The following is a 50,816-nucleotide window of genomic DNA, read 5'->3' on the forward strand; positions in this document are numbered from 1 at the left end:
TCCCCACTCCTGCCTTACATGCAAGAATCTTCCTTAGGCCAGGCATACGTGTTCACTGCGGGAAGTAGAATGCTGGTCTAGATGGTATTTTAGTCTAATTCAGAAGCAGGGAACTTACGTCAACCATCTAGGCATAAGCCCATGGGATGGTGATGACAGTACAGGTAATATAAAATAATTTATCTGAGTGCCACTCTCCCCCTTGCACATCTCCAGAAGTCCTGAATTTAAAGAATGATCTCTTAAAACACACACACACACACAAATTTTGATGGGGAAATTGGGCCACTTGGTAGAAGCAGCTTGTAAATGGCACTTCCTCTGGTTTGTACCTTTTGGAGGTCTGGGAAATCTAAGACCTTGTATTGGTAGTTCCTGTTCTGCATAAAGAGGTTTACCATTCAGACTTTGCTCTGCTTGGGGAGCCAAAGGAATTGTCTGAATGCTCCAAGGGTGCTGGAAGAGACAGTGAAGCCACAGCAGCACAATGGCATGTTGCTTCGCAAAGAAAGCCCAGCCTATTTTGGCTTGCGGTAGAGCTGTTTAAGTGTGCGGAGACCAACTCTGGTTGCTTTGCCACATCCCAGGGAGCAAAGTTCTTTTAGCCTCGTATGTTTTTGCTGCTTTCCAAAATGTGCAGTGAAAGCTAACTGTGTGTGGCAGGCATGCTACAGTTCACAAGGTTTTCTTCCCCCATCAGAAAGCTACACTAACCTGGGCATTTTTTTGGTACTCTGCTTATCACTTCAAGTCGCAAAGTTCAGCTGCATTGGGAATCATAGAATCACAGGTGATGCACAGCAAAATTCTGCTCAGCAGAAATTAATTCCCAGCCCTCCCAGATTCCAGCCCATCAGTCATTTTGTTGCAGGCAGCCGTGTTGGATCCAAAGTCATCATAATTCAGCAGAGAAACATTGGTCCAAGCACGAGCAGTCAGAGGAGAGTCCTACCACTGGTCTGAAGATCCTACAAACTTGAAGTCTGTGCACTCTTGGCTTAAGGGGCAACAGAGATGGTAGAGCTGGTCTAACATAGTAACTAATGTTGCAGTCATACGCACACACCTAGGAGACAAGCCCACAACTGGGCTGAATTCTGTGTAAATATGCCTAGGAGTACAAGGTCTGCTTTTTTGCATTTGAAATCTTTCACCAAGCTTATTGTTTCTCAGCTCCTCCTGCCCCCATATCTGCAAAATGGAGATGATGATGATGATAATTTATTTATACCCCGCCCATCTGGCTGGGTTTCCCCAGCCACTCTGGGCGGCTTCCAACAGAAGTATTAAAATACAATACAATAAAATAATAAAATAAAATAATAAACATTTAAAGCTTCCCTAAACAGGGCTGCCTTCAGATGTCTTTCTCTTTGACATCTGGTGGGAGGGCGTTCCATGGAGCGGGTGCCACTACCGAGAAGGCCCTCTGCCTAGTTCCCTCTAACTTGGCTTCTCGCAGTGAGGAAACCGCGAGAAGGCCCTCGGTGCTGGACCTCAGTGTCCGGGCAGAGATACTGCTAACCTACCTAAAGGAGGTCATGTAAGGATTAATGAGTGCTGGAATATTTTGAAATATGCCCCCTGAGTACTGGGACATTTTGTGTTTTCCTTGGATGTTGCTATTTCGAGTTGAGGAACCGACGGTCCTCCGATTGTTTTTGGTCTATGGACTCCCATCGTCCCTGACCACTGGCCAGGTGGTGCTGACTGGATGATAGCTCAGTTGGTTAAAGCATGGTGCTCATAATGCCAAGGTTACAAGTTTGATCCTCATATAAGACAGCTGCATATTCCTGCATTGCAGGTCCGGCTTGGACTAGATCAGGCATCCCCAAACTTCGGCCCTCCAGATGTTTTGGACTACAATTCCCATCATCCCTGACCACTTGTCCTCTTAGCTAGGGATCATGGGAGTTGTAGGCCAAAACATCTGGAGGGCCGCAGTTTGGGGATGCCTGGACTAGATGATCCCCATGTTCCTTTCCAACTCTACAGTTCTATGATTCTGAGGTTGAAGTTGGGAGTCCAGAAACATCTGGAGGGCTGCAAGCTCCCCATCTCTCTGCTGTCCCGAATGCATCATATTTAAAAGAATCTGCAGAGTGACATTTGGTTCTCAGTTATGCAGTTTTGTTTTTTACTGAAAGTGCTGGCTATCCACAAAACAGCAGGATTTTCTGCATAGCTTAACACCCACTTGAGACTCTGTTTGTGCATATTAAGGTATAGGACAGGACTGGCCAAAGTCCCAGAGCTTAAGAAATATGAATCCAAAAATTTGATGGCCAAAAGTGTCTATCAATTCTTCCTCTCCTACAACAGTCATATACTCCATGAGTTCTGCCTGCTGCCATTATTAGCAGCAGGTAACAACATCTCCTAATTCTCTGGCATTTGGCAGGTATTGATGTTTTTGCTGTTTGTTGGCGGAATGTTTCAGCTGCTGGTTTTATTGGGTTTGTTGGCTTTTATTGCAAAGTTCTTTTTTTCAACATTATGTGATGTTTTATGCCTTTAAAATATTGTACTTTGCTTGGAGTCTTCTTTTTTTAAAAAAATTATTCGTTCCTTTATTTATATTTTATACATTTATTTACATTTTATATGTTCTTTTTTATTTTGTTTTATTTTTACAAAGTAATAAGAATAAGAATAATAAAAAGTGCACCCCACCACCAGGACCATTCCATTGTAACATCCCAAAATTTCAACACCTCTTGCAATGGTTTGACCCCTTTCAGTTTTAACAGTACAAATTCTACAAACACCCTCCGTATCTCCTCAAAATCATTTATCCTGCTTGGAGCCTTCTTAGGTGGCAAGTGACTAAACAAACTTAAAAAAAATAATTATATCCCCGCTTCATTTCCTCTCTGGCCAGCCCAAGGCACCTTGCTGCGGAATGGCACTCCCCTCCCAGTCATAGTGGATGATAATAATAGTACCGGTCAAGTTATATTGGCTGAAAATCTCACAAGGACCAGTTTCCCCCTGACCCCCCGCCCTGTAGTAAAAATACACCAATAATAAATAAAAGGATTGGCAACTTGCTGCTACTCCATGATACCTGAAACCAGCTGTCTGATGTTACATTATGTAAAACCTTCCATTGTCCGCCTTGTATCAATTGCCTAAACTCAATAACAAATTGTGCTGGTGGGGGTGGGGTGGGTGGGAAATCAGCTATCTGAGACTCTTGCCTCACTTTGCCTTTGGGGAGGGCCAGCCCAGTACTTTTCACTTCATTGGTCAGAACACCCCAGCCCCTTTTCTCTCTTACCTTATAATAGTGTGGACATAGAAAATGGTGTGCATCCCTATTAATCTTTTCCTTGCTGCTTCTGTGCCAGCTTGTAGCTGAGAAAGTGTGAGTTTGCCCTTCCTCAAACAGAGAGCCTTGTCCCAGTCTCCACCATCTGAAGTGGGCACTGCCGGCTACTGAAAAGAGGGGCACCTGAATTAATGGGACTTCTCAAAGATGCTTGCCCTCACCTTGCTATTATCAGGCAAGGCTCTCCTTATTTTCCCAAGCCTTTTCTTTTGTTTTATACTGCTTGGATTCTACTGCTTTATTAGTTTTTTGCAGTTTCTTTTACCTGAATTTGGGGCTTTTCCAAAGGAATGTTTGTAAAGGCAGCATATAAATAGCCATAATAAATAAGATGCATTGTGTATCCTTAGCTGCCTTTTGAAAACATTGTTGTAACCAAACCCAGCGACCTTTCTTGTTCCAGAAGTGGGAGATTTGGAGCATGAGAGCTCACCAATCAACAAGATCTCTACCCAGTTGGGCCAAGACCGTTTTCAATTGTGGCTTCAGGGTCACAAAAGCAGTCCATCCCCATTCCATTCCTGGATAAGGCCTTGCACATGCGCAGCCACAGCACCTGCAAAATGATCATTGGATGCTGCTGAACATCTATGGCTCTAGCAGTCTGCAGTAACGTGTGTCAGGTGCCAAGAGCAGTCACTCTGTCCCCAAATAAATCCAGCAGCTGGCATTATAAAGACCTCTAAACATATACAGTATTTGAAATCAAGACATACACCATTTCAGGTTTGTTCTCCCCCATCCCTTCAAAGCAGAATTGGGAATCTGGGACTAGCTAGATGTTGTTGAACTACAACTCCCATTAACCTTTACCGTTGGCCATCTTTTCTGGGGCTGATGGGAACTGTGGTCCTAGAATAACTGTGTTGAATAAGGTTTGGATACCAGAGACAGGGCCTTTTCTGCAGTGGTACTCAGGCTGTAAAACTTCCTCCCTGAGAAAACCCGCCAAGCCTCCTTTTTCTGAAGTCTTAGGTGTGATCAGAAAGTATTTTTAGATTCTGGACTTGATTGTCTCATATTGAGATGGCAATATGTATTGCTTCAGTTACTTCAAAATCTGGCAAGTCAGCCTCAGAAGGTAGGGAGAAATTCGAAGCAAATGTTCCGCAGATGACACCACTGTGCATGTTTAATATATATTCAAATAATACAAGGAGCATGTCACTAGCAGCTGGGCAGCAATCCTAACTAGAAAGAGGGTGGTTAAAGTGCAAACTGCAAAAAATAATCCGTCTTCTCTGGCCACCTTTTCCTCATCAGAAACCTCTGGTTCAGATTCCCCTTCTTTTTCACTTTGTGCCCCTGGAGGAAAAGAAGAAGAAGATTGCATCACTGAAACATGACCCAGAGGAGAGTGGAGGAGTGGTTTCCGGTCAGACTGTTACAAATTATGTTTGTTTATCTCCGGAATTGGTTATCACTGGCTCACCAGGGAGAGCAAAATTCCTTCTTTGTGCAAGAGCCAACATTCTCCCCCCTCACCCCCACGTCTTCCACTTTCTGGGCAGAGCAAATGGTTCAACACCTTCTCCACCCCACCACCCCAAGGCTCCTAGGGCATTCCCAGAAAAGGCCTCTGATTTCCCCCCACCATGTCAGCACAAGGGAGGAAATGTTGACAATGTCTCCTGCTGCTTTGGGAAGTGGGGGTGTGTGTGTGTGCGTGCGGTGAGGAGATTTTGGTGAGATTTTCACAGATGGGAGTTGGAACTTTGCACTTAACCCATTTAACTTTTGATGTTGCATCTCTTCTTTTAAACACCAACACCACACACACAAAGCCTGGCTTTGTGCATGCTTGTGAGGCTCTCCAGAACATATTGCCTCTTGCCTGATCACACTTCCTAGAATATCCGCAATACAACATCAGACCTTCCAAGTGTCTCTGTTTTCCAGGGACAACCCTGGATTTACAGAAGCTGTCCCAGCTTCTAATTTGATCCTGGAATGTCCCCCTTAGAAAGGTAAAGGTAAAGGACCCCTGACAGTTAAGTCCAGTTGCGGATGACTCTGGGGTTGCGGCACTCATCTCGCTTTACTGGCCGAGGGAGCCGCCGTTTGTCCGCAGACAGTTTTTTCTGGGTCATGTGGCCAGCATGACTAGGCTACTTCTGGCAAAACCAGAGCAGTGCACGGAAACGCCATTTACCTTCCTGCCAGAGCGGTACCTATTTATCTACTTGCACTTTGACGTGCTTTTGAACTGCTAGGTTGGCAGGAGTTGGGAGCGAGCAACGGGAGCTCACCCCGTTGCGGGGATTCGAACCGCCGACCTTCCGATCAGCAAGCCTTAGGCTCAGTGGTTTAGACCACAGCGCCACCCCCTTAGCACACTCCTATTTTCAGCAGAAAAATGTTGGGGGGTATGGAGTTATCTGACCCCTGAGCCATCTGAAGGAAGCCCTGTATAGGGAAGTTTTTTAAAATGTTTTGTTATGTTTTTATATATGTTGGAAGCCTTCCAGAGTGGCTAGGGCAACCCAGTAAGATTGGTGGGGTATAAATAGTAAAATTATAATTACCACCATCATCATTATGGAATACCATGTCCCTATTTTCATTGGAGAAATGTTGGAGGGTACGCAGCATTACATCATGACACAATGTTGTCCCATGGAATTGCATCCAGGAATTGTGGTTGGCTGGGAAGCTTTGGAGAGTCTACCAACTTTTATGGAAAAGAGGCTCTGTGCCTTTAAGATGGGTTGGAAACCCATGACTCTCCTGACTCCAAACTCCCATTGGCCTCAGCCAGCATGGTTAATGACCAGGGATTATGGGAGTTGGAGTCCCACAATACCTGAAGGTCCACAGGTTCCTCACCCCTGCTTTATGAGAGGCATCATCACAGTCCAAAATCAACAGGCGAAGTTTTTCTTTGTTATTGCAGGAAATAATTCACCCATTGTTTTCTACTTGTTGTGACATCAGCTTTTACGTCACGTAGCCTCTGTGGAGGAATTGGAGACAATTCCAGTAAGAACATGAGACGATGCTGCTGGATCAGGCCAACCAGATCTAGTTCAGCATCCTTTTCTCACAGTAGCCAACCAGATGCCTATCAGAAAGCTGCAAGCAGGACCAGAGTACAAGAGCAAGCTCCCCTCCAGCTGTTTCCAGCACCTGGCATTCACAAGGATACTAATAGCCACTGATAGCCCAATTCTCCATGAATTTGCCCAATCCTCTTCTTAAAGCCATCCAAGTTGGTGTGGCCATCATTCCATAGCTGAACTGTGACACCGCGTGAAGAAATACTTTCTTAATCCTTCAATATTCAGCTTCGTATGATGTCTGCAAGTCCTATTGTTATGACAGGATAAAAAGTTTCCTCTATCCACTTCCTCCATGCCTTGCAAGATAATTTTATACATTTCTACCATGTCATCTCTTACTCGCATTTTCTCTGAACTAAAAAGCCCCGGGTGCTGCAGCCTTTCCCTGTGGAGAAGTTGCTCCATACCCTTCTCATTCATTATTATTACTATTTATTAAATTTATATACCACACTTTGTCCAGAGATCACAGGGCGGTTCCCGAGATATTTCGTTTTGGTTGCCCTTTTGCAACTCCGCAATATCCTTTTTGAGTTGAGGTGTCCAGAACTGTACACAGTATTCCAAATGTGGCTGCGTCCTAAATCTGTGCCATGATATCAGCAGTTTTGTTTTCAGTTCCTTTCCTATTGATCTCTAGAGTGGAATTTGCCTGTTTCACAGCTACTGCATACTAGGGTGACATCTTCATCGAGTTTGTTTTAACAAGTTGGTATCACCTGCGAACTTGGCCAGCTCACTGCACACCCCTAGGCATTATTAATTCTTGGTGTTGTCATTCACTGGCAACATGGGCCCAGCTGTGCAAATTCCCCTTCAGAGAGAACCATGGCAAAGGGCTTCAGCTCAGTGGTAGGGTATATGCTTTGTATCGAACATGGGTGGCATTGTGGTCTAACCACTGAGCCTCTTGGGCTTGCCGATCGAAAAGTTGGCGGTTCGAATCCCGGCAACAGAGTGAGCTCGTGTTGCTCTGTTCCAGCTCCTGTCAACCTACCAGTTCGAAAGCACACTAGTGCAAGTAGATAAATAGGTATCACTGTGGTGGGAAAGTAAATGGCATTCCTGTGAGTTCTGGTTTCCATCACAGTGTTCCATTGTGCCAGAAGCAGTTTAGTCATGCTGGGCACATGACCCAGAAAGCTGCCTGTGGACAAACGCCTGCTCCCTCAGCCTGAAGCAAGATGAGCACTGCACCCCATGGTCACCTTTGACTGGACTGAACCATTCAGGCGTCCTTTTATCTTTTACATGCTTTGTATCCAAAAGGTTCCAGGTTCAATTCTGGGTGCATCTAGGTAGGGTCAGAAAAGACTCCTGCCGGAACCCCTAGAAATCTACTGTCAGACACAATACTGTGCTAGGGGAACCCAATGATCAGACTTGGGCTGCATTCACACAGCAGTTTATTCCATTCCCCAGACATTTCCCCCATTGTTAATTTCTGCATTGTACAGTCATACCTCAGTTTAAGCATGCTTTGGTTTGAGTACTTTCAGTTTAAGTACTCCGCGGACCCGCCTGGAACGGATTAATCCACTTTCCATTACTTTCAATGGGAAAGTTCGCTTCAGGTTAAGTACGCTTCAGGTTAAGTACAGACTTCCGGAACCAATTGTGTACTTAAACCGAGGTACCACTGTATTTGAGCTTTCACATAAAAAACACTTCTGGTAATCTATTGGAATCTCAAGTGGATGTTTAGCCCTCATTTCTGTGTATAAAAGAAAAGAAAAAAACCATTTGAAACGCCATTAACCCAGCAAAATTCCTGGAACAAAGTGGCGAAATGTGGGGCAGTGTAGCAACACACAGTTCTTTCCCGCCGATTTTGTCACGGGAATATAGAGGGAACAGAAATGCAAAGAAGCATGGAGGGTTAACAACACGTCCCATGACATTTGTCGTTGTGTCATACCACGTCCACTGGGGTTGATGAAATGCAATGCGACATGCCTGTAGATCAGTCAAAAAACCACACTTCTACAACACAACAGGCACTGCAGTGTGGAAAGAACACTGGAAAGTGGGACAGAAGTACTAGCATTATCATCAGGAAAACTAATGTGATATTCTCCGCATCTGAATGGAATGTGCCATTGGAATAAGGTGGCTTCCTTGGATGTAGAAAACAGAGCATGCTTGGGTGCATGAGCTGCAAAGGGGCACCTCCAGATTTACAGATTTGATCCTGGAATTTCCTGCTTTTCCTTAAAGGAAAAGGTAAAGGGACCCCTGACCATTAGGTCCAGTCGTGACCGACTCTGGGGTTGCGGCGCTCATCTCGCTCTATTGGCCGAGGGAGCCGGCGTACAGCTTCCAGGTCATGTGGCCAGCATGACTAAGCCGCTTCTGGCGAACCAGAGCAGCACACGGAAACGCTGTTTACCTTCTCGCTGGAGCGGTACCTATTTATCTACTTGCACTTTGAGGTGCTTTCGAACTGCTAGGTTGGCAAGAGCTGGGACCGAGTAACGGGAGCTCACCCCGTCGCGGGAATTCAAACCACCAACCTTCTGATCGGCAAGCCCTAGGCTCTGTGGTTTAACCCACAGCGCCACTCGCTTTTTCTTAGGATGTCCCTATTTTAATTGGCGAAATCTTGGAGAATATGGAGTTATGCGACCCCTGAGCCAAGGAGATAAGTAACTATATAACCTTTAAAAGACATCTGAAGGCAGCCCTGCACAGGGAAGGTTTTTTTGTGTGTGTGTTTAATGGTTTATTTTATTTTTATATATGCTGGAAGCTACCCAGAGTGGCTGGGGCAACCCAGTCAGATGTGTGGGGTATTATTATTAATAATATTGAACAGGATGTCCCTACTTTCATCAGAGAAATGTTGGAGGGTATGGGGATGTTGTGGGGCATTGGCTAATCTGTTGACATATGAGAGATGGCTTTCAACCTGCTGCTCCTGTCGGGGAACGGGACTACAATGCAATAATGGTTCTGCTTCTTTGTGCCACATTTGACCTCCTTGTCAAACTGGCTCTGAGAAGCAGTCCAGTTGCCTTTTACTTGATGGAGTTAAATCAATTTGGGGAGGGCAAGCTATGTGGCTGGGAGAGGAGGTGATATGCTCAGGTGTGCAGCAGGTATGTGTCTCAAAGGAAGGAGGCTGAGTTTTAGGCCTGATTCCAAGCAGAGATTTCCCCCACCTATTTTTGCAAAACAAGTTCCCGGTGAAGCCAAACAGCTTCATTCTGAGGTTAAAAGAAAACATGGCAGAGACTTGCGAGCAAGGAGGAGAATAGCCTGTCACAAGAGATATTTATTTTGGCCTTCCATCTCCCATCTTATAAACTCCACATTTTAAAACAAGCCCAGGAGCTATCAACTAGCAGAATCAGAATGAAGTATACAAAACAGGCAAGTCTTTTTTTTACTGCTTTGAGGTTTGTGCTTTAAACAATCAAAAGGCATATAAATTATATGAAATAAATAAATAAATATTTAAAAAGCTAGGCTAATTTGCATAATTTATAAAGGTTGCAGAATTCACTATTGGTGGTACAGAATGTAGCCATTTCAAGGTGCAAAATTTACAAACTCCTGTACATAACAAGCCCCCCGGATTGTAAGAGCCCCCCCCCACCTCCCAACCAGGGCTGTGTATCTAAGGCAGTTATGTGGAGACAAAAGAAGGGGGCACAGGATGTGGCAGTAGTGGGCAGGGCTCAGCTTCTTGAGAATTTCAGCTTTCTTTTCTTTTTAAAAAGGAAGTTTCTAGATCTCATGGCTGCACATATATGCTTGGAAATGTGAGAGCAGAGATGTGGTTGAATAAGATTTTCAATGCTTAGGAGTTTGATTCCATTAACCGGCCACTCTGACTAGCGAAACCGGAATAAACGTTTACAAAATAGTGTGTCTGTGCCTGTGTGTATGAATGATGCAGAATAAATTACATTAAAAATACATTGCCTTAACTCAAACTTACATCAATGTATACAGCTTGCAGAATTCTTTTCTCTCTTTTCTTAGTGCTGAATTTTCTTACATGGCTATCACTCCAAACTCTGACTTTTCTTGTGGTTGGGGCTGGGGAGATGAGATTCCCTTGCAGTTTACATTAGTTGCATGAACTGAGGATTTGGCTCCACATTTCTTGGTCTGCCCCCCCCTCCCGCTTTTTGCCTTGTCCACTCATTGAATCCAAAGCTATGAATGGCCATGACTGTCTCTTCCTTAAGGCTGTGCTGGCCGAAGTGAAGCTTTGATCTTGGACTGCAATTATATAGGTGTTGCCCTAATAATATGTAATGAAAGCGGTTTTGCAAAGGGATGGGCAGCAGTTGCTGTGAGCCCTGGACGTGCCTCCCAACATCCCAGGATGTCAACCACAAGTGACAATATTTGGAGGGTGGGGCAGAAAAGAAACCAGGGGAAATCAGCAACGTGGAGAACCAGGACGTGGATAAGCTTGTGTAACCGGAGCTTGGGAACCCCTCCCAGAGCTTTGGGAACACTTAAGTGCTCGGCGCATGCAGCCTGTGGCACCTGCTAGCTGTGCCAATGCAGGACCTGTTGCGCAGGAAAGAGCAGTACAAAGGGGGCATCACAATGTACAGTTAAACTATGGAATTCACTCCCATAGGAGGCAGAAATGTCCACCAACATAGATGGCTTTAAGAGAGGATTAGACATGGCTATCCTGGACCACTAGCCACAATGTTCTACCTCCGCTGTCAGAGCCATTATGCCTCTGAATACCTGGAAGTCATGGGCTTAGTCAGAGTGGTGCATGCTCTGGTTATCTCCCGCTTGGACTACTGCAATGTGTTCTGCGTGGGGCTACCTTTGAAAGTGACCAGAAAACTACAACTAATCCAGAATGCAGCAGCTAGACTGGTGACTGGGAGTGGCCGCCGAGACCACACAACACTGGTCCTGAAAGACCTACATTGGCTCCCAGTATGTTTCCGAGCGCAATTCAAAGTGTTGCTGCTGACCTTTAAAGCCCTAAGTAGCCTCGGCCCAGTATACCTGAAGGAGCGTCTCCACCCCCATTGTTCAGCCCAGACACTGAGGTCCAGCTCCCAGGACCTACTGGTGGTTCCCTCACTCCAAGAAGCGAGTTTACAGGGAACCAAGCAGAGGGCCTTCTTGGTAGTGGCGCCCGCCCTGTGGAACGCCCTCCCATCAGATGTTAAGGAAATAAACAACAACCTGACTTTTAGAAGGCATCTGAAGGCAGCCCTGTTTAGGGAAGTTTTTAATGTTTGATGTTTTATCCTGTTTTTAATATTCTGTTGGGAGCCGCCCAGAGTGGCTGGGGAAACCCAGCCAGATGGGCGGGGTATAAATGATAAATTATTATTATTATTATTTCACAGCTCTGCTCCCTCCCTCAAATTTTCCCCAAAGATCAAGCAACACCCTTAGCTCAGCTCTGCAAGCAGAGAAACAGCACAGTCTGCAAAGGATGAGAGCAGATCCAGATCTACTAAACAATGTAGGAAGAGATTTAAGGAAGAGGCCCTGGGAACCCTCTGGACAGGGTAGCAGTAAGGGGCATTTTTCTTTTGTCACTATTTCTTGGAACTCTGCTGAAGGGAGCATTTGCGCAACTTAGTTTTCCAAGAAAGAAAGCAATCAGCACCAAATCTAGAGCGAAATTAAAAGGAGCCAGAGGCAATGGGAGGTGGCAATGACATTCCAGGGCAAAGATGTCTGCATGCGGATCCAGCCTTGCCGAGAGGCCAACATCACTCAAGTCCTTACATGTGGCTCGGACCACTTTCTTAAACTATTGATAACACGAATTACACTGAAAATAATACTTTTCCTTTTTTGGAACGAGCAATTATTTTTGAAGAACAGGACGGAAAAACCACACCGCAAGGTTATTCACGGAGAGGAAAAGAGAATATTAAATTTACCCTTCATCTGGAGATCACAGGGCAGTTTGCAATATAAAAATACAACACAGTAACACAATATATATATATATATATATATATATATATATATATATATATAATAGAACAAAAACAAACCAACAAGCCCCCCTTCAAACAAACACATTTAAAAGACTAGAATATTAATCAACCAAAGGCCTAGTTGAGAAGGAAGGTTTTTGCCTGGCGCCTAAAGATATATATAATGAAGGTGCCAGGTGAACCTTCCCGGGGAGAGCATCCCACAAACGAGGGAGCCACCACAGAAAAGGCCCGTTCTTGTGTTGCCACCTTCCAGATCTCTCATGAAGAAGGTTTCAGATGATGATCGCAGGGTCTGGATGAAACTCACAGTATTTAATATAATATGGATGAGCCTATGAGACAGTTAAACAGTCCGAGGAAAGAATGACTCATTATTGAGATGGTTTAGATGTCTACATTAATCTGTCAGAATATTAATATATTTAATTGGGATATGGGCTTCCACAAAGGAGATGAAGGGAAACTATAGCACTTTTCAAACACAGGTGCACTTGTTGAATGAGGTTGTACATAACTGTTGTCTCTCAAATTCTAGTAATTCTCTGATGTTTCTAGAACAAGGATTAGGAACCACAAGGTGGCTCAATAAATATTCCCCAGACACTAAGGCTTCAAAAATCCAAAATGCATTTCTTGAAAAACTAATCGTAATTTTCACAATGGAAACAACGACCAAGATTGCCGCACAAAACAAAGCTCAGTATTAGAAAAAGCAGTAAACAGCATAAACACTATTCCAAAGTTGAGTGAAAACGCTGCATTGCCCAGTGGCTATACTAGCCAAAAGAGCTTATATGATATAGGCCACCCCTTATTGACCATCTTAGGCATGTATATCTGAGAGGCAGTGCTGTATAGTGGTTAGAGCATTGGTGGCCAAACTTGGCCCTCCAGCTGTTTTGGGACTACAACTCCCATCATCCCTAGCTAACAGGACCAGTGGTCAGGGATGATGGGAGTTGTAGTCCAAAAACAGCTGGAGGGCCAAGTTTGGCCACCACGGGGTTAGAGTAGGACCTGAAAGACCAGGGTTCAAATCCCCACTGAGCCATGAAGATCACTGGGTGACCTTGGGCCAGTCGCTCTCAGCCTGACCTACCTCACAGGGTTGTTGTGAGAATAAAATGGAGAAGAGGAGAATAATGTATACCAACTTGAGCTCCTTAGAAGAAAGGTGAGATATAAATATTATAAAGTAAAATAATCAGTAAGTAGAAGCAGGGGATCAGTACTGAATGGGATATCATACTCCAGAGAGTATAGTGTTTGCACAATTTTTTCCAGCCCTCGTTCAGCAGACTTATGCAAATACTATTTGGGAATCTGTGCTACCGGTAGGAGGTGAGGCCTGCAGAAAAACAATGCAGGTTTTCTTTGATGGACCCATGCAAGGACAAAAAAACAAAACAAATCCAAGATGCTTGTTTTGCACACATTCTCTTACCTGTGATATTACAGCCACCTCCTGCTCTCTAGGCTGGGGTTGATTGAATTATCTCTTTTCAACAGTGTTTATAAGCCTGGGACATTTCCAGTGATGGGGATTAGGTGAGACCTAACACTCTGCCGGGGTTTAGCTCCTGCTGGGGCTAAGCTGCCTCTGGATGTGACAGAGCCACAAATCACAAGAGGCAAACCTTTGTTTCTACTACCGGTAATCCTTTGTTATCTAAGAGTGTCATTGGCGTCTGCATTCATTTTCCCTCCTGCCCAGCTAACCCTGCACATTTTGCCTCTGAGGAATCTTTCGTTCGTTCCCTCCTGCTCTGATCCTGACCTTTCCTTCTTGCCTCGCTGCTCCTGCGCCAGCAGCTGAATGAACCTGTGAGTCAAGGGGAGGCAGCTGCCAAAAAGGGCAAGGCCTCAGCTTGAAGATCACGTGGGTGCCAAGCCTGGCAATTATTCTGTTCCACTTGGCACCGGCAGTGAGGCTTTATGAGCAGCCCAGATTGAAGCAAGCTCTGAATTAGATGAACTGAAAAGCGAGGGATCCAGCTGAAAAAGATCTTGCAACATCCAGGGCTTATGCAAGTCTGTCCAACTATAGCGAAATTAAAAAATTAAAAAATTCCTTCAGTAGCACCTTAAAGACCAACTAAGTTTTTATTTTGGTATGAGCTTTCGTGTGCATGCACACTTCGTCAGATACACTGAAACAGAATCCACCAAACCCTTATGTATATTCAGAGGGTGGGGGTGATGGGAATGGGTGATGGGCTGATGGGAGTGGTAAACCTGTAGATGGCTGTTAACGACTGCTGATGACTGCAATTGGTTCATGGGAAAAAAAAACAAGGGCTGAGGCGCTAAAGAAAGCTTGATCATGCATAATGAGATAAGAATCCAATGTCTTTATTAATCCCAGGTGGCTCCATGGTTTTAAGCTTGGTAATGTTAATGTTAATGTTAAGCTTGGTAATGTTATAGTTTAAGTTAGTTAAACTATAGCGAGTTTAACTAAGGCTGCATACACAACTATACTGTTAAAGCACATTCAAACCGCACCTCCCCCCTCAGAAGACTGCAGTTAATCAGGGGTTCCTGAGAATTGTAATTCTTTGAGGGGTAAACTACAATGCCCAGAATTCTTTGGGGGGGGAGAGATGTGGTTTGAATGTGCTTTAAAGGTACATGTGCGCACAGCCTTGATCAGGAAAACCAATATACTCTAAAGAAGATATACAGAGGCACACTGTTCAGAGTGGTTTAACTCTCAATCGCTTTCCCCAGGAAACTCTGGGATTGCAGTCTCAGGATGCTGAACAAACTACAGCTCCCAGAATTCTTTGGGGGAAGCCATGACTGTTTAAAGTGGTACCATGGAATATGGCGGGTGGAGGGTTGGCCAAGTGTGACTGCCGTCCTCATGTGAAAATAAGATTTGGTCACCCCCACTGTAATAACTGCAGGACATTGGACCTCCTTGGATAGCAAAAGGATAAGGGAAGGGGAGGGTGATCTTTCTTCAGGAGAGCAGAGATGTGCGAGGAGAGGTTGCTGTTTGCACTACTCAGAAATGAAGGAGCTGCTGTGAAGCCAGGCCTCTTGTCTGTGCCAGGGTCCTGCCACCATCATTTTGGCCTGCAGCTCCTTTCTTTCTTCACTCTTAAGCAGCAATTCAAAGCAGCTGAGCTAATGCTTTTTCACTGCTTTGTGGGCACTGCAGCGCTACCATATGTAGTAGCCCTTGGATATTGTTGTGGGCAAAGACAGGAGGCCAAGAAGGAACATAGACAGACCCTTGCAAGGGCAATGAGAAACTAAACCCCCCAAATTTTACTCTGACAATGAGCAAGCAGCATAGAGGTTCTTGTAATAATGGCAGCACTGTAGGAGGGATGAGCTCCCTTTGCCCATCATGGGGATCCAGGCAAATCTATAGCCTCACCACTCCCTGCAGCCAGTCCTGACTGTTCTTTGGCGAAAACGAAGCTGTACACAGATCAAAACTGGAATAGAAGTCTATGGATTCATTGAAACCCTTCTGGTGGGTTTCTTATGGCTACTGCAGAAGACAGGATGCTGCACTAGATCGGTCGCTGGGTTGATTCAGCTGGGCTTTCCTTATACAGTCATACCTCGGTTTAAGTACACTTTGGTTTGAGTACTTTCAGTTTAAGTACTCCGCGGACCTGTCTGGAACGGATTAATCCACTTTCCATTACTTTCAATGGGAAAGTTCGCTTCAGGTTAAGTACACTTCAGTTTAAGTACAGACTTCCGGAACCAATTGTGTACTTAAACCCAGGTACCACTGCATTCTAAAAGGGAAAGGCTGTTGTTCAATGGCAGAGCATCCCTGGCATTTGCAGATAGGGCTTGGAGAGACTACTGTCTGTACTAGAGACACTGCCAGTACAGTGAGCTAGATGGACCAAGGGGTTTGAGTACGATAAGGCAGCTTCCTAGGTTCCCATCTCCTGGGACTCATGGGATTAAAACCGTCTTCATCTGAGAGAGACCTTGTGATGCTCAATAGCCTGGAGTTCTTTTCATGTTGCAATTCCTGCACTTTCTCCAAGGAACTCAGAGCACAAGTTGCATTGGACCAGCTAAGCTTGCCGTTATAGGAGCCGGTATGCGGTACAAAAGTAATGGTCCTTCCATCCCCCAGCCTTCTCTTAAGCAACTCTCCTTTCAAGTGCAAAACCTTTACAGGTTTATAAATTAATCAGCATCATGTATTGGCAGGCAGTGCTTAGGGCCAAAACTGAAAACAATGCAGATGAAAGGCTTATTATGTAACCGTGAATTCCAAGACAAATTATGTTCCATGAGCAGCATTATTAGGTTTCCCTCCCCCCCCCCTCAGTCATAAGATTCCTCAATGGGCTTTTTAAAAAGAAAAACTAACAAGTGGGAGCCGTGGAAGTTCTGAGTTTGATCAGAGTGGCCAGCTGTGCTAGGGAAGGGAGGTTAATTCTCCCTGTGTTTGTTTTTTGCTAAAAGCAAGCATGGACAGGCAGCTTCCTATGTACTGATGCCCACCTCTTAATTTAAAGCATTTAAAAAACCACCCTCTTCAGTTGAAAAGGCTCTTGAAAGTGGCTTACCTAAGATCCATAAGAAACAGACCCTATTAGGCTGGAGAGAATGGAGGAAAGGGAAAGGGAGGAAAAGGGAGGAGAGAAGAGGAAAACAAGCATCAATTCTTTAAATGAAAATTCTTTTAACAAGTAATTACACATTTTTGCATTTAACATGTGTGTTACATGTGTGTTACCTCCTTACATTTCCTTTGCTATTTCCAGGCACGGTTCATGTTTTAAAGGTGTGTGTCGGAGCTAAGCACCCCCTCTTTTTTTTTTTTTTGCCCCAGACCTTCCCCCACAAAAGCTCGAAACAAATGTCAATCTGCAGAAAACCAGAATTGACATTTGTTCTGATTGAGCATTAAAGAGCGTGTTTTCGTGGGGAAAGCTCTGGGATAAAATAAAATAAAATAAAATGCTCTGACGTGGAACTTTTAAGCATGGACCTGTGCCTGGAAAGAGTGAGGCCAAAGGTAAGTGTTGGCTAAGCCCCCAGACCATTGGTCCATCTCCCTCAGAACTGTCTGCTTTGCACTGTGGAGCAGCAGCTCTCCAGGATTTCAGACAGTGCTCTGAAAATCCCAGGGATTGAACCTGGGCCCTTCTGCATGCAAGGCAGCTGCTGCTGCTGTCACTGGGCCACAGCCCTTCCTCCTAAATTATGCTAGCAGAGAGATCTGGATGAGATGCCCAAGAGAGCTCCCTAACTCGATAGCCTCCAGCCCTGTGTCCCTAGGGGCACGAGAGGCTCCCACCTACCGCACCACGTGGAAGAACAGCGGAAGCAGCTCTTCGCCAATTCTTCCCCAAGGAACCCGAAAACCCTTTGCTTATATAGGGACAGACCTCAGTTGCCTCGCTCGTTTTGTAATCTGCCGCCACCTGCTGGCCAGGTTCATCACCTGCATCCCAGGAAGGTGTACTGGACAAGGGAGGTTTGGGGAGAGGCGCGCGCGCGCGTTTGGCATTGTGTTTCCATTGCATGTTCGCGGCTTCGTCATGACCCCCCAGGGAGGGTGGTGGAGGGAAGGGCAAGGCTATTCCCACTTCATTCATCGGGACCTGGAATCAGCCTGATCGTCGCAGATCACAGCCTCTTGCAGCGTCGGGTTGGTGCCGGTCTCTAGACGCAAATATCTCTCTCCCACGCCAAGGTGCTACTCCCACCCCAGCGTCGGCGGAGCCTGGATTTTTTTTGGGGGGGGGATCCGACATGATTGGTCAGTTAGTTAAGTTTTTCCATTGTCTTACTTGATCTGCCCCACCCCCCGGCTACGCCCATGCTGCACCCCAGCGCACAGATTCTCTACTAGGTGATGCAGAGGGACAGGAAGGCGGGAGGGGTACTTTCCAGACGGGAGTATTAGTGTTTGATCAGCGTCTCGGTCGTGCCCTTTTGGCAAACGGAGAATAAAGAAGTGAGAGGCGTTTGGGTTCCCTTTTCTAAATAACTGTTATCTCCAGGGCCTTTCCGTAGGAAAAACGAAGCAAACCCCGAAGTTTACCCGGTTCTGAATATTCCTTAGTCGACAAGTGGTAGATGGAGTTCTCTCCGTGCTTCAGGAGAACCATATTCACATGCAGTTCCCAGTACCCATTCTCGTTAACCCTGCCCTCTCCTCTATAAAACTTTAACTGTAAGCTCCTTGGGGCAGGGATCTCTCTCTCTGTATGCATATCCCCCAATAGCTTGGGACCAGTTTGCTTGAAGGGTCACTGTATGCCATTTGTGCTCAGTGGCACCTACCTTTATGAATGCCCATAATGTTCACCCTGCTTTTGCAACAAATGAATCCTTCATAGTGGCAGCACCTACTCTGTGGAACTCCCTGCCTGTTGACATTAGGCAGGCATCTTTGCTGTATTGTTTTAGCACCTGGTAAAAACTTTCTTTTCTTTTCTTTTGGCAAGCCTACCCAAACATGCAATTTTAACATGCCATTTTATTACATAAAGGTAAAGGTACCCCTGACCGTTACGTCCAGTCACGGTCGACTCTGGGGTTGCAGCGCTCATCTTGCTCTATAGGCCAAGGGAGACGGCGTTTGTCCACAGACAGCTTCTGGGTTATGTGGCCAGCAGGACTAACCAGAGCAGCGCACGGAAACTCTGTTTACCTTCCCACTGGAGCTGTACCTATTTATCTTTGACGTGCTTTCTAACCTGATAGGTTGGCAGGAGCTGGGACCGAGCAATGGGAGTTCACCCCGTTGCGTGGATTCGAACCGCTGACCTTCTGATCGGCAAGCCCTAGGCTCTGTGGTTTAGACCACAGCGCCACCCGCGTCCCCCAAATCTATGTATTTTATTACATAGATTGCTGCTTTTATTTATACTTTGATAAAATGTTATGTCTTATTTGTTTGCAATCTTTGCTTTTCATAGTTATATTTAATGAATGTCTTAGAATCATCAAGTTGGAAGGGATCCCAAGGGTCATCCATGACAGATGGCAATCCATCCTCTGCTTAAAAACCTCCAATGAAGGAGAGTTCGCAACCTCCTGAGGGAGACCGTCAGGGCTGGCTCTAGGGGTAGGCTGGGTGGCGCGGGGCGCCAGGCCAGCAGGGGGGCGCCACGCTGCGCCCACCCACTGGGGCGGGGGCACTGGAGCGATCTCCGCACCATGGTGCCAGGGCGCCTGACCTGCTTGAGACGGCCCTGGAGACCGTTCCACTGTCAAACAGCCCATACTGTCAGAAAGTTCTTCCTGATGTTCAGTCGGAATGTCCTTTCTTGTAACTTGAATCCATTGGTTCGAGTCCTACCCTCCAGAGCAAGAGAAAACATGCATGCTCCATGTGACAGCCCTTGAGATACCAATATGGCAATATCTCCTCTCAGTCTCCTCTTTTCCAGCTCCTTCAACCGTTCCTCATAAGGCTTGGTTTCCAGGCCCATCATCTCGGTTGCCCTCCTTTGCACACCTTCCAGCTTGTCAACACCCATCTTAAATTGTGGTCCCCAGAATTGGACAAAGTATTCCCGGTGTGGTCTGACCAAGGCAGAATAGAGTGGGACTATTACAGGGGTCAGCAAACTTTTTCATCGGGGCCGGACTATGTTTTGGAAAAAAATATGAACGAATTCCTATGCCCCACAAATAACCCAGAGATGCATTTTAAATAAAAGGACACATTCTACTCATGTAAAAACACCAGGCAGGCCCCACAAATAACCCAGAGATGCATTTTAAATAAAAGGACACATTCTACTCATGTAAAAACATGCTGATTCCCGGACCATCCGTGGGCTGGATTTCAAAGGCAATTGGGCCGCATCCGGGCCCCGGGCCTTAGTTTGGGGACCCCTGGACTATTACTTTTCTTGATCTGGACACTATACTTCTGTTGATGCAGCCTAGAATAGCATTAGCCTTTTTTTTGCTTCTGCAACCCACTGTTGACTCATATTAAGCTTGTGGTCCACCAAGACCCCTAGAGCCTTTTCACATGTGCTGCTAGTAAGCCAGGTGTCCCCCATCCTACATTTGAGCATCTGGTTCTTCCTGCCTAAGTGCAGAACCTTACATTGGTCCCTATTGAAATCCGTGATGTCAGTTTGTGCCCAGTTCTCCAATCTGTTAAGGTCATTTTGAATCCCGATTCTATAATCTGCCTCAGGTGGCAGACGCTGTTCTTGAGCTGCCTAGCCACTCCCCTCAGTGGCAGATCAAAGCTATGTGTGCTAAGGCTGGTCATGCATCCCCGAATCCAGGCGCAGGGAACCATGGGCTCTCCAGATGTTGCTGAACTACAGCCCCAAACTGCCACAGCTCCATAGTAAGCAAGGCCAGGGATGATGGGAGTTGTCATTCAGTAATATCTGGAGGGCCAAAGGTTCCCTACACCTGCCCTAAACTAATCCTGCAGCTGGCATTGGAGCAGGATTCAGCTGCCTGTCCAGTTTTTGTGCACATGGATTTGTGTGTGTGTTTGTGTCTGTTTGTCCATCTTGTCCTTTGCCCCAGGCAGCAAAATACCTTCAGCCAACCCTGACCTTTCGCTGCTATTTTCAGGAGAAGATTGCATGAGCAATGCAAAGAATAGCTAGCATGGGAATTCACAGGAACATTGAGTTGTGGGCGGAACAGAAGCAGAAGTTTGTGTAGGCAACAGTAATTAAGCAAGGCATGCCATGCTCTCACTTCTCTAAAATCACCCCACTGCCCTCCTGTAAAATTTAATACTCTTCTCCTTCCCCGAAAATGTCAGATTTTACTACAATCTACATGTCGGAATACAGGAAGCTGCCTTTTGCCAAGTCAGATCATTTGGGGATTTAGTGAAGTACTGTCTCTAGCATGATGGACAACAGCATTCCAGGAATTCCAATGAGGGTCTCCTCCAGTCCGAACGGCAGATGCTGAGGATTGAACTTGGAACTTCTTGCATGCAAAGCAGACGCTCTGCAGTGGAACTACAGGCTTTCCCCACTGGCTCAGTGTTATGTTTTGTTTAAAACAGGGACACGGCCAAAAAAAGAGAGAGAACACGAATCTTCACATCATTTTATATGCTAGCTGATGTGTAATAAATGCAAATTTAGAAATGATTACTATGATTTAAACATAAATACAATATATGATCTCACCCAAGTCAGAACTCTGTATGCACTGTACATTTTAAGCCCCCTGCCCGGGCAAAGAATCCTGGGAACTGTAGTTTGTTAAGGGTGCCGTGAATTGTAGCTTTGAGAAGGGCAAATTCCCATTTCCAAGGTGGTGGTGCTTCAGATGTGTTTTAAATGCATGGTGTGAACATAGACGATTTGTATAAGAACATGCATTGTAGGGGGTTGGACTAGAGGACCTCGTGGTCCCTTCCATCTCTGCAGTTCTGTGATTCTATGATTCTAAGGAGCTCTGCTTTTGTTGTTGTTGTTTAGTCGTTTAGTCGTGTCCAACTCTTCGTGACCCCATGGACCATAGCACGCCAGGCACTCCTGTCTTGCACTGCCTCCCGCAGTTTGGTCAAACTCATGTTCGTAGCTTCGAGAACACTGTCCAACCATCTTGTCCTCTGTCGTCCCCTTCTCCTAGTGCCCTCAATCTTTCCCAACATCAGGGTCTTTTCCAAGGATTCTTCTCTTCTCATGAGGTGGCCAAAGTATTGGAGCCTCAGCTTCACAATCTGTCCTTCCAGGGAGCGCTCAGGGCTGATTTCCTTAAGAATGGATAGGTTTGATCTTCTTGCAGTCCATGGGACTCTCAAGAGTCTCCTCCAGCACCATAATTCAAAAGCATCAATTCTTCAGCGATCAGCCTTCTTTATGGTCCAGCTCTCACTTCCATACATCACTACTGGGAAAACCATAGCTTTAACTATACGGACCTTTGTCGGCAAGGTGATGTCTCTGCTTTTTAAGATGCTGTCTAGGTTTGTCATTGCTTTTCTCCCAAGAAGCAGGCGTCTTTTAATTTCGTGACTGCTGTCACCATCTGCAGTGATCAAGGAGCCCAAGAAAGTAAAATCTCTCACTGCCTCCATTTCTTCCCCTTCTATTTGCCAGGAGGTGATGGGACCAGTGGCCATGATCTTGGTTTTTTTGATGTTGAGCTTCAGACCATATTTTGCGCTCTCCTCTTTCACCCTCATTAAAAGGTTCTTTAATTCCTCTTCGCTTTCTGCCATCTGCTAGATCAGACCAAAGGCCCATCTAGCCCAGGATTATGTTCCCAGAATAGGCAAGCAGTTGCCTCTGAAAAGTCTGCAAGTAGGAGTCAATCACAATAGCACCCCCACCCCACCCCGCTATAAACACCCAGACATGATTTTGGGCAACTGGTATTCAGAAACAGACTGTCACAAGTTGTAGCCTGAGATAGGAAACTTTCACATTGCACAGAAATCTTCAGGACATTCTTCTCGCCTGAAAAAAAGAGTCTTCTCCCAACTCAAAAGCTTCCTATCCTAATAACATTGCTGGCTGAAAAGCTGTTGGGCCTGGTATATATATTTATTTCCCCCAGCTTTTACAAGTTGTTACATTTAACAAGAGGAAGAGTCTACAATACTTTTTTTTGAAAAAGGGAACAGGCACACCTTGAAATGTAACTCCTAGCTTGTCTTTGAACGAGGTATGTTAAGTGCTGGGTGGTGTCAGATAGTTTGTCATCGGAGGGTGACTTGGTTAATTATTATCCAGTTGTCCACAAGGGTGGAAAAGACCATTGTGGCATCTGTGCGTGCCTCAACCTGCTATTGTTGGTAAACATTCACTGCATCTTGTAGGAACGCAGCCAAACCCTGCCCTCAAGCTTCTATAGCCTGTCTCGGTCAAGAGACAATCTCACGGACAGAGGGTTATTCTGGGGCAATCCATAAAACATGTTAACAACAGTTAAAGGGCCATGGCCTCTCAGAGCTAGTGTTTGCAAACAATAGATCACATGGGCAAACTGCTGTAATTATAACTATGGAATGGCTTGACTGAGTTGCTCCTCCATATAAATATATGTACTGTATTCCAAAGAAAGGAAAATGTGCTTCTGTGTTCTGTGGAAATAGAGTAAAAGGTACACTTGAGTTTTGAAGGATATATTACCGTAGCTGCAGCATTTCTAAAGAAAAACATAGCTGCCAACCCTCCCTTTTTTGTGGGAAACTCCCGTAATCTAAGCCACAGCTGTCAACTTTCCCTTTTTTTGCTGGAAATTCCCTTATTCCAGCGCCGTTTCCTGCTGCTATCTTGGATTGTTAGATATACCGTAGACTGTTCCCGGGACAGGTGAGGCTGCTGATCCCTTATTTTCAAATCCGAAAATGGACAGCTATGAAGAAAAAGGAGGGGGGGAAACATAGAAAACTAGTGTGGTCATCTGCTCTACTTTATAGAAGACAGTCCTCTGTTTGAAGGACTGGCTGGTTCAAGTCTGGGTTAAAGAACAATAAAAACAGAGAGCAGAGTTCTGGAAGTTCTGAGCACTGGATAACTCCGTTGGTAAGAGCATGGTGCCAGTAGGGTTGCCAGACTCAATAGAGGACAGGACTTCTGTGCCTTTAATTGCCCTGCTCTCTTTTGAGTCTGGAAACCTTAAAGAGAAATCAGCAGACCCTTTGTCTAATTTCCAAGCAAAGGGTCTGCTGGTTTCTCTTTAAGGTTTCCAGACTCAAAAGAGAGCAGGGCAATTAAAGGCACAGAAGTCCTGTCCTCTATTAAGTCTGGCAACCCTGTAAATGACCCCCAGTGTTTTGAAACATTTCTGCCACAGAGACTAAAAGTGGTGCATGACTTTATGTAAAAATTGCAGTGCATTTCTGCCACAGTTGATGCGGTAGGAAGCTTAGGGGTGTTGTTCCTTCAAACATTTCCTTTTAAATATTGCACTTCCACAGAATTCATTGCTAAAGAGAATGGCTTACCGTGAAAATGGACTGGATAATCCTCAGGGATTTCCCCCTGGAGCTACTATTCCCAGTACCCTTAACAAACTATACTTCCCAGGATTCTTTGGAGGGAATCATGTGCTTTAAAGCTGCATTCGATGTGCTTTTAAAAGTCTGGTGTGGATCTGCCCAATTGCTCTGATCCTTTCTAGAAAAAACAGATTTTCTGACATTTGAAAGAGACCATGGGGAGAAACACAGACCAAACAATCCAATGATGAATCAAATTTTGGAGGATGCCCAACAAAAAGGAAGTAAGCAAAAGTGTGGTCATTCCAAAAGCAAGCACCTAGTGTACAGCCAGTCCTTTCCCTGAAAACCAGCGCTAGGTCCAGGGAAAAGCAGCCAAGTTGTCTATAAAGGAAGAGGAAATGTCCAAAATAATATCATTTTGTTATGGCTTAGGGCCAAGACTGAACAAAGAAATGCCATTCACTGGTTCTTGATTCTCCAATGTGTAAAAAGAGTTGCACTTATTATCATCAGCCTGTAAAGGTAGATTAAAGGGAAGTGCTTTAAAAAGACAGTTGCAGGCATGAACAAACACATTGATTGTTTACCAGAAAAGCTTGTTGATCAGGAAAGCTGATATCTGGCCGACAAAAGGAACATATTTTGCTAAGCCAAGTTCATGAAAATGTGAAACTTAGGAGCGGAATAGGCTAAGCTATCACTGATGCAGCACAAGAACTAAGCCTTCCTTTCTTCCATACGCAAATGATGGACAGATATTCGGTGTCATTAAGTGTATGCATAGAGGGAGGTGGGGTGTTGTAATGATTCGGGTGTCCAGCTCTGCTTTCCCTCTCCATATGCCCAATGTCCACACATCATGTTTGCTCAGTGATCAATGCATGAATTGCATTCCTGCCTTATTCTGACGCAGATCAGTATTGTCTACACTGACTCTCCAGGATTTCACAATTTTCAGGGTCCCTTGGAAAGAGGGGCTCTGTAAGGGAAAAGGGGTCTCCAAACAACTCTCAGCACTCTTAACAAACTACAGCTCCCAGAATTCTGTGCGGGGAAGGGAGCTACGACTATTAAAGCAACATAATAGTAATGTTATGGGACCCAGGTGGCGCTGTGGGTTAAACCACAGAGTCTAGGGCTTGCTGATCAGAAGGTCGGCGGTTCGAATCCCTGCAATGGGGTGAGCTCCCGTTGTTCGGTCCCAGCTCCTGCCCACCTAGCAGTTCGAAAGCACTTCAAAGTGCAAGTAGATAAATAGGGACCGCTCCGGCGGGAGGTAAATGCCATTTCCATGTGCTGCTCTGGTTCGCCAGAAGCAGCTTTATCATGCTGGCCACATGACCTGGAAGCTGTCTGCGGACAAACGCCGGCTCCCTCGGCCTATAGAGCGAGATGAGCACCGCAACCCCAGAGTTGGACATGACTGGACCTGATGGTCAGGGGCCCCTTTACCTTTACCTTTAATAGTAATGTTATAGGTTTATGGGTGCTGGAATTTAATTAAGGTTTGGGGTGTCGAAGCCAATTTCCTTCGAGGTGATATTCAATTCAATTTATTTAATTTAAGCCTGACCCGGTGTGAATCTAAGTCATGCACTAGACCTTGTTAATTCTTTAATTAAGCCTAGTGTAAAAGCTAATTAACTCAGATCATTTCCTTTCGAGGTGCCTGCGGATGAGCCATTCAGGCAACACAAAGGCTCAAAAGCGAACCTCATTTCCTCCCTTCCTCAACTGAGGGTTTAGTTTAGAAGACAATGACAGTGTTTTAGGAAAGGTTAGGGTTTGAAATGGCAGCTGGGAGTTAAGCAACAGAGCTACTACTACCGTTAAGCAGTGGGCTGGAGAGAGAGTCAAAAAGCAGGATGGTGATGTCTGTTTTGAATCCAATGCTGTGGCTATGGGAAAAGCCAGAGCTTCTTGAAATGGACTGCTGCAAATCCCTCCATGGCAGACTCAGGTTGTATGTAGGCATCTGTCAAGAGACAATGGAGTGCGTCTTCAGGGTGAAGTAAAAATGCTGCGTTAGCAGCACTGAAGGGACCACCCTGGGGTGCAAGCCTGGGCACTGGGCAGTTTGTATGGAGGTCCTGGGCTGCCCGGACAACAAGACTCTCAGCCACGCTGATGTGATCCAAAGGAAAGCAGAACAATATGTTTGGTATCAGCTTGGCTGCAGGAGTTGGCGGAAGGAGGCATACAAGGCGCCATTCAACCGTCTTAGGGACTCCACTCTGGATTTGTGTACTCCTTAGCCTTTTGTTCAGAGGTTTAGGATCAGAGTTTTCTGTCTCCTAGATGGGATATCTTCCCAAGTTGATGAGCCCCATCTGCCCGTCACTTCCCTCTGCAACAGAGGCATCTCCTTCTTGACCATTGGACCAGCTATTGGTGTCATCTGCTTAATCACCAGATTCTATATTTGCATGCAGGGGAATTCCCTAACTCACGGAGGGTTTAAGACCCATTGGCTACCCTCATTTCCCACTAGGAAACACAGACTCTGGGTTAAAGTGCACCTGGTTTCCCTGGAATCTCACGCTGCCCGGAGATTTGGGTGGTGTACTTTGAATGTGTGGTTCAGATACAGCTCAGGCAGCAGGTGTCGAACCTGTTGTTCACACAGTAGGTGGCTGGCAGATCTTGTAGAAACAATGGGGCCCTGAAATTTACTTAGCATTCAGCTGCACTACAATGGAACACACACAGAGAGACACATACATGCAGTTACATTTATTTGTTTACAAGAGGTTAGGTTACCTTCCTCTTTCTTTGTGCTCCACTGCATTTGAAAGCATTTTTTTCCTCTTATTATTCTGTCACTGCTTAATGTGCTGATTGCTGGGGCTGCTCTTTGTAATTTGTTGTTTTTAACGGGATAATTTGTGTCTTAATGGCCGGATCGCTTTTGTTTTTCTGTTTGCAAGTCGCTCCAAGTAGTTTCTTTGTGGTGAAGGAGAATATCAAGTTTTTAAAATAAAAAAAATGAATCCAACCCAGTGAGGGGCGTACCCAGGAGCAAAACTTGGGGGGGGGGCAAGAGAGGGAAAGAGAGGGGGAAGGAAGGAGGGAGGGAGGGAGGGAGGGAGGGAAGAGAGAGAAGGAAAGAAAGAAGGGGGAAGGAAGGATGGAGCTCCCATCCGCCCCGCCCCCCAGCTCAGGCTGCTCCTCCCCCCTCCCATGTTCCTGTCGCTGGCTGCAGCCGCGGAGGGGGCGAAAACAGCCCAATTTCAGGCTGCTTCTCACCCGCCCCACATTTTTGTCGCTGGCTGCAGCCATGGAGGGGGCGGAAACAGCCCGATTTCCATAACCCGCAGCAACTTTTCCCCTTCAGTTTTTGGAGGGAAAAAGTGCGAGTTATGGTCTGTAAAATACGGTAATTTTTTTTTTGCTTCTGGGGGGTCAGCTGCCCCCCTGCCCCTCGCTGGGTACGCCCATGAACCCAGTACTTAATGTTTTCCAACGTTAAGGAGATCAGAGTGGTGTGCATTAAAAAGAGAAAAACTATAAAAACTGCACTAACTAATAAAAAGAGGAAGGTCTGTAGCTTAGGGGCAGAGGGTCCACTTTGCATGCACAAGGTCCCAGGCTCAGTCCCCAGCATCTCTAGGTATGGCTGAGAGAGATTTCTGCCTGAAACCCTGGAGATCTGTTGCCTGTCAGTGTCAATAAATTCGACATACCCTCCAACATGTTAAGGCGAAAATCTGGGGGTGCTGCATACCAAGCCCATGCTCCTGTGCAAGTCATGTGATCCATGCAAGATCACAGTCCCAAAAGACTAGCTTTTTTTGCAGCTCCCACCCAAAAACGTGTGTTTTGGGGCACCCCATGAGATCACAGTGCCCCAAATGGTAGCTGGGCTCTCTCGCGAAGAAACTGGTAGTCCTGGTTTTATTGGGACAGTTTAGGAGTGTGTTCTGAGCTATACAGACCACGAACATTTTAGGTGCATCCAATTTATGTGCGACTGTGTATGTACCGCACTGGCCGTGGAAGTGGCTGGAAAAGGGGGTGGAATGAGCTTGCATGCACTCGGTGTGTGTGTGTGTGTGCGTCAGGAATGCAACCCCCTTGCAAAATGGTTGTTGCCTGAATGGACCAATGGTTTGACTTGGCCTCACTCAGCTTTCTGTGTTCCTAAATTCCATGTTTTCCTGCCCTTCTGGTTTAATGTGTAAGCATTTCAATTCTGGAGCACTCATGTGGATGCGCCCAAAGACCTTACCTATTATCAAAGGGTTCTTTTGCACAGCTTGGGTGCAAACTCCTGACATATAATCAGAAAATATAGCTTTTGTGTTTCTGGCACAGGTATAGTCTGGGGACAGGGCTGGGAGGAATATGTTTGTGTTACTCTCGGTAATCCTTTGTGTAGCTTGTTTCTCAGTGGCATATGAACAAGAATGTTTCAAGATGTTATTTGCCCTGTGATTGACTTTTTTTCTTTGTGAAGGAGACAAGGCCTGTTTTATCGCAACTGATTATTCCAGGTTAACTCTTGAAATCGTCTCCTGCGGGCCAGTGGGGAAACCAGCCCCCAAAGAGCTTTGGCGTGGCGTGGCGAGGGGGTGGCATGGGGGGAAACAAAGTCTTCAGTGTAATGTTTGAAGAACTGGGCTATTTGTTTCAGAAACCTTCACGAGCAGCTAGAGGCTGCCCTTCAGTCAGGAGTTTTCAACACATTTTTATTCCCACTCTCCGATATAATTGCCCAGAGGAACAAAGAGCCTTTCACTCCCGTTGCTGGGAAGGGCGGGCCTGATTCTGACAGAGCCGTCAGGTGAGGTCTAAGCAAAGTGTTTCCTGGAAGGGGAGAGGTGGACTCGAGGGTGTGGGGTGATGGGCGTGGCACCTGTACCTGGTAGCAAAGGTATCAGGTGACACAGCACTACATCTAGTAAACAAGAGTGAGCTCATGTCTCCAACTTCTTGGGCACCCTTTCCCCAGTTTACAAAGAAAGGCGCAGAACGTTATTGGGTGTTGTAAAGCCTCTCATTTCCCATTTACAAGGCGCGCCATGCAATAACTTATTTTATTGGGCTGTATTTCTAACTTTACAAAAAAACAACAACACAAGTTGCATGCACACCATACATTTAAAGCACATAACTAACCACCCCCTCACCCCAGAATCATGGGAACTGTAGTTTAAGAGTGTTGTGAATATAGCTGTATGTGGGAGCAGCAAACTACAGTTCCCAGGATACTTTGAGGGAAGAACGTGCTTTAAATGGATGGCATGTGGACAAAGTGACAGTTGCCTCTTGATATGAGTCTCCCTGAGCAGGACTCTCTAAAAAATAAATAAATGGGGTATTGTGAGTGAAAAAGGTTCTTTTCCCAGTCACTACTTGTTTTAAGTACCTGTGATATCTGAATGGTTTGTTTGCAATATTGCCACATACACCATCTTGAAGCACCCTTAGCTAGTACGGGCACAGTGTTCTGGGCAAGCACCTGTTCCAGGTGAGTTTTGTGGGCACATCTGGTGGTGGTTGTGCTGGTCTCTTTGTGAGGAACATGGGCAGCTGCTGCTGTTGTCTCTTGAGCTTGTCAAACATCTCTTTGTAGGCTCCCAGAGTGTCTGTAATCCCACGGATGAACTTAAGTAGATCTCTTCCCCCGCCCCTGCAATAATAAGAAAAATCAACAACCGTACATTAAAGCATACAAAAGTTTAAATACCAAACAGATTAAAATTACCTCAGCTTCTGCGTAGGCTTGTCTCAGCAAGAATATTTTTAGCAGGTGCCAAAAAAGTACAGTGGAGGGACCTCAATAGGCAGGGAGTTCCAAAGTGCAGTATTTCAGATGCCAGCTCCCACTGAAACCATCTATCTAAGTGGTGCTGCTTGGCAAAGAGTTCTGTGGAACCCAGAAGGTTATGTATTGTGGAACTAAGAGACGTTTTTGCTCCGTTGGAAATATCTCCTGCTTTTTGCTTGAAGCTGTGGAATTTCTGCATATAAACAGTTATGCGAATCCCGGAAGTTTTGCATGCTGTCATTGTTAGGTACCTTATCTATTACATATCCCTCAATAGAGTTGTACCTCTTAAGTCAAACAGAATCTGTTCAGGAAGTCCGTTCAACTTCCAGAACATTTGGAAACCAAGGTGTGGCTTTTGATTGGCTCCCGGAAGCTCCTGCAGCCAATCGGAAGCCGCGTTGGACGTTCAGGTTCCAAAGAACGTTTGCAAACTGGAACACTTACTTGCGGGTTTGTGGCGTTTGGGAGCCAAAAGGTTAACATGCAAGGTGTTCGACTTCCGAGGTACGACTGCACTGCTTCTGTTAGACGAGAAAACTCTGCTAGGCTGCCTGCCAACCTTTCCTCGTTCCTCGTCCTTTGCCCTGCAGGATATTCTTGTACAGGATCTTCAGAAATTTTAGCCTGCAGTAACCGAAATGCATCTCAAGGAAGGAAGGGGGAGTGAAGCTTTAAATCAAGCCATGTGCTAATAATGAAGCACCTTTTCCTTTCACCCGCAATGTGTGGTGGTTTCATGCTTGAGAGCCATTCAGAATTCTCCTGCTTCTGAAATGCTTTCTTTCTTTCTTTTGCTTCACCGCATTGATCTGAACCTATAGGTGGAAGAGGCCACAGCATTCTTCTTACCATTCAGGCAGGTGGCTCCTGGCAGCCCATCTCTGCAAAGGGCTCTCTGTGTGCTACGCAGTGCCCAGGGAGCACAGAAAAGAGGAAATTACAACTCATGCACCATTAGTTCATTCAGCTGCCGTCAAAAACGTCAGGAACTACCAGTTAATTATGAACAGGCTGACCTCTCTCAAAGAGAAGAGCACTGGCCTCCGATGGACGGCTCTTTATTGTCATTTTGCACTCAGGGCCAGTGTAGTAGTAGTAGTAGTAGTAGTAGTATCCTGCCTATCTGACTGGGTTGCCTCAACCGAGGTTCCACTGTCTATATACGGTATATAAAAATGTAGACACTGCGTGAGGAGGGAGGAGGGGCCCGAATAGGTCATGGGCTGACATAGGGTGGGGGGATCCACAGGGTGGGGCTACGGGATACCTCAAGGGTCGCTACAGGATGGGAGTAATCACAGGGATGAGACACAACAACGGGGAGGGGGGGACACATAGTCCGGGGGGGACGGACGGACACATCCTCCCCCTTTCCTGGGAAACAAGGACCCTAAGTCAGGCACAGCAAATAATCATTAAAAAAACAAAAATAATTAAGACAACAAATCCAAGGACAAAGTTCATACATCTGGAAAAGCATATTACATCAAAACACTAACCAAAAACAAGTTATGCAACCATTACCATTCAAAACACAAATGACATCAATACTCCCCCTCCCAAAAAACCACAGCAACGCGTGGCCGAGTCAGCTAGTATTTTATAAATTTCTGATAATAGCTTACTTTTATGTTTTGAAGAATTTGATCATTTTGGGAGTAATTCATACATTAGTATTATTTTTAAAATGTATATAATATAATATAATATAATATAATATAATATAATATAATATAATAATTTATTATTATTATTTTTTAAACATACTTTTTATTAATTTTACAGAATACAAAAAAGACAAAAAAAACGGTACATACATAAACACCTTTTCCACCTCCTTCCTACCCACCCACATGGGTCCTCCCCTGCCACAGAAGTATCCCATGTATGTGAACAGTCAGAGATGGTCCATTTTATGCTTGGATTTCTGTCCTCCTCCCCCTCCCCTGACCCCAAAGCCCCCCCCTGCCACCAGGGAGCTCCAGCAAACCAGGGCAGTACGCAGGAGGCCATCCATCCAACCATCTATTGTCATACCAAAAAAAGAGAAAAATAGAAATAGGAAAAAAGAAAAAAAAGAAAGGGCAAAAAAAGAGAAAAAAACAATACAAAACAGAAAATTTTTTCTTACATTCATGATTGTAAAACCATATTTTGTGGGCTTCCCCTCCCCCCCCTTCCCCGGTTTTCATCCCTTTTTTATCATCTGCAACAGTTTCTTACTTTATAAAAATACGCCTTTGTATCTTATACAACTTATAAATCAATTGTTATAGTTTTAAAAGTGAATGGATATAGTTATAGTTTTAAAAGTGAATGGATTTTGGAAAATGTGAAAATATGGAGGCTTATAGAGGGAGAAAAAATTAGGCACGGGAAGATAAAATGGGAATTTGATTTTTCAGTGATTTGAATATTAGATGAAAATGTTAACAATTGATTTATAATAATTTATTATTTATACCCTGCCCATCTGGCTGGGTTTCCCCAGCCACTCTGGGCGGCTTCCAACAAAATATTGAAATGCAATGGTCTGTTAAACATTAAAAGCTTCCCTAAACAGGGCTGCCTTCAGATGTCTTCTAAAAGTCTGGTAGATGTTTTTCTTTTTGACATCTGGTGGGAGGGCGTTCCACAGGGCGGGTGCCACTATTGAGAAGGCCCTCTGCCTGGTTCCCTGAAACTTGGCTTCTCGAAGCAAGGGAGCCGCCAGAAGGCCCTCGGCGCTGGACCTCAGTGTATATGAAATAGATGGTAGAGTTGATTGGAGGTTATTTTGTATTTATGCACGCACGCACGCACACTCACAAACACACAGTGTGTGTGTGGGGGGGCTAGGGGAAGAGTAGTACACCTGACGGGGGACCTGCTGTGCTCCTTCTGGAATAGTTTGTCCATTTTGGCCTCCACCCTGCACTTAGTAACTCACCTGCGGCTCCTAGAAGCTGCCAGCATGCGACAGGCGACCACACCCTGAGAAATGCCTTTAACTGGCCGGCTAAACCAGCTGAGGTTAGCCAATGGGTTTCAAACCCTTGGTGAGTTAAGGACTTCCTCTGTTCAGGTGGAATGAGTGAGTCCAATGGTAAAGAAACCAGTTTCTGCATGAGCTGCAGAGGGAAATGAGGGGCAGTTCGGGCTCGTCAACCTGGGAAGGTAGCTCATCTAGGAGAAGGAAAACTCTGATCCCAAACCTCTGGTGCCTTGTGGCTATACTCGTTTGTGAGAAAGGCTTGGGGTGTGAACCCCCAAGGAAAAATTGGTACCCATTGCCTCGTGGGTACATCTTTGTGAGAAGAAAAGGCGAAAGAGCAAACCCCACACAAATCCTGAGTGGAGTCCCTAAGACAGTTGGATGGCATTTTGTACACTTCCTTCTGGCAACTCCTGCAGCCAAGCTGGTGTCAAATGTGTTGCTGATTTGGCTAGACAGGACTCAGGGAGAAATCTCTGGAGATGGAAACAAGGCAGCCAAAGGACATCTCCCTTGCCCTGCCCTCTCTACCTAATGCAAAGCTCAGGCAGGTACCCCTTGTGACCACATGGCTTTTTATTTCCATGAAAGTGGCTTTAGAGTCATAGAGAGCCTGCTTCTGCTCCTACCTGAAGGATGGTGCAATGCTCCTTGGAAACTTAATTAGCCATTGGAGTGAGTTTCTGGCTCGGTCTCCATTTGGCTCCCATCCCTACCTGAGCCAGGACAAAAAGACAACACATGAACCAAAGGCTTCTCCCTTCTTCTGCTCTTGGGATTTATTATTTTGGCACGAGTGCTTGCGGAAATAAAATCTCCAGTAAAAAAAACCCCTTTATAAAATAAATTAAAAAGGTAGCACTTCTTTCAGCTATTTTTCCTTGGGCTGGAGAATCTGCATCTCAATGGTATTCCTCTCCTACACCTTTCCAGCCAAATGCAAACTTTTTTTAATTAAAAAAAGTAGAGGAGAAGTAAAATCAGTCCCTTCACTGCTACTCAGTAAACCTAAAGCTTTCTCTGTGTTGGTTATAGCTCATTTGAAAGCAGGTCTTCTTGCCATTAATTAACATTCCAAAATCCACATTGGGGTGATAGATTTATTTGGCCAACCAACATGTTACAAAATGATGTTCAAGCTTTAGAGCTCTCCAGAACTCTTCATTGGGCTATACGCTAAACAAAGGTTGGCTGGTGCTGAAGTCATGAATTAAGTCTGCATGTAGTCACAGTCTTAAGAGGATAAGGAGGATGAGGGCATTAATGGCTACTGGCTAGGATGTCTACGTTCTACTTCCTCTGTTGGAGGAAGTATGCCTCTCTGAATATCACTTGACGGGAATCATAGTGGTTCACAATAAGGGCTCTTTATTGACGCTGATGCCTTGCTCTTCTGCAGTCAGCTGGAAAACAGAATTAAAGCAATGATTCCATAAGGAACTTTGGCCTTGCCCACATTTTAGCATGATTTCACTGTTAATCCATTTTTTGCCCATTAGAATTAGACCAGAGTAGACCACACCTGCATGTATTTGAATTTGTATATGAGGAGCAACTTCATTCTTTCCTGTTTGTACCAGTAGGTTTGTGTTTATCCCTCCCTTCTGATTTGTTGATTATATTATGACAATTAAATACAGTGGTACCTCTACTTACGAATAACTCTACTTACGAATGTTTCTACTTACGAATGGAGCTCCGTCCGCCATCTTGGATGTGGTTTAGATAGGATTTTTTCTACTTACGAATTTTTAGATACGGTTGCTTCTACTTACGAATTTTTTCTCCCAATGCATTCCTATGGGATTCAACTTACAATTTTTTTTTACTTCCAAATGTGCGTTCGGAACGCATTAAATTCGTAAGTAGAGGTACCACTGTACTGATAAGGGCTTGTGTACAGACAGTGCGAGGTAATTATAAATGATTAAAGCAATTGTAAATTCTCAGCACACACACTTTTGGGGTATCTGGTGTAGACATTTTTAGTGTGGTTTGACTGTGGTTTTCTGGTTTTGTGCAAATCAGAGGGATCCAAAGCGGGCGGCGGGGATATATACACACCTACATTTCTTTATTTAGGAAATAGTTATGAGCAAGACCGGTGAAGAAACCAAAGCACCGAGGAAGTAATGTGTGTGGAAAGGGGAGTGAAAGAAAGTGACAATTGGCCAACCCACCGCAACAAACTGGAACAAGTAATTTTTAATCCCGATTCCTCCACTCTGGTGTGGACGAGCCCTTCATTTACCATGAGGGGGCCTCATAATGATCCCTGAAATGCCTGCCTGCACAGGAAAGGCCCCAATATACTCGTGACTCTTTTTGTACTCACCTATTTTTTTGCTGCCCATAGCGACCATTTTGTGCTGTCACCCGCAGCACTTTTATCAATACAAGAGTACCAGCACTTCACTTTTTTTTATAATCCAAAAGTAGAACACTGAATATGCTTACTCTGCAATAAGTTCAGTTCAGCAACTGATCGTGGCTACTGCCCCTTTAATTCGCCATTTCCAGGTATTTCCTATATACAGTAAATTCTTTTAATTAGTTGCTTCCTTTCTGCAGCCCTTTCTGCAGAGCCAGTGTGGTGTAGTGGTTAAGAGCGGTAGACTCGTAATCTGGGGAACCAGGTTCGCGTCTCCGCACCTCCACATGCAGCTGCTGGGTGACCTTGGGCTAGTCACACTTCTCTGAAGTCTCTCAGCCCCACCCACCTCACAGAGTGTCTGTTGTGGGGGAGGAAGGGAAAGGAGAATGTTAGCCGTTTTGAGACTCCTTCGGGTAGTGATAAAGCGGGATATCAAATCCAAACTCTTCTTCTTCTAGTAATCCCACTGCTTTTCCTCTTGATTCCTTTTACTTAATTTATTTCTTATAGAAATTGTGTGGTTGCAATAGCGTACAAAAATGAACAAGCAAATGATGGGGTCCTTTCCCGTTCCCCCTGTTGGATGCATAAAGACCATCCCATTTTAACACCACCGAAATCTGTCAAAATAGACAAACGGAGAGGTCTTGTATGACATAACACCTGAAAACCGCAGAAGCTACTTTCTGAACAGTGCCTTGTACAAAATGTTCCCATTCAAGCTATATCACATATCAAGGCAGCCACATTAGAGACAGGTTTGCGGTTTGTGTGGTTAAATATAGCCAAATTAGGGCTAATTATTTACTCCCCAAGCGCTGCGAGGTATAATTGTTTCTGAGCCAAGAAGGAAGACTCAGCTAGATCTAACTGTATTTAACTTGGCCACTGCTACTTATAAATGTGGGTGTTTCAGAGATTTCACCTCTTTGTGTACATCCACCTCAATGACGCATCTACGGAAAGGGCTTCTCTGAAGCATCTAAACATTTGGCTTCGGTACAGTTTACAGAGGGCTCTGGGTGTGACACACATGAGCAGGGACTATATATGCCTTTGCACATACATCTGCATTGGCAGGATTGTGCTAATTACATGGATATTGGGTGGGTGTGGTCTCAGGAGGGAGAATGAGGGCAGGAGCAGGGGGAGCATTCAAAACAGTGAAGCAACAGACTTATGAATGTTTCTACTTACAAACGGAGCTCCGTCCGCCATCTTGGATGCAGTTTAGATAGGATTTTTTCTACTTACGAATTTTTAGATAGGGTTGCTTCAACTTACGATTTTTTTCTCCCAATGCATTCCTATGGAATTCGACTTACAATTTTTTTCGACTTACGAATGTGCGTTTGGAACGCATTAAATTCGTAAGTAGAGGTACCACTGTATACACTTCAGGATCTTTCTTTTTAATGCTGGACATGCAGTCTGTGAAGGACTTGCCCAACAGGGGCATCAGTGCTGGGGGCACGGCTAGTGGGTCCCCACACACCCTTCACGCTTTCTGAGGGGAATTAGAATTAGCAGAATCATAGAATTGTAGAGTTGGAAGGGGTCATCTAGTCCAAACCCACAACCCTGAGATTAAGAGCAGGCATCCCCAAACTTTGGCCCTCCAGATGTTTTGGACTACAATTCCCATCATGCCTGACCACTGGTCCTGTTAGCTAGGGATCTTGGGAGTTGTAGGCCAAAACATCTGGAGGACCGCAGTTTGGGGATGCCTGATTAAGAGTCTCATGCTTTGCCGACTGAGCAGGTCCGCTGCATCTTTCCGATGCAAGAAAGCCATTTCATTGGCTGCTCGTCCATTGACTAAACATTTCTCTAGCAGCCCTAGAAAGTTAACTTGACCCTCCCTTTGCCCATATCATGCACAGAGATCTCACGCTAAGATGGCTTCTGACATTGCTGACTGATGCTGGCCATTTAAGGTGACTGTCATAAGAGCTTATGGCGTCACAGAGGATGTAGCCTCCGTTTTACTTTTTTTTTTGTTCCTGTGGCATTCCACATTCCAAAGCTGGCAGTTAATAGAAAACCGTTGGGATAAATTGGACCTCAACTGTGTCCCTGGGGTTGCTTGAATCCGTTGCTGTCCTAGAGGGCAGTGTGTTCATAGCAAAACAGTGGCCATTGAATGCTAGGCACAGAGATGAACACACAGTCAGATTGTGGAAAGGGATCATCTGCCCAAACCTCTTTTTGACGAGCCAAATGACTGACCTGGCAAGTGAGTTGCCCATTGCTGCCTTAGCAGACAGGTATGCAATGGAACCAAGGCGCCATCGGAGTGCCGGCGAAACCTCTGTTGTGAATGAGGCTAAAGAGAGGCTGCTGGCGAGCAGAGCTGGCAACGCCTGCCTGCCAGTGTTTACTCTGAAGGCATATTTAGTGCTGCTGCTCAGTGTGGTGACGGAGTGAAAAAGCCGTTATAACTGAGATCACGCTGGAGCAGGGGAGAAATTGGATTCCGTTTGCATTTAAGGGCGAACCATTTGCAAGGTTCCAAAAAGAAAAGAAAAGAAATGTGAAGATGGAAATATGCAATTTGCACTTCTCTGAATTTTGCAGAGCGGTTCTCCAGCCAAAAGATGTGGTCGAAAATTCACGCACTGAGGTTAAAGTGTGCATAAAGGGAGCACTCAAGCCATCAAGCCCTGACAGGACCATCAGCAACCCAATAGAGTGTTTGGGGAAGCCTCTCCTGCAACTTCCCCGGGGCTGTTGAAGACCGGCATGCCCTGAAAGAAGTGAGAAGTGAGGGAACTCAGGCCACACAGCTCCTGGTTGGCCTGAGAGGACTGCGTCACTCTTCACTTTATACAATGATATGGTTTAGTGTTTTAAAATGGTAAGCAGCCTTGGGTGCGTACCATTTATAATTTATAAATCCAATTAATAAATAAAAATAGATCAAGCACAGATAAACATTGGGCGAAATTTGCATTTACATTCAGATTGACTTTAACACACACGCTGCAAACTGATGTGGAAATGTGGAGGAAAGGCACTCTGCACGTGTTCAGGGACACTGACTTCATATATTCCAGGACTGAACCCTGGAAATGAAAACAGATTTTGAGGGTTGGCTAAAAAGAAAAAAAAATGAAAAAGAGCTGCCCTTTCAGGATCGAAAAGCTCGGAAAATTATGTGTATCTTAAAATGGAAAATAGAGGAGTCAATTTCAGAACATGATTCTAAGACAGAGGCTTTCAACCTTTTTGAGTTCATGGCTCCCTTGACCAGCTACATTCTTTCTGTGGCACCCCTGTGGGGCTCAGGAGTCCAGTTATGCCACCTTTTGCCTGCAGAGCTGGCAGCCTCTCACCCTTTTTCAAATACTCTCCCTTGTGGAGTGTTCCCTCAACCTCCTCTCCTCTCCCCTCTCCTTGGGAGAGTCCTCCATGCAGCACCTGCCATTGATCCTGATCTTTGAGCTGCTCCTCCCTACCCCAAAGAGAGGTGGCTCCTCACACTGCCCCACAGGGGCCTGGGAATCAATCCCTGGCCAGCCCCAAAGGCACCATTCACCTGGGGAGCTTGTAGCCAGGGCTGCTGCAACAAACAACTGTGCAAGCCTTGGGGAGGCAGAGATGTGAGAGGGCATCAGAGGAGGGAAAGAGGGACAGAGGTCAGTGTTGCCCACGGCACCCCAGGCCACCATTCAGGGCACCCCAGGGTGCCACAGCACACTGGTTGAAAACCATTGTTCCAAGAGCTGGTCATGAGCTTTAAAGTCATGCATGGCTTAGGCCTTTAGGACCTGGGTACCTTAGAGACAACTCCTATGGTCAGATGGTGGCTGAACCATTTATGTGAATAAAAAGATTTCCCTCGATACAGGCAATGCTAAATAGCTTTGGAACGATCCCATAATATTGGAAAGAACAGTATGGAAACACATGGTTGTGTACTCATTGGCTCAGATTTTTTATTCTGCCTTTGAAATCTGTAGCAAAACATTGCAGTGGATCCTAATCTCCTAACAGAACTTTTCTTCAGAGTTCCAGTGAATCAGTCATGCTCCTTCCCTCCCTGCATTTTCCCTTTATGACTCACACAGAATATTCAATTATTCCTGGCTAGGGATGAGGAAGAAATTAATTTTTGTTTGCATATTAATGAGAAATTGCTTAATTCACACTTCTTGAGTAAATAAGCAAACAAGCACAGCTGTCCTTCAAAATTCGTGCTTTCTGAATTTTGCGATGCAGTACTTCGACCAAGCAAAGTGTGAAAAAATGTTTTTATTGTGGGGGAAATGTGCATAAATGAAAGATAACATATAAAATGCACAATATTAGGGGAAATTACTTGCATGTTGATCCTTCTCTCTTGTTTCTCAGTAATCTCAGCAGCACCCACATCCCAAGTTCTTTATTAGAGAGTGTGACCTCAAAATGTAAGATAGGATTCTCAGAAAAGAGAAGTCTTCATCCAAAATGATTCTTCAGGGTTTTCCTGCACTCCCACAGCACAGCAGCACTTCCGATAAGTGCTTGTGGGCTTGTGGGTGGCATTCAGACAGTTGTATTCCACGTAGCAGTTGCAAAAGAAGTTGTGAGTGGAGAAAAATAATATTGTCTCAGAGAGGTTTAATTTAGATGCATCCCATGGGCCACATAGCAACTCCTCCATTCCTATGTGGTTGGCAGACAAATCCTGTATTGGATGAGAATGGGCAAGGTCTGTAACTCAGTGGCAGAGCAGATGTTTCACAAGCAGGATGCCTTAAATCAGGGCTATGGAACCTTTGGTTCACCAGATGTTGGTGGATTCCAAGTCCCATCAGCCTCAGCCCTCATGGCCAAGGGGCAGGTATGACCTGAACTGTAGTTCAACAACATCTGGAGAAGCTAAAGGTTCTCCCCCCGTGTCCTGGGTTCAATCCCTGCTTTCTCCAATTAGTGGGATCTCAGGATGCAGAACTGGGTAAATCTATCTAGGGCAGCAACAGAGCAGAAAATTTGGGCTTGATGGACCTAGTTGTCTGACCTAATATAAGGTAGTTCTTCACAGGACTCCTGTAGTTATTATACAGAAGGGTGTTTCATTGAGACAACACCGACAACCACATAGGTTGGTTATGTAAGCCTCCCCTTTTGGAATACTACTTTTGGTATACTGTCCTCCTGACTTTATGCTTAATGCTTTTTTATGTTTGATTCTGGTTTGCAGTTATTTTTTAAAAAGTTCTTGGACACTTTATTCCAATCAGATAAATTGAAATTGTTGAAAGCAACAAAATCCTTCTTGTTTTGGGCTGTGTAATAGTATATTTCCAAGGGAAGCTGATTATAGCTGTTATATTAAAAAGGAGGGTGGAAATCCCTTTTGGCCGGACAGGCAGTGACATTACCTAAACTTACTTCAGTGTAAACACAACCAGGCTAATGGCCAACTAGCATGAATGGAACATTCAGATGGTGGCTTGTCTCCAATGGTCTCCATTGTACTGATGGAAGGCTCGTTGATCCATCAGAGGCTTCTGTCGGTGTAACAGGAAGAGAAATGATGTCCACAGCATCTCCCCTTCCCCGTGTAGCTCTCCATGCCACCCTCCCACTCACTTCTGAAGGGTCTCACTACCCCCTGCAGCAGATTTTGGGAGTGCATGGTAGAGGTTGCTTCAGCAAGCCCAAATGTCAAAATCACCTCTTGCCCTTTCTGTTGATAGAAACTTCTGCTAGATCCAAGAGCCTTCTATTAGCATTGGGGTTCACCACTGGATACAACCTGTAGTTCAACCCGTGTGGCCTTAGCTTTCATGTACATGACCTAGACTGTCATGGGCCAGGAGTCAGTTTCGCCTGCTGAACAGCAGCCTGAAAGGGGAGAAGGCAGAGTGACTCCACCTGCAGCAGATCAGCCTTCAAGGACACAGAGGAGAAGGCACTGATGAGAACCAGCTGCCTTCAGCCTTCTTAAGCAGAGCTTCCAGCAGCAGTCAGATGCTGGCAACAATGCTTGTCATTCCTGGCCCCATCTTGCTGCTTCCTGCTTGTCTTGACCCTTGACTCCATGATCATCAGATTCCCTGACCCCAGGACTGTCTGACCATGCGGATTGCTGTCCGTCCAACTCTAGGACTGGACCTAACTTCGGACGCTGACTCTGTCTCTAGGCAAGTACACCTGAGGTGCAGGCAGAGGGCATGGTGGCCCTGGGTGGGGAGAAAGGGCAAGCAGAGCCTTACGTACAAGGAGCCTTATTTTTTCTTTTCTTTACGTGCATACGTGTCTAATCTTTCCCCTTCCTAAAACTTATGTATTGGTTTGTTTGTTTTTTTCTTTTTGTAAATCTACCAAAGAATAAAATACAGTCATACCTTGGAAGTCAAACAGAATCCATTTTCTGGAAGTCCGTTCAACTTCCAAAATGTTCGGAAACCAAAGTGCAGCTTCTGATTAGCTGCAGGAAGCTCCAGCAGCCAATCGGAAGCTGCGGAAGCCCCATAGGATGTTCGGTTTCCAAAAATAGTTTACAAACTGGAACAGTCACTCAGTGGCGGAGCTTCATGCTCCAGCACCGGGGGGGGGGCGGAGAGCAGGCGGGGGGCTGGGCTGGTGTGTGTCCTGGGGGCCTAGCACGCTGCCTGCGGGGGTGTGGTGCCCAGCGTGGGCGGGGGGCAGCCGCAATGACACCCCACCGGGATCGTGCTGCCAGGGGCAGTGCGCTCCCCCCGCACTCTTCTTCCTCCGCCAGTGCAGTCACTTCTGGGTTTGTGGCATTCGGGACTAAAACGTTTGAGAATTAAGCTGTTCGAAAACCAAGGCACGACTGTATAATAAAATTGGGATTAAGGGGGTTTTCTCAGGATGGTGGAGGGTGTGTGTGTTGTGTCCTGTTGGTGTCCTTCTTCTGATAGGAAATGCTCTTGCTGGGGGGGGGGCAAAATGGGAGGTTGAGGGGGGTTAGTTGTGTGGTGGAGTGAGGAATGCCCCTGTTTTCATCTGAGGAATGTTGGAGGGTATGGGAGAGAATGGGGCAAGGGTGATAAGGAGTAGGGCCTGGGGAGAGTGACAAGAGCTCAGGTGGAGGGCTCCATTTGGCCCCTGAGTCTAAGGTTCCCCACCTCTGCCCTAAAAGCAGGCCTTAATTCTAGCCAAGTTCTATTAAACAAGCCTCAGTCTCAAGCTGATTCTTTCACAAGTCTAGATCCCGTCTGCATTGCACCACAGTGACTTTCCTATGCATGGATTGCAGTAGACTTGTCAATGGAAAAGGACAAAAAATAAATAAGTTAACCTGGCCTGCTCCTGTGCCTTTGATTGCATCTCAATCTGAGGAAATCAGCAGGTGGAGCTTTCAGAGCATGGAAACAAACATTATCACTTGCTCAGGTTTGCAGATGAAACTGCTGTGAAAATCACAAAAATTAGAGGCTGGTTCCCCTATACAGTTTTGTCGTGTACAGGAAACAAATTTAGAGCATGAATACTAGGTTTTCACCACACAGAGATTTTTTTAAAGCAAAACAACAACATCAAACAAACAAAAACCACTAAAAGCTCCAGTTTTCAGCATGGTTCCGTTTTCTTTTATGCTCTCATCTGGCACAAAGAACAAACAGGCGCTTATTAAAACAAGACGGACGCTCAGTAAATTGGCAGGCAGACGCCGCAGAACATATGAGCAAACACTAGAGGGCAGCAGCTGTTTACACAACAAAACCAGCACACTGTAGGCAGGCTGCGTCGAGTGAGTTGTAGCCGTCTCAGATTATTAAACAAACTAGTGATGGATTGGTATGGGGTTGATACATATATAATCACAGGCTTCCCTGGTGTATTACTCTGTTTACATGAATGGGCTGTGGACCTACCTGCCCTTTTGGGTGCAGGACAGTGAAGCTGTAATTGAATTGCCTCAGTTATATTGAGAAATTACCTGAATCAGGGACAAATGAGATGTGAAATCAAGAGTTCTGTGACCAAATTTCCCATGCTTTTAAGAAAACGATAGAAGCAGCTACAGGGACATGGGCAGAATTGGATTGGGGCCATGGAACTGATCGAGGGGAAATTCACCTTTGGATAGATCACCTGGCAGTTTCAAGGGTGGCGTCACATGCTGGTGACATGAATCCTTGTTTGTTTTTCACCTGAGCTAGGAGAAGCCATTTTGCTTCCAGTTCATGAGCTGAGTGTCATACATATTTGTAATGTGTGGGAGATCTGGTTATTTGACCTATATTTCCTAAGTGGCAATTTTAAGAGCAGGAGGCAAGGCCATGTCCCACTGATGAAAGCTAAGTATTGGCTTGTATTCCATTTGATTGAGGCTTCATGTTCTATAGGAAAAACACATGGTGTCACATGCTGGTCATTTCCTTTCTCCTTTCTCAACACTGACCAATACGTGGAATTCCTTGGGAGGCAAATGAAATGCTTCACTCGTCACAGTATGTGCTCAAAACGTCCCAAGATTTTATTCTCTGGGGCCTCCTTTGCCTCTGGAGAAAACTCTTGCAATGCAGTGGTGGGGAGAGGAAGACACTCCTATACTAATAGCTTTGGTTCTTGAACCGCTCACTCTTTGTCAGAGAAATTAAGCAAGCAAGTCAAAATCCCTTTCCTTCCCCTCAGCCGAGAAAACGACTGTGACATTTTCCATGGAAAAAAGCCTCAGCGGTTGCCAAGGGGTGCTGTCTTCTGCTGAATTCCTTTGGGATCATCAGCAGCTGTGGGCTATGACTGAGGGAACTTTAGGCCGGCCTTCGCCAATGTAAACATGAACCATAAGGGCCGAATGGGCAAAGCAGATCCCATGCAGTTCTGGTAAATTGTATGAATTGGCAGTCAGGGCAACGCATATATGCCTCTGTTTAAAACAAAGATACATGCCCAGCAACACTTTGAAAACACTCCTGGAGGCCTAGTGCCTTAAGGGGACACACACACCCTTGTTGCACTTTCAAAGCCCTGCCCCTTGCATTGCTCACATCATGGAGGGCATCATCATTCAGGGTTTGTAGGTTCAAGCCTCGCAACGGGCAAAAGATTCCTGCATTGCAGGGGGTTGGACTAGATAATCCTCGTGGTCCCTTCCAGCTCTACAATTCTACGATTTTATAAAGTGTTTTGGGGGGGTGAGAAACCTTTTTTGAACCCTAGGGCCACATTTCCTCAAGGGTAACCTTCAGGGGGCCATATGCCAGTAGCTGCTGGTAAGGGATGGGACAAAAATTCGTTTCAGTACACCCTTAAAACCCAGGGGTCAGCAAACCTTTTCCAGCAGGGGGGCTGGACTATATTTTTTGGGGGGTGGGGGAATGATGCAAGAGCACCACAAGCCCTGGTGGCTGCTTACCTGTGTCTTGCGAGTGGCAGGGGCTGGTGGCAGCAGGATGATGAGTGGCGGGCGAAAGGGCTCCTGAGAGGGGCTGCTTAAAATGGCCACTTGAACGCTGCTGGCATCAACAAAGCCCAGCCCTCTTCCTCCTCTAGGCAGGGAGAGGGAGAGGGAAAGAATGCGTGTGCTGGCGATTCATGTGGCGATCCGCGGGCCAGATCCAGAAGGCAATTGGGCCTGATCCGGCCCGCAGGCCTTAGTTTGCCAATCCTTGTTTAAAGCCAAAATCTGTCAAATTCACACTTTCTGAAACAATGTGAGAACCCAAACACAACCATCCTTTGAAATTTGCCTTTACCATTATCCAGCCAGGTGGCCACCTGAAACCTTGGAGAGCAGCTGCCAGTCAGTGTAGACAGAACTGAGTTAGAGGGACCAGTGTCCTGCTTTGGTAGAAGGCAGCTTCCTATGTTAGTTCCAAAGCTGCCCGCAATGCTGCCTCTTGGTATGGTTTGAAGAGCCCCTGGTCAGAAAGAGAAGCTGGTCTGCAAATCTTGTTAGATCATCACCTCCTGGTATGTCCTACTCTGCCTTTCCCTAGCCGTGCTTGATGGGAGAATAAACGGGAAAGGGTTGTGTGACGTTGGCAGCTTGAACCAGACAGGTGTCTTCCCTATGGTGCAACTGAGATGGCCACTGCAAAATGCTTTGAGCTGAAAAGGTCTATTGTTGGGATGCCTTATTGAGGTCCTCTTCTACCACCCATCCAGCAGGAATAGCCACCTACTGTTATTTGTGCAAAGTGAAGCAACAATGCTCTAGTAGCAGGTTCAGAGAATATAGAAAGGAGTAAGAGAGACAGTAAGGTGTAACGTGGGCCCAAGAAAAGTAGTCTAGCCTAGCCTTGCATTTTGCACCAGCTGCAGATTCCAGAATAGACTCAGCACCCCATATGGGATGTTGGAAGGAAGCATCCACAGATTTGGGAGATGGAGGAAGCTTGTTTATGGCTAGTTGTTCCTCTTCTTCATCCTAGGAAACCTCTAGGAAACCTCTGCAAGGGAGGAGGAATCATCTCAGCGGATGCTTTCCAAGGCCTCATTCCAGCTCAGGCCTGGATTCAATGGCAAACAGCACAATCCTACGCATGCCTAAACAGACGTACGACTCATTGAGTTCAATGGAGCCGACTCTCAGGTATGTGTGTGTAGGATTGCAGCCTTAACCCACACACCAGGGACAAATGATCACTGTGATGGGGATGCCTGAAAATGTATTCCCCCCCCCCCCCCTAGAAGCCTGTGTGCTTGTATGTGTTGCGGGCAAGCAGGCATTTTCATTGGGAAATGCCATGGGTTAAATAGTTCAACGACCCCGTGCCTTTGTCCCACAACTGTTCCAGGCCAGAGATTTGCAATCAGCGTGATAGGGATAGGGGAGGCTGTGAATCGAAAGAAGGAATTTTGTTCTCACATTCCTTGGAGATCACTGAGTACAGGACAACTTGCGGTATTTTCTTCAGTGTAAGTCAGGCTGCAAAGTTTTCTTTGGATTGCCTACCCCCGTTACAGCTTCTGCACTTGTTCCAGTGTGATGTGCCATGGAAAACAGTGCTTGTTTTATTCATCTATAAAAGCAGAAATGGTGCTCACAACCTGTGGGCATGGATGTAACCAGGCCTTTTGTCAGGAGGGGGCAGAACCTCAGTTAGCTATGTCTTTTTATTGATTTGTATTGATTTGGGAGGGGCAGCTTCCCCTTCCTGCCCCCCTGGCTATGCCCATGGATATGGGCAGGGGAGGGGATGTTCTGATAGCACATCTGTTGATGTTCCTTGAATCCTGCTGCCGATTTGGCATTCAGGCTGGAAATGACAGAGAGCTGCTGAAGTACAACGTGTTGTGAGCGAGGAAGTTTTCTGGCTGGCACGAAGATGTCCGCTGGGGGATCCTGTGTTGGCTGTTCCTTGTGCAAATAAACACTTTGCACTTTTCTCCCAGCCGTGCCGGTCTCTTTGTTGAGAGGCCAGGCACGTAATCTAGAAAGCGGCAAGGGTCGAGTCAATCCCTTTGTGAGTTGCAGATCTATATTTGCGGCCCATCTGTAGGGGCTGGCAGAACAATAATCAAATCAAATAAGAGGCCAGAATGTACGGAGGCTGCTGGCATTTCCGGCTGGTTTTAAGAGAAGAATGAAATCGATCCTGCCACAAGGCAGGAGGGGGGGGGGGAAGGACCCGGTGACCCATTTGAGGTTCCTTCCAACTCAGAAGGAGCTGCTGTTTTTACTCCATTTCAGCATATGATATAAATTACTGCAGATGTTTGCTTAATCCATCAGGCTGTAAGGACGTCGCACTCTTTGCCTCCCTTCCAATAGTTTTTTGCAGTAAACAAAAGACGTTTGCTTATTTCAGACGATCGAAATGGGAGGAAAAGAAATGCTGCCTCCTCCGCTTGAACTTCGAGACACGGGGGAAAGAAAAAGAGGGAGGCCCTCATTCATAAAATTAGAATTGCAAACGGTTCAGCTGGGCATTCTTCAGGAGGGCGGAGAATGGAATATTTCATTCCATCCATTTGGCCTGCGACTGTGATAGCGCCAAAGAAGCAAGGGAGGTACCCACTGATATATTTCCCCATCCCTTTATCCACTTGCAGTGATTCCAAAAGAGAGGGGCGGATGAGATGCCTTGCTTATGGAAGATGTATCAGAACCTGCCTCTAGAAAAAGGATCATGTCATGGGATCAACAACTGTATTCTCAACTCCTGGAGCATATTCAAATGTTAGCCACATATAGAGCTGTAATACTGAGCCAAGAATGTGGAGAGTTTTCTAAGCAAAAGCAGGTATACTCTGAGACAATCCCATGGACACAGCCCACCAAGAATGTCCTGATCCTGCACTCATAAACTTGTTGAGGACCATAGGTGCCAACTCCCAGATTGAAAAATCCGGGATCGGCACCGGAAGTCGCGCTGCGGCCATTTTGGAACTGGGCAGAGCAGCACCGGAAGTTGCTGCTCTGCCCTTTACCAAAATGGCCGCAGCGCCGGAAGTTGCACTGCGGTCATTTTGGAACTGGGCAGAGCAGCACCAGAAGTCGCTTCTGGGCATGCTCTGCCCATTTCCAAAATGGCCGCAGCGCCAGAAATCACTTCTGCGCATGTCCAGAGACTCCAGACATGCACAGAAGGAGCCTCCTCGGGCCGGTAAGAATCCGGGGGATTTACGGTTGTTTTTTTTAAAAAAAATCCGGGCTGCCAGCAGGAAACGGCTGGAAAAATGGTGGTTTCCCGGGGAATACGGGAGACTTGGCAGCTATGTTGAGGACACAAGCTGTAGCACATGCAAGTACATGACAGGCAGTGAAAGAGGTTTTACTCATTGCTGCATCTTCATGCTTGGAAAAAGGTTCACTTCTGTCCCATTATGAAACTATTAAAGCGGTTTTGGGGGGCCCTGCTTTCCTCTCCAGTTGTTGTTGGTGAACTCCAACACCCACCGGCCCCAGCCAGCATCGACAATGGTCAGGGATGATGGGTGTTGTAGTTGGATATTTGAGTAGAGGCCTTGACATGTTTTCTCTGAAGTCTGTGTCTGAAGTCTACTGCCCAAAGGGGTCACCATAGCCACTTTCCCCCAAATGTAGCCTCTGCTGAAGATGCCTTGTATCATGTGGAAACAATGTGGGAAGGAAATCTAATCTGTGCTATATCCTGCACAGTAGTTGGTAAGCCATATTGAAGCCAGTTAAAGTTATCTCTGAATAAATAGGATTGGGTTGCTGGTGCATACATAACTAAACAAGAGTTCTGACTTGTCCACTAAGGACAAGATGTTCTCTGAATTTTTTGATTTCATTTAAAAACAACAACAACATACCTGTAGTTTCTGAACTTCACACGGAAAAAATGATGCAGATCAATGGGATCATCCTTTGATGTGTGCTCTGGAGCAGGTTGTACAGATGAAGTTTATCTGTACAAAGCTTCAACTGAAACTCTTCAACTGGATAGTATGAGGACCCAACATAATATTGCCATTCTTGTTTGCCTAAGATGATGAACAAACAAAACGAGAAGAAGAGAGAAATGAACAGGGGTATGTGTGCAGACAAAACCTTCCTTTTGCTGTCCTTGGCCTCCCCCTGTCCATTTGAACCAGTTGTTCCCAAGGGGCACTGCCTTGAAAAGTTCTCCGAACATAATTTTCACATGGAGTCTATGTTCCCAATGGGCAAATATTGATTTAGCTGGCCACAGCATCTGAGCCAATTTCTTGAAGCATGTATAGCTTTTAACTACAAATGCTAGCAAAGCAGCTTTTTAGGGGTTTTGGAAATAATATCAGGGCAATAAAAGAACCTATTCTGGGCTTCAGAGTGCCCGGTAGCTGAGCTGCACTCATTTTAGGGATGTTGCAAAAACCAAGCTCACTACAGGGAGTTGTAACTTTCAGTGTAGCTCTTTATGTGTAGTTGTCACATATATACCCCTACTGGGACTCGGCTAGACTGGTAAAGAAAAAGCGATTTGTATGCGTTGTATGTGTGATATAACATTGCGCCCCCCAGATGGCGATGTGGAGTCCCGTTTCTCTCTACCTGTTTTCCCTGTTTAAATTTGCAATGCTTTAAACTGAAACGCTTCTTCGTTGTGTCTAGATCCAGCCTCTGTTTCATATGCTGGGAGGTATTTTTCTATTGTATTTCACAGCCGTATGCGGATGTCTAAGTTGTGCATGGCTATTGTTTTGCCTGTTCACATTTAAAGCAAACAACGAAATGATACCACCTGAAACTGAAGGCAACTCTTCCAGAGCAAAATAGTGAGTGAACACAGATGGGACAGGTAGAGGCCTGTTTGGAAGCAATTCTACTGTGCTCGGTGCCAATGTACCTTTTCCTCTTTCATAGCAAGTCCTGAGAGATTCTTTTCTGCACACTTTGGACTAATAAACGGACTGGAACATAGTTATTCTCCTGTTTCCACCCTTCTCTGAATTTTGCAGTGCAGATTTCTGGTCACAAAATGTGCCAAATGCACATATAGGGTCTATTTTAGGTTAGAATGTTCCCCAAATGGACATTTTAGGGTGATTTTTGTTCCGCTTTTGTTGCACTAAAGGTCCAAAGATGATTGGTGAATGTGGTATGTTTGGGGAAGCGTCACAGAACAAACCAAAGCAGAATAAATCCACCATTAACGTGTTGTCATTAACATTGCTCAATACACTTGCAGTAAAATGGCTGTCTGGAGGTGCCCTGTGACTCATGTTTTAGTAATACATCTGTCTCCACCCATAGACATGGAGGTTGAAGGAAGCCGAATGGAAATCTTGTGGACTCGGGTGCCTAAAAAAAAACCCCACTTTGCATTATTGTACAGAAAGGTAGATTGTTCTGCCAACATACTCCCCATAAAGAAAAAACAGAGTGGACTTTAATTTACTTCATGTTGCTTGTTCATCTCTTTTGCCCCTGTCCGGCAACTGAAACTAGCAATTATATTTGCTGCTACTAAACAGGCCAAGTCTGTATATGGTACTATTCATGGCTAATGCCCAAGGGGCTCCCCAAACAACCAACATATTCTGGAGTTCTGCTCTGCTATATATCTGTCCTTGAATCTGAAGCAAAATCAACTTTGGCTGGGAGAGCTGGTGAGCAGAGAGTGGCCTTATTTTCACTTTATAAGCTAAAAATGGAACACACCATGATGTAGGGCAGAGTACAGGGAACTAGTCTCGGGGGGCCGCAACCCCTGCCAAAATGCAGGAGACACTCTTGTCTGATTCACAGAGTTCAGAGTCAGAACAGCAGCCTCCTGGAATGGCAACATCCCCTAGGTTTATTGTAGATTGATTTATATAGCCCATCATTTCCTATGGGGTATGGATGGATTTCAGTGATGGTCAGTGAATAAAATACTAATGTGAGCTTCTGGGTGAGTCTCTGCGTAATGCAGTGAGATCTTGAAGGGGGCTTTCAGCTGTCAGGTCCACTGTTCTGCCTGTCAACCTTCAGTCAGCTGACATTAAAGCCCCATCCTACGACACTGGTTCCTTCAAAGCAGAGGTAGGGAAGTAGATCGAAAAGATGGGCTGGATCTGCCCCTGCATCTGGCTAGATTGGCATGTGGACAGTCACCCACCAG

General features: G+C 45.6%; 2 long non-coding RNA genes across 5 annotated transcripts; one reads left to right on the forward strand and one right to left on the reverse strand.

Annotated features, from left to right (window-relative positions):
• Positions 1-4,448: 4,448 nt before the first annotated feature.
• LOC148685138 (uncharacterized) lies at positions 4,449-17,719 on the reverse strand. Of its 4 annotated transcripts, none has more exons than XR_015951150.1 (3): positions 16,895-17,719; positions 6,161-6,287; positions 4,449-4,639 (listed from the first exon to the last, which is right to left on the reverse strand). It is a non-coding gene; the product is annotated as an uncharacterized LOC148685138 (long non-coding RNA). The 4 variants fall into 4 exon arrangements; XR_015951147.1 differs by lacking the exon at positions 6,161-6,287 and adding an exon at positions 6,843-8,107; XR_015951148.1 differs by lacking the exon at positions 16,895-17,719 and having other exon boundaries at positions 6,161-6,520.
• Positions 9,442-49,918, forward strand: LOC148685139 (uncharacterized). The gene is made up of 3 exons (XR_015951146.1): positions 9,442-9,765; positions 45,704-45,853; positions 47,317-49,918. It is a non-coding gene; the product is annotated as an uncharacterized LOC148685139 (long non-coding RNA).
• Positions 49,919-50,816: the final 898 nt, after the last annotated feature.

The sequence above is a fragment of the Zootoca vivipara genome, chromosome 7, assembly GCF_965207765.1.
Source record: "Zootoca vivipara chromosome 7, rZooViv2.hap1.1, whole genome shotgun sequence".
In the NCBI taxonomy this organism is placed as follows: Eukaryota; Metazoa; Chordata; class Lepidosauria; order Squamata; family Lacertidae; genus Zootoca; species Zootoca vivipara.